The 70,873-nt window shown below is 39.8% G+C and overlaps 5 protein-coding genes and 3 long non-coding RNA genes across 15 annotated transcripts; 5 read left to right on the forward strand and 3 right to left on the reverse strand.

Moving 5' to 3' along the window:
• Window positions 1–15,776: 15,776 nt before the first annotated feature.
• On the reverse strand, window positions 15,777–16,619 carry LOC124203070 (ras-like GTP-binding protein Rho1). Its single transcript, XM_046599650.1, has 4 exons — window positions 16,611–16,619; window positions 16,258–16,401; window positions 15,915–16,146; window positions 15,777–15,856 (listed from the first exon to the last, which is right to left on the reverse strand). The coding sequence occupies exons 1-4, from the start codon at window positions 16,617–16,619 to the stop codon at window positions 15,777–15,779; spliced, it is 465 nt and encodes a 154-aa protein (XP_046455606.1).
• Window positions 16,620–19,052: 2,433 nt separating this feature from the next.
• LOC124188962 (39S ribosomal protein L17, mitochondrial-like) lies at window positions 19,053–22,954 on the forward strand. The gene is given in 5 exon segments (XM_046581903.1): window positions 19,053–19,140; window positions 19,143–19,245; window positions 22,173–22,389; window positions 22,465–22,675; window positions 22,736–22,954. Coding segments are annotated over 5 exon segments (768 nt in total). The 3' UTR covers window positions 22,885–22,954.
• LOC124188959 (leucine-rich repeat protein 1-like) lies at window positions 22,894–32,857 on the reverse strand. The gene is made up of 6 exons (XM_046581899.1): window positions 32,377–32,857; window positions 24,086–24,909; window positions 23,798–24,019; window positions 23,522–23,634; window positions 23,267–23,458; window positions 22,894–23,194 (listed from the first exon to the last, which is right to left on the reverse strand). Exons 2-6 carry the CDS (start codon window positions 24,542–24,544, stop codon window positions 22,963–22,965), a joined length of 1,218 nt encoding a protein of 405 aa, XP_046437855.1. The 5' UTR covers window positions 24,545–24,909; window positions 32,377–32,857; the 3' UTR covers window positions 22,894–22,962.
• Window positions 25,220–26,425, forward strand: LOC124188963. 2 transcript variants are annotated; one of them, XR_006872548.1, is made up of 4 exons: window positions 25,220–25,365; window positions 25,433–25,511; window positions 25,589–25,751; window positions 25,823–26,425. It is a non-coding gene; the product is annotated as an uncharacterized LOC124188963 (long non-coding RNA). The 2 variants fall into 2 exon arrangements; XR_006872549.1 differs by having other exon boundaries at window positions 25,253–25,359.
• On the forward strand, window positions 29,200–29,615 carry LOC124188965. The gene is made up of 3 exons (XR_006872550.1): window positions 29,200–29,262; window positions 29,332–29,468; window positions 29,530–29,615. It is a non-coding gene; the product is annotated as an uncharacterized LOC124188965 (long non-coding RNA).
• On the reverse strand, window positions 29,973–32,162 carry LOC124188961 (CCR4-NOT transcription complex subunit 1-like). The gene is given in 7 exon segments (XM_046581902.1): window positions 29,973–30,514; window positions 30,603–30,706; window positions 30,709–30,918; window positions 30,987–31,580; window positions 31,657–31,791; window positions 31,853–31,959; window positions 32,027–32,162. Coding segments are annotated over 4 exon segments (972 nt in total). The 5' UTR covers window positions 31,434–31,580; window positions 31,657–31,791; window positions 31,853–31,959; window positions 32,027–32,162; the 3' UTR covers window positions 29,973–30,303.
• Window positions 32,858–32,995: 138 nt separating the features above from the next.
• On the forward strand, window positions 32,996–40,336 carry LOC124188960 (potassium channel subfamily K member 1-like). Of its 2 annotated transcripts, XM_046581901.1 has the most exons (6): window positions 32,996–33,292; window positions 35,423–35,659; window positions 38,131–38,271; window positions 38,347–38,745; window positions 38,821–39,051; window positions 39,129–40,336. In XM_046581901.1, the coding sequence occupies exons 2-6, from the start codon at window positions 35,449–35,451 to the stop codon at window positions 39,254–39,256; spliced, it is 1,110 nt and encodes a 369-aa protein (XP_046437857.1). In that variant the 5' UTR covers window positions 32,996–33,292; window positions 35,423–35,448; the 3' UTR covers window positions 39,257–40,336. The 2 variants fall into 2 exon arrangements, with proteins under 2 accessions (XP_046437857.1, XP_046437856.1); XM_046581900.1 differs by lacking the exons at window positions 32,996–33,292; window positions 35,423–35,659 and adding an exon at window positions 37,130–37,873.
• Window positions 40,337–43,207: 2,871 nt separating this feature from the next.
• LOC124206078 lies at window positions 43,208–47,434 on the forward strand. 6 transcript variants are annotated; one of them, XR_006879558.1, is made up of 13 exons: window positions 43,217–43,393; window positions 43,462–43,614; window positions 43,695–43,818; window positions 43,884–43,975; window positions 44,046–44,231; window positions 44,300–44,418; window positions 44,501–44,633; window positions 45,339–45,535; window positions 45,605–45,737; window positions 45,798–45,975; window positions 46,037–46,173; window positions 46,243–46,359; window positions 46,436–47,434. It is a non-coding gene; the product is annotated as an uncharacterized LOC124206078 (long non-coding RNA). The 6 variants fall into 6 exon arrangements; XR_006879560.1 differs by having other exon boundaries at window positions 43,218–43,393; window positions 43,547–43,614; XR_006879553.1 differs by having other exon boundaries at window positions 43,208–43,393; window positions 43,692–43,818; window positions 44,300–44,633.
• Window positions 47,435–70,873: the final 23,439 nt, after the last annotated feature.

Genomic DNA, 70,873 nt, shown 5'->3' on the forward strand with positions numbered 1-70,873 from the left:
GATCATAAATCCATAATTCATAATCTCTCTATAGAAATAAATGACGAGGAAGCTGTTGATGTATTGGAGGAGGCTAATCAATATGGAATCGAAGAACAGGAAGAAGAACGGGGTCTTGATAAGTGGGACGATACACAAACTGTGACACTGTTGAAAGTCTTTGAAACATTCAAGCCACAATTCGACGCTCCCTATTCGAAGAAAATGAAGATATGGATAAAGGTGGTTTCCATACGTTTGGTAAATGAACTTTTTTAATTTTTTTTTTTCGTAGTTATCTAAAGTTGACGACATAGCAAAAATGAAGAAATAGTCAGCTTCCTTGTCCAAGAAAATAGCAAACATGAAGGGGACATACCGTTTTCTCGGAAGGCCCGGAGCGTCGTCAAAAGGTTGGAAATGGTTTAAGATGATGGACGATATCTTTGGCAATGACCCAACTGTTGAACTGGACCATGTAACTGAGGTTGATGGCGGGGAAGTCTGAGGTTAAAGGCGAAGAAAACATTGGAGCCCAAGAGCAAGCAAAATTGGAGAAAAGAATTCATGGGGATCGAGAAGGAAAGAGTCGAAGCGTTAAAATCTTTGGCTGAAAGTCAACGCAATAAAAATAAAACGTTTGATATTTTAGCTGCAGCAATTGTGAAAATCGCAGAGAAATAGATTATTTTGGTTGTAACTTTCACTTAACAATCAAAACATTCGGCCTTTCTTGCGAATCTTTTTTTTAAATGTACGGTTAGACCAAAAAGGAGTTTTTCCCAAACATATTGTTGTTGCGATTGTCTTTTTTGAGTTTATTTTTTTAAACAATAGGGCTGTTCGACATGTTTTTTTCACATTTGACACCCTCGCGGCAACGGAGCAGTCGTTGGAAGCTTTCATCTATCAGAGAGCCTTAGGGTCAGACAAAGCGGGGCGCAATGCCTGAGGCTCTCTAGCATATTAAGAAGAAGAAGGGGCGGTCATTTTTTGCACTCTCTCGCCCCCCACCCTATCTCCACCCTCTTTTGCCCCTATCGCAACCCTTATGTAATCGTCATCAACGCTCCGCTGATGTGTGTGTGTGTGTGTTCCCCCTCCGGAGGGATTCCGGCCTTTGCTAGTCCCCCGTCCTCCTTTGAATAGCGCGATCTGATGGCCGGCCGAGAGTCTGCTGGATGTTGTACTACCTCGTAGTTGTTTTCAGCAGTCTGGTTGTGACTATGTTTTATTTATTTGTTTGGGTTGCGCCGTTTCTGCCTCTGCTGTGCTGTGCTGTTCCTATATACGGATGGATGGATGGGGAGGTCTAGCGAGTCTGGCGATAATTTGCGCGATTTGCGAGAATCTACACGAATCAAAACCAAATTAAAATTGAATTTATTCAGAATAAATCAATCGGCGGCGGCTGTTGCTGTTGTTGACTTGGCGGCAACAACAATATCCGCTTTACGTATAAAAAAACAAACATTTTTTATTTTTTTATTTTGGTTTTGTTTTTGTTTTCCCATTTTGTTATACAAACAAACAAAACAAAAAAATACGAAAAATATTTTAATCAACGCGCGTGCCCCGTCGTTCCGATTCGATCCGGCTCGTTTATTTTTCTCTCTCCCCCCCTTTTTTTTATTGTTGTCTTATATAACAACTCACCTATCCCCCTGACGGAAATAAATTTTTGTCTGGCAAAATGGATAGGCCGGGATTGTGTACATTGTGATATTTATATTTGTGAGATTTTATTTAATTTTTTTCTTTCGTGTGTGTGTGACTGGTGACTCGCGTGCGTTTGCCAGTTACGTAATTTTTTTTCCTACTTTATTTTAACGGCAAAAATTTTCTAGAGTCTCCCTTATCTTTACTTCCAAGATGAATGATTACTTGGATGAAGTGCTGACATGCTGCGTGTGTTTTGAGTGGTATAAATCCCCAATACAGCTACCATGCCAGCATACATTTTGCAGGGTATGCATTTTGAGATGCATCGAAATTTCGAATGTTAACGGCAATGTGAAGGTAATAAATAAAATAATTAAACATTTCCAATTCTTATTTTATATTTTTTTTTTAGTTTCCATGTCCTACTTGCAGACAACCATGGAAAGTTCCAGAAGAAGGATTCCCATCCAAAAACTTTACAAAAACTTCTCGACTTGCCCAGCACCTCGAGAAGTTGTGAGGCTGTCCCATTGCCCGAGCCCGTGACCGTGACCGTGTTCGTGCCCGTCCAAGTGTATACAACTCATCTTAATGAGGTTTTTTTTTTTAAATATTTAAATTAATGATGATAATTTCTAATATTTTTATTACAAATGGTTTTCAGCTACCAACATTAAACTTACCAGAAAGGCAGGTCCTTTTTGTTTCCGAGGCATTAAATCCGGGGAAATTCTTTGGACAATTTGAATTTGTCGGCACAGAAAAACCACTTTCTGTTGGACTTGAGGAAATGAGTACTGAGATGAAGGAAGCGTATTCGAAACTTGATAACCCACCCAAATTGTATCATACAACAGAACAAAGCCTGCTGGGCTACTACGGAGTCAAACACGATGCAACTTTTGGTAAGTTATCAAAATCTTTTATCGGTAATATTTTTATTGTTAATTTAAAATTGTCATTTTTCTTAGATATTTACAATCGTGTCAGGATTATTCAAGAAGATGGACCCGTAGTCAAGCTTTTATTAGTTGACCACGGGTCCACAGAGTTTGCAAGGCGCGACACCGTTTTGGCACCAATTTCATCTCTCATTCGCTTTTCCCAGCCTCCGTACGGCATTTTCTGTTTCTTCGAAGAGTTCACCAATTTTCCGGTAAATAGATGGACATCAATCATCGAATCAACTTGGTTGACGGTCGAGATTGGACAACCACAAGATGGTCTATATCCTGTCACTTTTGCTGGTGAATGTGTAAATGGAATAGTGGCCCAAAAGTTAAAGAAATACCAAGGTGAGCTAGGACTTCTCGAGCTGCCCAACAGCTCGAGCAAGTAGGTGTGGTTGACGGTGTGGGTGTCAATGCATCGGCCACAGCTCCCGATTTCGGTGGAGCTAGGCCGAGGGAGATAAGTACACCAGTTGATATTCCTGCTCCTCCACCTGTGCTGCAACCGCGCACTGACGGAGAAAATGTCAGGGAAATAATTTATCATTTTTTCGCCCGCCACCTGAACGTGTTACCACACTACACAATGACACGGGATAAAGAAACCAAGGCTCATCGTGGGTCAATTTCCATTGCAGGTAATTAATAAATTAATTATCTTTCCTTTTGAAAAACCTGATTTGATTTTATTTATATTCGACTTGGCTACATGTCAAAAGATGAAAGGTAAACATTTTAAAAAAATATATTACTTTCTTAGTATTAATATGTTTTTTTTAATTTTTAAGTATCTTACTTGATACGACCCTGGGGTTCGTTAAGTGACAACGCAAATCAGCACTAGCGTGATTTTCAGGGTTGCCATATTTTTATTTTGTTAATGTTCAAGAGTCTACATAAAGACCAACGAAAAAGAGGGAAAGTGTTTCATTCTTCTTTGTTAGAGTATTTCAGTGTATGGCGCCTTTATATTTTCGTTTTTGACATAAGATATTAGAGGTTGAGGTGCCATATTTTCTCAATGAGTCTTTAGAAAAAACACCTTTCTACCCCTTTCATCGCAAGCACTCAGGTACTGACATGAAAGGTAACAAGATTTTGCGCGCGCTTAAAAACCTCTCATTGGTGGAAAGGGATTGTCACGTGACATTTAACAATGCTTATTGGGCACAACGCCGTGCTATTTCGTGTTGTCACTTAACGATCCCCTGAACGCTGATATGGTTTGAAGACGTTGTCACATTTACTTTTTATAAGTGTAAAGACGTTTTCATATTTATATAACTGCATCATTGCCATATCTTTTATTGTTAATTAAAGTGTGTAAATCCTTCGAGAAATATGAATTATGTTAGGACAAATGTTGCGAATTGGTTGGCATGGGATTTGGAATAATAAGTATAAAATATAAAGGTAAAAAACTTCGAATGTTTTATAAGAAAACTTGTGTGTTCCTCATACATTATTTCTAACTAGTTAAATATGGGTTAAGTAAAAGAAACATTCCATGTTTATAAGTTGGGGTAGGCCTATTTAAGTTTAGCTAAGTATAATTACAAAAAAGTAAGGGTATGTTAGGTCAGCTGATTAGTAGTTAGTTTAGTACTTATTTTAGTAGTTAGTGGTTGTTTCAAGGGGGCGTTTCAATTTGGTGAATATGCCTACAAATGTTCAGTGCTGTTGAATATTTTTCGCCTGTAGGTTGTGTTTTATGTTGTGCGCTTCTGTGAACGTAATTCAATGTCAAAATTAATTGCTTTCTTCAATTCATCTTCCAGTGCAATAATTAAGGGATATGAAATTCCTTTAAAAGAATATTACTGTAGGTTAAGAAAAAATATGTCTAGTGAAAAAATTGCGATAGGATTTGACAAGCAATTTTGGACAGCGTTTAAAATTAGTATGGTTTGTTACGTGTTATCTTCGATGGATTTGTAGAAATATTTTTTAGAAATATGATTCATAGTTAATGAAAAATCCGCTAAATGCGATTTTTGTTCTGGAGACCTAAGTCTTGTATGTAATTCAGTAAAAAAAAGTTATTTAAAATTCATAAGAAAGTAATTAATATCAATGCAGATGTTATGTGAAGATGCGATTGATGGAATAAAGTTTGAGTGTAACAATTCCATCCCTGTTACGGGCAGCAAACTTAAAAGGAAAATTTGTGGTCGGAAATTCTCTATCCGAAGAAAATCGTGGTTTTTCAAGTCGTATCTTAAAATTGCAGCAATCTTGACTTCCACTTATTATTGGTGGAATGGTTTGAAAGCTGTCTTTTTCAAAAAATAAATGGAGCTTAGTATATATATCGATCATTTACTGATATTTTACTTTACTAATACTTAACTTTTAATTTTACTTATACTGAACTTTACCTAATTATTCATTATTTATTCATTATTAGCTCATGTCACACCTAGAGATTGGGGAAGTATTTGTCGTGAGGTAGCGGAGGACATGATGATTGACAATTCAGAGAAAATTGGGGGATATGGTGTAACTGTAGAAATAGATGAATCAAAATTTGGACGAAGTAATTTAAAAGTTGTAATTTTTTATTATTTTTTTCAAAAAAATCTCAATATTATTTATTTTGTATTTAATAATATGATACTTTATTAGCTGTCATTAGAGAATGGATATATTGGACATATTAATTGTAATTTATTTATTTACTTACTTGCAGGGCCAAACGTTTTAGTTTTCAGATCAAGGTTCAAGCACCAAGTCGCTAGATTCCAAGTCGATGTTCTCCTTCGGCTGGATCGGTGCCGAGGTTTTAGCTTCCACCAGGGCTAATAGTTGGAGTGGCACTGCCTAGAATGGAACTGTAGGTGCTTGTGGGGAAGTCACGACTGGAATTGGATATAGGTTCATCCTTTATAACACATTTTCACTGTTCTCAAAGATAAGTTTCGACGAGTCTTTCAAGTTTACAGACTTTGGTCAGGGAGTTGTCCCCTTGCCTCTGTTTCAACTTACTGAAACATTTTGCCCTGCTATCAAAATGTAATGCACTTCCAAATAATGAAATAAATAATGTGTGTGAGCTTGCTACTTCTAGTATAGCTCCCTGCTCCCTTCATAATAATCATAATGGATTTGACTTTCCTTAATTTCCAGTTCGCTGCATTTGTTGAATGTTGTTCCAAAGGAAATTTTCCAGTTATGTATTATTTTGACATGAGTTCGTCATATATTTCGGGCAGCTTCAGTTAAAGTTTATAACTAATCTCCATAAAACAAGTAAAAAAATACAACGTTTTAAAATTCCATTATGTATTCTCCCTCAAATATTTATTTGTCTCCCGTAATTACCTGTATTTTAGGAAAGAATTTGTTTGCTTTTATTTTAATTCATTATTCAATAAACCTTATTTCGATTTTTACCATTACTTCCAATAAGATGACCTACCCTAGATATATTTTTGAAGAAATGTTAACCTTTTGGCCAAGCAGGTAAGTAATAAGTTATAATTAAACGTGGAATTTTCACTTAGTGTATCCTATTGCGCCCTCGAGTAAGACAATTTCAGCCAAAAAAATGCCAGCCAGACAATGCGAAATGGTACTACGGTGAGAAATATTTTACTCATAGGAGGAATCTAATTTGGAGAAATTTATCACTGGGGAGGATTCTCACGAAGAAGAGGATCTTGGAGAGGTTCACTTCCTAAAAATACGCGAATTATTCCCTATCCTATTCTCCCCTTGATCCCAACCTCCAGATCCTTGGAGGGCTTACTTTTATTCAAAAGTCATACGAAATATGTTTGTGATGAGTAGAAGTGGGGACAGGAATCATTTGCGGGCAAACGGGCTGTGGAGAATATAAACGCATCCACTTTTGTTGATATTTTAAGCATTCAACCAGTTCAGAATTTTTATTGTCGGGTAATTTTCAAGTGAATGTTTCATGGTAACTACCATTATAACAATTTTCAAACGAACATTTATTTGCAATAAAATTGAACATTGACATATTTTTTCATTCTAAAAAGTGTTTGTATTTGGTCTCGCCGTTGTTTGTGGTATTTTCGTAGGGAAACACACACATTAATACCACAATTGTGGAAACGGTTACTCTTTTCCTTGTCATACAAATCATCCATAATGAATGTTTTAAGTATGGTGAACTTGAAACCTCAAGAGCACCGTCCTTTTGATGGAAGATCGTAGCATAGTATTAGCACTATTAGCTATTAGGTATATAGTATTAGGACTTATAGGATCACTTAGAGATGAAGAGGATAATCCACGTAGATATGTAGTTTGCTTATCCAGAGCCTTCCCCATGTCAACTGTTTCGTAATAGTTTTTTGTTGGTACACAGAATCCATGGATAAAGTCCTTCGTCTGAAGCTGATGGTTTAGACTTAGCAACCGTACCATAGAAATATATCACAAATAAATTAAATAAATCAAATAAATGGATAACTAAACAAATGACTAAACCTTACATTTGATGTTCAAAATACATGTCAATAGGGAAGGCTTCCCACATTTGATTTTCCAAATGTTTTTTTTCAAGTTCAGTAATGGAATTTACTAAAGATATAGTTACGAGATTCAGATAACTTGGGTAATTACATGAGCAGGAATGAATGGGCAGGCAAGAGGTGTTTTTCTGAGTCTGCTTTCTGAATGACTGACTGAAATTTCAGATGTTGACCAATACGAATTCCAATAGGATGTAGTTGCTATTGATTTTATAAGTAGTTATATACAAAATTATGCCAATGTTCCGTACTGAGCGATTTACATAAAAGTTTGCAGACGGCAAACGAATACTTATAATAGTTATCTTAATTTGTGAAAAAGTTCAAAACATGCCATTTCGTGGAATCTATAAGATCAATAAAAAAGATTGAGTAGTTTTCCAACGTGTTTCTCCAGACAGGAAAACAAAGGTTGTAATAACTTTTTAATATGTGTAACAGTTGTGTTATAACTGTTGCTAACCACTTTAGGTTTCTTTATTAGAGTCTATCATCATTATCTACTGACAATAACGTGCACATCACGTAATAGCTTTTGCTTGTATTTTAATTAGCCACGTCAACGTTTTCTGCAGTATAAAAGCGGATTCTTTCCCCCAGACTCCGCAGAGAGTACTCACCATCAACATCTGTACTAATATCCCTATATAATACACAGATCTATAAATGCACTCTCTATAAAAACTTAGGCAGGTTAAGTCGACGGACAACAAGGTAGCGCAGAACACTGGCCTGTTTGGGCCATCTTTATTACTTGGTGGGATGAATTCCCATTGAATTTACACCAACAGTACTGAGGCTTGGAGATTGCTTAATCAATTAAATAAGTCTATCTCCCAGTGCCAGTTCCATGGGTGAGCGCTCACTTGCCACACCTGTTCACCCGCGGGCTCCCAATAAGGGGGAAATCAATCATAGATTCAACACGAGAGTAGATTAGAACACACCAGTAGGTTTTCAGGCAAACAAAACAGGATCACATAATACAATCACTATAAACTTAGACGTGTGGTTCGCGATCAGTATTTTGAGAAGGATGACCAATACCAACTGAACTGCGGTGGGCTTCCCACCCCTTTTAAAATTGAAAATCAACATCGTATCTTTTACTACAACGCAACGTCCAAATTGTGTTAAGGTTAAGGTCGGTCCGACTTTTTTACTTTCTTTCCTGGACGTAAGACCGTAGTCCACTTTTAGGCCGGAACCTTTTGTAACTCTTAAGGTTGAATTGTTTTTGACACTCTCTCACTGGTTTATACTCATTTACACTTGCACCAAAACTGTTATACATGTAAATATTAAAAATCTAAATTACCTTCGGGTAATTTAAGATACGTATTGAATATCCTATGAAAATAAAAAACTGCCGTTCTGTGGCATTTCCAATATGTGCAGTTGTGACTAAATTTAGGTTATGCTACGTTTTTATTTTTTAATTAAATATCAAGAATTCCTTAAACAAACGTAAAAAAAATGCGCAGGTGGAAATTTTTCAACAAATTTTATTTAAAAAGAAACAAGATAGTCAAAATGGCGAGTGAGAAACGTAAATTTTCTTTTACAAAAGTTTGAAAAATCAAAAGATAAAAATTTTAAAAATCCTGTTATCAGGGTGATGGACCGGAACAGGTGGAAAATCTGGACCTGGGGGAGGAGCTTCTTCTTCTTCTTCCGAGGCGTTAAATATGTCGAGTACATCATAGTCGTCAATAAAAGGCGTCTAGAAAACCGTCCATTTCCGATTCTGGATATTCTATGTTTTTCTTTTAATTTGTCTTTTTTGTCGTTCTCTTCTTCAACATCATTATACCCATCCTTTGTTACTCCAGATTCTTGTTCAAAATTTCCCTCGACTGTAACATCCTCCTAATTTACTTTGTATTATTCTTCTTCGTTCACAATTTCATTTTCAATGTCAAACAAATTTGGTTTAGAGTTTCTTTATTGTAAAAAATTTCTGGGTAAACATTCATTTTTGGTTACTAGCGTCAAATAGTTAAGACCTGATCCAATTCCACTTATAAGCGTGAGACAGGTCATAACAATGTCAAGAAATTAGCAGAACGAGCCTCTTCTTTAAAACTAAGTCTTAAAACCAAGTAATACCTCTGTAGGTTCGTCTAGTCAACGTCTAGTCAGCTGATAATTCAACGTTAGGTTACAGATGCCGAGCTGCCTACGTACGAAACTTTCCTTACCAGATTAGATACTGATACTGAGCGTTTGAATACAGTAATGGTCTATGGTGTTCATTATTGGATTATATGCACTTGATAATTTTTTGTTTTTCGTCGAGGAATCCCCTTATTTTTGTATCCGCATCTTTCGCAGAAAAAATAAGAAAATAGTAATTATAAATCATAATCAATATTTCTTATATTTCATGCACAAGACAGCAGTATGTATAAAGTCTTTAATATTGATTGAAGTAAACAGTTAAACAGTTTACACATTTCACTATCGCTACATCTCCGCTACTCGTCTGTGCTGCTGTTGATACGGATTACTTTAGAAATGTAAGTTTTTAATTTTCATTATCTAGTGCTGGGATAGCCAGACACAGGGGTTCGACTCATGACGAGTAGCCAACACTGTTATTTAAGTTTAAGGGCACTGTGTGTATTGCAGTGTATCACCTCGTGCGTGTACACACAGTCAGCACAGGAATCGGGACTAACCGCAGTGTCGTCGTAGGTGGTTGCCGTCCTGGTCTAATTAATTATAAGTCATTAATAGACGGCTAAGTTTTTTGTAGATTATTTAATTGTGCGGATTAAATAATTCTTGTTTAATTTTTTTTTAATTATTCAATCCTGTACTTTGATTTCAATTTGAATTTTATTGAATTTTTCGTGGGTTTATTTTTTTTTCTTCTCTCTCTGTGGGAATAAGGTCCTGGTTTTTCCTGGTCCTTTTATTGTTTCCTTTTCCCCGATGTTTCTCCTTCGTCTACCGCATTATATTGTTTTTCTTCTTTTCCCTACACGCATTTTATTTCGTTCTTCTTCTTCTAGTGCACTAGAAAGGGAAAACAGTTTCTCTAGTTTACTATTTGCCGTTAGACATACGCACACACGCTGACCCGGAATTTAGACGCATCGGCACGTCATCAATTATTTGACGGGAGAAACAAAAAACCAAAAAGTAGACAAAAAAGTAGACTAGCGCGAATAGACTTGCTGTTCGTTTCGCTCTTTTTCCCTCGGGTTATACACCGCATTAATATTTTTAAACGGGAGAACCCATTTCGATTGGGGATTATTCACAGAAAAAAGAACCGTAACAACACAACTCACGGACCTGAATGAGATTGCCACGTTAGGGCAGGGCGGTCGTGTTTTTTTCTTTTCCGTTCTAATTTATACAATGAATATTTTCACACCATTAATTTTTAAACAAATTTCTTTCACCACTCGGTTTTTATTTTTCTTTTGTTTTTTCTCCACTTGTGTTGAGAGGAGGGTCTAATGTGGGTCACAACTGGAACTAGGTCTTTGGCAGTGGGATTCTCTATTTTCTTTCTTTCTCTCCTTCTCGCTCAACTTTAGCCCTCACCTCATGAGGATAGAAAAAAATGGGGGCATTATTATTATTTCCCTTTTGTTTTGTTTCATATTCCATTTTTAAAATGTTGTCTCATCGACCAAATTTTTGTCGGTATTATTATTCCTTTTATCTCATATTCTTCTTCTTCGACTTTTTGAAAACCTTGTGCGAATAATAGAGTTTTTGAATGGGCCCGGCCGCATATCGGTACTCCCACACACGGTCCAAATTTTCTCAATAGAAAGAGCCCTAAAGGTGCGTGTGTGTTTGCCGAGAGAAATGGAAGGCAAATTGTGTAGGTTTTTGGGGTTTTTTCCAATGGAAAGAAGAAAGCTGACGAATGGCTCAACAAAAAATGTGTAAAACAAAAGCAAATGTAGGCCTTTTTTCTAGCTGGGACGGCCCTTCTTCGTCTCTGTACTTTTGTTGCATCATGCGGCTAGACAACGAGTGCGGGTTCTCTCTATGGAGCTCGTGATCGTGACTCGGTCAGCCCTTTTTTGCGATGGGCCAGTGAAAACTGCGTTCGATATATAAAAAGATGCGAGTCGTGACTTGTGATGGATCGGATTGTCGTGCCGTGTGTCGTGTCCGATGGAAATCAAACGGGCATTGATAAATGATTAATTAAATGATAAATGATAAATAGATTAACTCTTTTTTTTTGTTTTTTTAAAGATGGAAGAAGACTTGACGGAAACGCTGACATGCAGTGTGTGTCTGGAGCGGTTCAATTGCCCGAAAGTGCTGCCATGCCAGCATACATTTTGCAGGGATTGTATTTCGGAATGCGTCCGAATTTCTTCTGTGATTGGCAAGGTATTAAATAAAATATTTACCCATTTTCTATTCAAATTTTATAATTTTTTTTTAGCTTGTATGTCCTTTCTGCAGACAACCGTGTGAAATTCCTGAAAAGGGCTTCCTGGGCAGCTCGAGAAGTTGTGATGCTTTGTTGCCCGTCCCATTGCCCGTGCCCGTGCCCGTTTCCGTGCCCGTCCCAGTTTTTTCAAAACATGTGAACGAGGTATTATTTGCCAAAATTAAAATCCATGATGTTAATTTGTAATTTTTGTATTATTAATTGTTTTCAGCTTCCAAAATTAGATCTATCTGCAAGCCAAGAACTTTTTGTTTATGAGGCTTTTGATTATGGGAAATTCTTCGGGCAATTTTCAACTGTTGGCAGTGACGAACCACTTTATGATGGTCTTCAAGGGATGGGAAGTGAGCTACACGACACGTATTCAACACTGGCTTTGCCTCCCAAGCTGTATCAGACGAACGATCAAAAACTGCTGGGATACTATGGAGTAATGCATAATGCTAATGGTGGTAAGTTAAAAAAAACTCTTAGCGTAAGATTTTTATTCTTAATTAACAATTGTCATTTAACATAGATAAATACTATCGTGTCCGGATAGTCCAGGAAGTTGGAATTGCAGTCAAGATTTTCTTAGTTGACTACAAGGAAGTTTACATCGAAGAAACCCGGTGAGTTAATCATTCCACGAGATCCTTTTAACTCGTATTAATGAATTGTGTAATTCTAAAAACAGATTGGAAGTGGCGTCCCACGCATAATGCTTCTCCAACGCTTTCTACGATTTAAGCATCAATTTTAGTCCCACTGAAAATGTTAAAATCAATGAAGTTGCATCTGATGGAAAATTCATCCGCCTCATCAATAAGAGCGAACAGGTAAAAATGTTTTCTTTAGATAATTTGTAATTTATCCTGAAAATGTGTCGTCAATTTGCAGGAGGAGTTATTTTTGAGTGCGTGGAGTTTGGTTCACGAGACCCCGAAAGACAGAACAGTCTACAAATTTCATCGGTGAATCAAAGTGGCTCCCGGCGGAACACTGTCTGTTTGGTCGTCAGCTGTAACTAATCATCATTGGTTTGGCACAAAACGTGCAAAATTGAGGTTTTTCTGGTTTTTTTTAATTACAGATATCTTTTCTGTTTAGACGTGGGACAAAAACACGAGCCGCCTTCCACTCTGGTTATGGATAAACAGCGTTGGTACACTGACCATAAAATGGTCACTCGCTTGTACGATGAAAAGGAAATGTAAGCAGTTGTCCGAAGTTGGTGCCCTCCCATATTTATTAATTGTAATTTGTTTGTTTTTTAGCCCCACCATAGGAAATAGCTAAGCGGGAGAGCAAACAAGAGCAGCTTAATACAAGCCAACTCCGTCGAAGAAGTAGGTCCACCCGCAACTAACCCTCCCGAAACACTAATCGTGCAGTATGGTTCGAAAAAATCCGAACATTTTATTTTGAAAGCCACCTACCAACATTGCGGGAAACTATGTTTAACTTTTGGTATTTTCTTCAATTTTTTTTTCTGGCAACGTCGGCGATGCACCCAACAATTTTATTCCATTTCCCACACTTTCCCAATTTTGACAGCTAAACAGCTGTCGGAACTTAATGCCGCGAAGGTAAAAAAAGAGTTCTAATATAAGAGCATTTACCAGAATTCTGTAGGCAAACGACAATGTCGCACGTCAGCCAGAAAAAAAGGTAGTCAGTGTCAGAACTAGCAGTATTGCAGGCCAATCTTTTTAAGATTTCTATAAACAACTTGACACCAGTGAAATGCACATCCAAGAAATTTTACTCGTTCAGGTAGTGCGTTTTTGGCACCGCGCCAGATTGCCCGTTCAAAATTGGTTACGAATTCTTCCACGGAGCATTCCCCACCAACTATTTCGACTATCTTTTCAAAAACTTTTCTGTAGTCCCTTTCCGTCCGCCCAGACATGAATATAAAACAAATCGGGATCTGTTTAAGATTGTGTTCCTTTCTTATGAAACCATGGATTGAAAAAAGCTGTGTGAATGGTTGGTCGATGATTTTAAAAGTTCCATCGACATACCACCTCACAGCATATTTCAGTAAAGAAATTTGTTCTGTTGTCATGAAAATGAGATGACGCATACTCCCAACCAGAACTTCCCCACGGTAAAAATCATTCGGAATGTGTACATGTTGGATTTGGAAGAAAAGATCATTCGGGTTTTTTGCGAATAATTTTGACTTCACCTTTGAAACAGCTCTGGCTAAAACGGTCGGCTCCATCGGTTCCTAATTAGGGTTATTTTTAAGCGTCTCAACGATAAGGGGTTCTACAATTTTTAAGGGGGGCTCCCTTACATTGTTTAGGGCGTAGGCTTTAGCACGGGAAGACAAAATTGTGTTAACCTTAAGATGTTGCTTCGGCTTACATGTATGCTTCCGCTTTTCGACGAAGTGGTTGCCAACTTGAGTGACGAGTCCTGGACAGGAATTTATTTTGGGCCGATAATTGCAGCGCCAGATGACCGTTCCACAATTTAGTGTATTTCGTTTTTCAAGTCCACGTTCGGTATCGTCGATGAGCATGGGATGACGTCTACGTAATAAATAATGCAAGTGTTATTTGTTATTTTAAACATTTTTCATATTTTATACATATTATAAATTTTTTTTTACTTCAATTTATTACCGTTTTCCAGCTGCCATTTCTAAATGCCACTTTCGAATCGATCTTGAAAAAGATGGAAAAGAGCGTGAACGATTGGCTGGTGGATTCCTTCGATCGTCGATACTGGGCTCCTGAGTTGGAACAGGTCTTTCAAAATAGCTCGTAAGCTCATTTACAGGACTAGGGTTCCTCAAAACGCTGCGTTCAAAATCAGTTGTCAGGTCAGGAAGCACATCAACTGGCGTTGAAATTATTGGTTGCTGCACAACGGCCGCATTCTATTTAAAATAAGTTTATGTTAATTACATTGCATTTCTTATCTAACTAAATATATATATATATACTTACAGGCATAATTTCTACACTTGGAGTCATGTTTTCAAATGCTCCCATTCCATCTATCGGCGATATGGTCACACCCGTATTCTGGTTAATTTCGACAATCACCCACTACATCAATTTGTATATGTTATTCTATGTTATTAAATCTTATTTATTCTCTCAACTTACTGGGCCAAGCTGCATTCTTGCTATCATCACAGGGATAGGAGCCTCAAGGACATGCAATTGAGGGACATGCAAATCAGGGGCATGCAAATCAGGGACATGCAAATCGGAAATATTCTTCGGCTTTTCGGCTGTTCTTGCCACAGTCACAGAGACAGTGCATGCAGCACATTTCAAGTTAAAAGACTCGTTGTTTTTCTTCATCAAAACATATGCAGCCTTAGAAAGAACTAAGAAAAAACCAACAAAAGTCACCTTATGCCACTTAAACTTTTTACGTTTTATTAATTTTACCTTTTCCAAGGAAATATCCAGGTAAATAACCAAGATGAACAGGACTTCTGCATCCCACACAAGAAACAAATTGCACCATTCTTTTGCCAAGATCAGATTTATTGCAAGTAACACAGATTTTTTGAGCCATGATTACACAACACACAGCACAAAGGCACAGGTATTGACTGTTGAACCTGGAACTAAGTCTAGATTACTGCCCAACTTGGCGCCAGTCCCGTAGCGTTGCTGAATCGGTATCGGTGTTGCCGAATTATCAAGTCGGTTCGGCAACTTTTGCCGAATCGACAAAAACTGATTTGCCGAATTGGTTTTGCCGGATCGAGATGGATTCTTATTTTACTCTACTATACTACTTTATTTACTAACATCTAACTCTTTCACTTCTTCATCGTCATCATCACGATCATCATCGGTATCGTTCGAGTAGTATCACAACATCGGTATCACGATCACGTTCAAGTAGTACACTAAAACCGAAATTGGATTTCCCATAGCTACGTTGGAGAATAAAGATAAAAACATTTCCGATTAACTATTTTACAGCAGAGATTTTCAACCGCGGCTGCGACAAAAGATTACGACGCCAAGGTTCGCACGATTCCGTAGTTACTTGAAGTGCTCCAAAGAAAACGGGGAAATACTTTGGAATCGCCGTAGTCACGTTTGTCCAAGGTCGTAAAACACAATCAGCTGGTATCCCCGTGAAATGTTCTCAATGAAATGTTCACATCCGTTTAAAAATGCACCGTCAACAGGGATTTTAAGAAATGCTGTACCGAATTTCTATTTGATCCAGAGCAAAAGCAGGCTGCTTTTGGCGTACACCTTCCCTGCGAATTGCAGAACATTCCACTTAGGCATATAAGCCTATCTCTTCAATCATGACAACACCCTCTCCTAGCTCCATCGGCAGTTGCCCCATCTGGGCTAATCCTATAATTGAAATTTATAAACAGTTCAATTGATAATTGAGATGGTTTTGAAAACTGACCTTCGATAGTTTCAGGATGATTTCTAAGATCTTTCTTATTCCCAATGAGAATAATAAGGGCATTTGAGCATTCGTTCTTCAGTTCATTTGTCCATTTATTAGCAATTTTTTCTAGTGAACTTCGATCATTGATAGAATATCGTAAGATGATAACGTTAGCATCTTGGTACTTCAGAGGACGCTGACGATCATATAACGTTTGCCCAAAAGGCTTCCATAATTCTAATTTAACCTAAACAATTCAAAAAAAGAAACAAACAAATAATCAAATTATTGAACAATACAAAGCCACCAAGCAAAACTAGGTGGGTGTCAAACACTTTAATAACATAATGAAGAATACCTTTTCGTCACGAATGGTAATATTTACTACTCGAGTTCCTAGTTTTGTAGGCACGTACACTTCAGGAAATTTATCATTTTCAAACACAGTCAGAGGGGATGTCTTTCCACAACCACTAACACCGATAATGACAATATTTATATGCTAATAATATATAATAAATATAATAATATAATAATATAATAAACGAATAAAAATGTAATAGTTTACGCTTCTTCACATCTGGCAAGGCCAGATGACTGAATCTTGACTCCGTCCCTCACCACAGTATTCACACCTTGCCTCGCTCAATCCCTAATTGTTCGCACCCTCTTTTTATGACTTGCCCTCCGTTGAACTTTCTTGTTGCTAACCTTGCCCATTGTACACCAAAATTCTGACCTTCCATTAACTTTGATAAAAGTTTGTGTAGCACGCAGAATACCCATTCCCTCGGCGGTGATTAAAAACATCCGACCTTGCAACTTTAAATAATAGCTGATCGTTTTGGCCAGTCCATTTTTGATACGCGTACTGTGCAGGTGGTTGTAACGCTCTTCCCTAACATATACATAAACTTTTAGTTACCATCAACACGACTTGTTCCGGGCAGTGTATTTTGCGTCCTTCAACATAGGTCCAGCTTGTAGTAAACGCTTCACCGCATCATCCCGCCTCACACCACGTCGCCTGGATCTTCAAGCCACACCTGCCGCCATCTCACCCAGTCACGGCTGCATCCCGCAGGATCACGACCGACCGCTTCACCCTCATCTAGCGCCAACCACAACTACCACCGCCTACTAGATCGCCACCGCCCTCACCTCGACGCGGTTACCCTCTTTTGTAACATGTACCAACAGTAATTCCCGAAATTATTGTATCACCAATAATAGCTAGCATCGCATGAAGTCTTCGTACCCAGAACTGGTACCTGTCGGCCGAAAGTAGTGAAAGTGCTGTCAAGCCTTTCAGGAAACAGGTCGGGAGACGGGAGAAGTCTTTCATAAGTTTCCTTCCCCCCCGAATTTTACTGGTCAGATCTACCAACCTATGGGACCGCCGCCGCTACCAAGGCAAACCTCGCTTATAGCTTTCAATTATCATGAATCCCCCGCCCTCCTTTAAAAAAAACTATCCTAATCACTCAAGAGTTCCTTTTTACGCAAACACCCCGAGGGTGCCACCGGCACGTCCAACCTTCCCCCCTGGAAATCACGCAGGAGTTCGAAAATCAGCAACTGGGCATAAACACAACCAATCACTCTAACTGGAAGGCATTGGGTGCCAGGCCTACGGTAACCAAATTTACAGTGTCACCACCAACCCCTCAAGCGCTTCAAGGGAAAGAACGAGCCGCTTATCTATATCTAGCGGGATTAGCTCAGCAACTCAAGGGGTACGACCTCTCACAGGAAGCAGAAAGAAGGGCTCTTTTAGCCAAAAACGAGACCCTTATCATCCAAGCCGAAAACACCCTGACCAATTCCTTCAACTCTCAAAAGTTCTTTCTGAACTACGGGAACCTTCCCATAATAGACGTCCCACAGGACGAATTGTTGTTCGAAGTCAAGCACCATCTTCTCCTTAATCATAGGGAGCTATTGACTGACTCAGAGCTATCAGAGGTACTTCGGGCACTTACTAATTACGCGACCCGAATTAGATATATCTATAAAATTATTGAAATATCTGGAGCTACAAACCAACTATTCTCCTCTACTGTCCCCAACAGCAATCACTTGAACATACTACCCCGCCTACCATTCATCATATTCCATCCTTTTCCACAGGCAACAAAGCAGCCGTACCGTTGACAATCAACGTTTCTCCTATAGAAAAGAACACTTCTTTTTGTCCTTTTTTTCCCCCAGTAACTCACGTTTCGCCCTGTGAGACCACGACAGAAAAGGACGCACCTTTTGTCCTTTCTCTCCTCCACTAATAACGCAAACTCACGTACCCTCTTGCGAGCTTACGTCCGAGAAGAACCCCCCATGTCATCATTGGCCCACCCCCTCCATTCATAACCCGCCAACAAGGGAAGCCATCTCAGTAGACATAACAAAAAGTGCCCCAATTCGACCAACGGTCCCAGTACTAGAAACCACTCCAACTGGCATCCTCCCCATCACGAAAACGGAACATACCTCCAAAGCGAATAGGAAGGTAACCTTTCTAAACCCCCCCCCCCACACAATGCCGTACCAAGACATTTTCTATGAGATGTACTCTCTGGAATTAGAACATTTGCTCTCTTCTGGTCTTAGCCACAAACTCGCCGTCTCAACTGCCCTGGCATTAGCTCAGACCGCAGTACACGAGCTATCCTCTTCCGCACCAGCTATTCCGGCCTGACCGAATCCCACGTTCGTCGACCATTCAAATTCCACCACACCTGATGTACTCCCATCTACGCAACAAACAGGATCTCTTCCCACGGGAGGATTTCAAAGTTTGAGATCTATTATTCCTCGTGCCACTGCCGCCTCGTCGAGTATAAATTGCCTGTCCACTTTAGGCAGTAACAACAATCAGATAAATACCAACCAGGTTACCACCCCATATCCAGCTACCCAACCGACCATCTCTCCTTCAGCAGGGGGTTTCCAAAATTTAGGGTCTTCTACAATACCCGTAGTTGTCACGTCCGCGCCAGGACCGGTCGTTTCCCTAACACCCAACGCGGGGATAGCGGTCGCCCTGCCACCCCCAGTAGGACAAAATGAACCATCACAAGACCCTACTCAACAATTAAGTAGTTTTTTTTTTCGACTCCTGAAGAGAAAGCGAAAAATATTAAGCAGTCGCAAGCCATGCAGGCACTCATCAAGGTTACAATATTTTGTGATCGGGATACTTCTGGCCGCTTTGACGACTGGATAGCTCATCTGGAAGCCGCGTTGGCCTGATTCGTTCCAAGCTGTACGGGGAAGCTGCCGTAGAGTTTGATACTTTTAAACTCGACAACCCATTTAGGGGCAGGTCGTATACCGAGGTTAAATCTCGGTTAATGAAGCTGTTTCACTTTATGGAGACAGGTCTCAAAGAAGTGTTGAATTTCATAACATGAGTAGGGAGCCGGAAGAGAACATGAGGCGGTACGCTAATAGAATAAGGAAGGCGTTTTACTTGGCCTATCCATTAAAAGGCACTCATCTAGACCCCACCACAAATGCATCACGAGAGCAAATAATGATGGACAGATTCATAGAAGGCCTCCAATCCGATATCCAGGCTAGTTTAAAACACAAGGAGTTCCCATCTTTTGAAAATTAATTGACAGTGCTGAGTTGTTGGCTATGACGTTGGAAGTAGCCCAGACCAGGAGCCAGGTACATATTAGGACTAATGAAAGTAGGGAGTTCTAGTATTCCACCGCTCGTTTGAGTTTTGTAGAGAGTGGTTTCACATCTCAATGCTGCTCTTTGTGCATCATCCCAATTAGTGACTTTTTGGAGCATTTGGTTCAAAACCACGAGTGTTTTAATCGGCTTCAGGATGCCTTTGAGGAGGATCTTGACGAGTAAATCATTTTGTATCGCTAAGTTATTGTTATCCGTGTCATCGTATATAGCGTTGTAGGAGCTATTAATTTTGTCGATAAACATTCGGACAGGTTGGTTGGGTTTTTGGGTCAGGTTCTCTAGTTTTTGTATCTGCTTGTCTCTGTCAGCTGGATGTTTGAAGTGGTCTTTCAGAGCTTGTTTCCATACGGCGTAGGCTTCGTTTGGGTGAGCTCGAGTGCGCTGAGAGTGCCATTTTAAGGCAGGACCTTTGAGTCTTGAAGCAAAATTTTGAATTTTGATTGCATCGTCCCAATTATGGATGGTGGCAACTTCTTCTGCTTCGGAGAGCCATGATGATATGTACTGGTCCGTGGCGTTGCCGCCAAAGAAGGATATGGCCTGGATGTCTTCACGTCAGTTTATTGCCGTGATAAGGTCTTGTAACGCGTCCGCATGATTGGAGAATTAGATAGGTTCGGGTTTGGTTGTAGGAAGAACGTCGATAGTTGAGGCTATGGTGAATCAATGGGTAATAGGGGGTATATGGTTGGAGTTGGTAGTTTTATGCTTAATGGTGTGGTATAATTCAGGGCTAATGCATCAGAACAATGTGGTGTGATGTCAGCTAGATTGTTCTTAACTCACGTTGGTGGGGGGACTGAAGACGCAATGAGGAAGGCGTCCACGATGTCGAGCCAAGGGCTGTTTTGAAGATGATGGAAGGTTCGGCCTAAAAGATGTTGAAGATGTCAGCTTCACTCCAATCCGCACGTTCACCAAATGTAACAGCACGTTACAGGTAGCAAAGACACGTACGCGGAGTTAGAGAGAACAGTTTGTATTGATAAGAAACAGGTCTAGATGATACATACAGTAACAGTTTATATCGTATGGTCTCTTCGGAGTCTCAGGTGGGCTCCGCTTAAGTAGTGGTGAGTTGCTGACGTGGCTGTGCCTTGCAGGCACAGACTGGAAATCAGTTCCCAGACGATCCAGATACGAGTTGATCTTGTGCATCTTGCTGGTAGCTTTACAGCTACTACCTATTGAGGAGTGTGTCGAGCCTGTCGCTAAGTGAACGGTTAAGGAACCGTTACAAAAGTATGGGCCTTTCTTTTTATCATACTTTCCTTTTCGCCTTTTTCTTCTCTCGGGCCGATTCTTTGTGGATTTGGTCTATAAAACCGTAAACATTACGGAAAACAATTAAATTTGACGGATTTTCTTTTAAATATGTCACATTAATTTTTATTAAAATGTAGCTTGTTCAATTACCTTTCACATGAAATTATTCCATGTTGTCTTCTTTTAACTGGAAACGTTTCACGAATATTTTTCGCGACACCCTCTTTTCCCTATGCGAATATCGAGAGAAACACGAAATTGGGTGAAAATATGGCGGATTCCACAGGAGTGCGTTTACAAACCAGGGGGTACGCGTCAGTCAATTTCTCTATATGTTTTAATTTCAATAAGTACACTATTCCTCTTTTCTATTTTTTAACACTGAGTCCACCACTCAATCAGGCCAAAATTGGGGGTTTTGGGGGTTTACAATTTTTGGAAAAGGGTGACGAAGGCATCACAGTCAGTCCCCGTATAAACCATTTTGTGCAGAATTTTACGGAAAACATAATGGTGAAATCCGCAATGTTCTAGCTAGCATATTTTTTAAGTTATTTAATAAAAACTAAGGGAACCCCCAGAAATTGTAGTGTTTTTTCTTATTTTTGACATCAGTTTTCGGGCAAACCGGACCTTTAAAAAAAAATCTAATTTTTCAGAATGAATGATTTTGCCCCCCTCCAGAGACATCTCGCCCCGTTTTTATTTTAAACGGTTATTGGCAGAGATATTGGCAATTGAAAATCTTGGAAATTTTTCGACATTTTCTGAAGATTTTCGCCATTGACAGACGTCATTTCGCCACCCCATCTAGCGGCCGATTTTGAAAAAAGCAAGGGAGATCTACTATTCTTCTGGCCATTAATTTTTTTTTCGAACTTCAACTATCGATAGCCAACCAAGCCCAGAGGTTTTACATCGATTCCATTCTTTTCTCAATCATTCAATCATTCAATCACAATCAATCAAAAATCAAGACAAAATTCGTGTTATTGCCACGATATGAGAGATCAGAGAGGAAGTATAGGCGTATCGTGGCAATAGACAATTTTCTCTTTATTGCCACGACAGATGTCGTGGCAAAAGACAGTTTCGACCGTCGCGCCACGACATATGTCGTGGCAATAGATCTAACCTTTAGTAAACTAGAGAACATTTGGAAACATTTTATTTATCAGTGCCACCTGACGACAATTCAAACAACTGATAATTGAATTCTTTCTAGCAGACTAACTTGGTATTGTACTAAATAAATTAGTAAATTGACAACCCATGTGTCTTGAGGGTGTTTATTGCCAATAGTGAAATTAAATTACAAGGAATGAATCAAGCTGATTTGAGCAAACTAGTGTCGGCACTCAGAATTGCAGTAAAACCTAAACCCCGGCTTTTCGCCAGTCCAGAAGGTCCAGCTGGTCGTCTAAGGAAATTGAAGGCTACTGTGACTGCTCTTGTCAAGTATGAGCGCATCGAGTTAAACTATCCAAGGGCGGAAGAAGCGCAAGGCTACGCAGAAAGAGTAATCACCCTTTTCCTACACCGTTATTTAAAAGTGGAAGTTAGTGACATGATAAGTCAAATTGTTTTTTTGTAGTTGATTTCAGATGCTATTCGTAATGGTGATTGCCACAAACACACAATGGAGATGGCAGATTACTGGTTAGATGAGAAGCAACTCATCCACAAGCTTTTTAAGGTTTTGGTTCCTAGATACAAAGAATACAATTCCTCTTATACGAAGCTCGTCTTGGGTCCAAAAACATATCCTGGTTATTATGCTGGTACCGCCATTTTGGAATTAAAAGGTAAAAGATGTGTATGTTGCAATAAATATAGAATATTTACTTAATAATTCCTTTTTACAGGAAATCCTTTCCCAGCATTGCAACCAGCAACTCAAAATTATCATTATTGGTTGCACAATGTATTACTTGATGAAGCTAAAAGAGAATTCAGAGTTGCTAAAGCAGAATCAAATACCAACCTATCAGAGCCTGTTGCAAGCAAAAATTAGACTTCACCATTTATACATTAACATAGTTGTATTCTAGTTTGAATTTTGAATAAAACACGGCTGAATCCAACGATGAGTTTACGATACCACTTTAGAAGAAAATCGTTGAAAGCAAGCAATGGTACAAAGAGTCATTTTCATTGGCACAATTTTGTCCCCAGTAACACTGCCAGAAACTTTTAAAAGATTTATCTCGCCTTCTGCTGGTAATCCATCGTCGATACATAGCTTTCCACATGGACAGGTAGTGGAGCTTTCATGGAGATAAGTAATGAGTGTGGCGGGGATATCTTCTTCGCTATACTTTAGCCTGCATGGAGACAAAATGAATAGACATAAGTTAAATGACAAAATAAAAACAACATAAAACTAACTAACTAACTTGAACTTAATGGTTGATTTCGCGGAGATGGCCCGTAGTGTTGGGACTTTGAGATTCAGACTTTCAGGATTTAGCGCTATTTCCTGTTCTATTTTTTCAAAGGGATTTCCAAAGACGTCAATGTGATCAAGAGCAAGGGTTTGAAAAGATTCCGGCAATGTTCGGATTTCATTTGAGGACACAGTCAGAGTTCTGTTTAAAGTTATCAATTAGTATTCAATTGTTTCTTTGCTGATGCCAGAATAATATACATACCTTAAACTCCGTAACTTAGAAATGGTTGAGGGTAGGCTCCTAAGTTTGTTATGGTCTAATTTTAATATTTGGAGCCCAGATACTCGAGAAATGCAGCTAGGAATCATGACTAACTATAACAAAAGAAAAGACATGATAATTTGGAATTAGAATCTACTATTGAAAAAACACAGGCAGCAACATTAGGTCAATAAAGTCTATAAATAAATCTTATCTGTAAATATAAATTTAAGTAAAATTCATGTCTTTGTTTTTTAAATTTATTATCATATTTACTTGATTATGGCTTATATCTAAGCAGATAACTCTTGTAGAATTGACGAATGTTGATGGAAGTACTTTGATCTCATTGTGGTTAAGATGTAACTGTTTTAGTTTTGCTAGAGTGTGGATGGATTCAGGTAGAATACTAATTTGATTACTGGAGAGATCCAAGACTTCAAGTGCCTTGAGGTGGAGAAGCCTTCTGTCGAACTTTTTCAGGGCTATTCCACTTATCTGACACAAATACAACAAACATAGTTATTAATTAATGCTTGCAGCTGTTGAAATATGAGTTTTTACTTTTAAGCTGGTCAGTGTATCAGGAAAACTTGTGGTTACTGGATAATCTGCACGAGATAAAATATTCAGCTTTGTTTTTGGTATCACTACTTTGTTGGCACGATTTGACAAAAGAGGACAAAGAGTTCCCTTTTTCAGTTGTGAATCTTCTCCCTTTATAATTGCAAGAATTTTCTCCATGTGTCTGACTTCTCCACTGAGGCACAAGTCATGAGCTGGTTGTCGAAACCTAAGTGTGAGTTTCCCTTGGCTAACGAACTTGGAAAAGATTTGTTCAATGTTGTTTGTAACTTTATATTTCATCCCGGTCTTGTTACGGGAAGTGGCTAAAGATAATTCGATGACGGAAGCTTTGTTTTCAGTAAGTGTTACGTTTGACCAGACCAATCGACTAGGACCCGATTGTCCAGCTGAAGGAAGCAGGCGATTCACCACATTGACTTTACAATTTAATTGCATCTTGGTAAGAAAATCTGCTTTCCAAAGTATAAGAAAAAACACATTAAAAGAGCTGTTGTATGTTGGATAAAATATAGTTAAATTATTGTTGCAGTTGGAAGGACGCAGGACGCAGCGCTTATTCGTCAATGTTTGGCGCCAAGCCGAAAATTCGGTAGTCTGCTGCTGTAGGAGTCGGATTTCAAGTCTGAAGCCTTTTCTTTCGGTGAAGAAGAGTCGGTGAAAATATTTAGAAAGAAAAATAACGCCAGAAACTGCTAGAAAAAACGAATGACAAACTAACGAAAATGTTTTATTTGTAAATGTTTTATTTTATTCGACATAAATCGAACAAGAAGAATGGTCTAGATTTTTAAAATAAAGAGCTGAGTCGCGGAGTCCGGTGCGGAAGACCAATGCGTCAATAGACCATTGCGACAGTGGCGCCTAAAAAAAAAAAAACGACAAAAGCCCAACAGGTATGAAGAGTTTTGAAGACCATGGCGACAAATGAGCCGTGCGTCTTGAGGCCAAAATGTCACCTGACCAATAATTTTTTTCTTTGACGACAAATGACCAAGGAGTCAATTGACTCAAGCGACAGAAGTACAAAATCCTAAACGTCATAAGACCAAAGCGTCTTTGGTATTTAGCGACACAATACCAAAAGACTTGGCAACGCTCAGCAGACGAATTGTGGGAATTAATTTACACAAACAACTCAGCGTCAGCGTCACCAGTGGATTATTCATATTTCTTACTAGTATTGTTATCTGTGGTCAATTGCGATTGAAATACCAACGATTACATGAGAGAGCACTCGCTTATGAAGCCATGTACGGGTAAGTTATTATTTAAAACTAAAGCCAGTTTGCTCAAGATCAACATGAGTTTTTTTTCGTGGAACAGGGTCACCTGGGACTTTCAAGCTAGGGAGCGAGGTTACAACGCCTTTGACTATTATGATGCAAACGCCGAGCTGAAGCAGGTTGGTTTTCTTAATAAATTTACGATCCAGTGGAGTAATATCTTAACATAGCAAATGTTTGTGTTTACTGTTTTTAGGTCATTGACCAGATTGCTTCAGGATTCTTCAGCCGAACAACCCCGAAGAGTTCAGTGATATCTACAACAACCTTATGTACCACGATCGTTTCTTCTGTCTGGCTGATTATGAGTTTATGACGACTACATGGCCGCAAAAGAAAGGGTTAACGAGGCCTACAAGGTAAACACACATAGCAAAGCAATTTTCGGAATAAAAATGAGCTAATATATTTTGTGTGATTGGCTATGCAGGACCAGAGCGTCTGGATGAAGATGTGTATCCACAACATTGCTTCATCTGGTAAATTCTCCAGTGACAGGACTATCGCCGAATACGCCCGTGAAATTTGGGGCGTTGAGCCTACGTGGGATAAGTTCCCTGCTCCTCACGAGCCTATTGAGGAAGGCAAATAAAATGTTGAAGCGTTTTTTTTTGTCACATTTGCATATTATAGGAGGAAAAGTTTGCAAAACGTGTTCACAGTAATCATCACACAATCGTGTTACAACTCGACTAATCTTCTGTAAGTGGAAGAGTTGTAACCGGATTGAATAATGTGTGGGAAAACCGGAAAAGAACGATCTTGTAAATCTTTTAAAACCGTCCCTCCAGACTGTTGTAGCCATAATGTCATTTATTGTTGATGTTTGTTATTTTTCTTGAATTCTAGCTTCGATGTTGTTCTGTTTCTGTCACAGAAAGAACTTTAATGTGAGCTTCCACTTCTTTTCTTACCATTTAAAAACTATTGTGGTCATTTTCAAAATCCCACCTTGTTTTCCTTTCTTTGTAGTCAAATGTAATGACGAGAATGAGGAAATAGATATAAATCCGCATTACAAATCTCACAGGACGTTTTTGTTTACGATTGGGTATTTTTCATATTGTTCCAACTTAAAGTTGCACTTTCAACTGGCCCTCGCGGAGACAATTACAAAAACCAAAGAAGAGAAAGTAGAACGGAGACAGCATTGTGAATGGATTATGCACATATAATTAACGACCATTCCAAAAAATCAACTCGGTCTCAAAATTCTCATCAAAGAATACCGAGGTATATCTAAATAACCCTTTTAAAATTTAGTTTTTTTTTCACGATACAAACGATTAGTTCTAGAGAACAATTTTTTCCTGTGTTTTTTTTTTTTACGGAGAGAGATCACGCTCGACCTTGTTTAGAAACGAAGCGAAAAGCTCTTACGAGATGCATCCATGTTCGTTCGAGAAAACCGCTTGATTAAATTTTAAAACATCCACATGAAGAAGCATCGGCAATTAGAATTGAATTGGGTTGTGTTTTGTCTCATTTTGGCGCGCGGTTCAGTTCGGCCGAGCTGGATGCAGAATTTACAAAATAATATGAATATGAGGTATAAGCCGGTATAAGCCTAGAATTTGGATTGTGGTGCAGGTCGACGGATATGGGCAATTGGGCATGACAGTGATTCATTCCGTTGTGAGGACTTTTAAGAGGTAAAAGTCACCGTCATCTTTCACGTGCTCAAAAATGAGCTCATCATCCAGTGCCAGCAATTCACCCGTTGGCTCCACGCCGCCTGCGACTTCATCCGCAACGAGCGAGAGGCGAAATTTTGCGCCAAGGACGGATACACTTGCGTCCTGTGTCGCTCACCCGATCAACAGCCTCCGCATCTGCACCCATCCAACGCTTCCGTCGATGCCTTGACACTGGCACCACCGCTTGGTCTCGGTCCAGGCCGCCGACAATCAGGCCGACAATCGGCAAAACAGGCAGTCGTCATCGGCCACTCCGCCGCCTAGTCCCGTTCCAAGTCTACTTCAGAAATTGGCCGGCGGGCCCTTGATCAACGGATCATCCAAAAGCATCCGGCCCAAATCCCCGGATTATTTTTCCAGCCAGTTCCTAGTGGACGGCGTCTCGTTGTCAGAAGGCGGAATAACTCTTGCGATCGCTACAACTGGACCAGCCCCGTCGCCGGTGTCGCAATAAATAGTCGCTCGTGTCTGACGACCATCCAGGACAACGTCCAAGGAGACGGTCAAGAATAAGATTCCCTGTTCAAAGACGATACGGTGTTGACCCTGCGTGATGCTGAAGACAGGCGGTTGCCCGACGTCCCCGAGATCGTCCAGAGCGACAACGGAGCGCTGATTTTACGCAAGAAGCGCCAATGAAACCTGCAGAACCTGGGCATCGGGGCGTCAAAGACAAGAAAGAGGACGCCATGGACAATTACAACACGGCCGAAGTGACGTTTCAGCAGTTGAAGGAAACGACAGCGACGACGCTGAAATCCAACGATTCGTCACAAAAATACAATTTTGTCGGCGATGATATGCGCTGGCCAAAGAAAAATAGAATGCGACGTGCATACTGTTCATCGTTTTGGTTAAAACGGAGTCAAGGCGAACACAACGGCCTCTGCTCGTGTTTGTACATCACCACCCGATTAGAATTTAGAAGAACCGCGGATCCGACCGTTCTGATAGTTATATAAGAAAGAAAGAAAAACAGGTCCGCTAATTGAACTGGCGCTTTATAAAGAAAATGGACAGGCCCATCTTTCTTTTTTCTTTTTTTCAGTGGCTGATTTATATTTAACGACCTGTCAGGAAAGAAATTTTTGCAATACAACTCGTCTGCCAATGTAATAACGAGCCATCCGACGCCTCTGACGTGATATCCGGGACTCAGAATGCGGTGGGCTATAGTGGCGGGCGGTCATCGTGAAATCGTCCGCTCAATCGGACTGGCCACTGCTATATATGTAAGATTTCCCAATCCGTAGTATATTAGCTATAGATATTGCTTTGAGGTTCCCTTAAACTTAATGTTTTATTCAGGGTTCTCTCCCATTTCTTTTGGTAGATGAACGACATGGGCACCGCGGGTGGGTTCATCCCGGGCTGATTCACTGTTTCATGCCCCGTGTTACACGGAATCCGTTTCCATGAAATGAAAAGGCTGTATAGATACCGGATAGATACACGAATAGACCTTGTCGCTCGGGTCCCGGGCGGTCCAGCACCGTGGCTCGACACTCTTTTTCACGGCAGTCAACTTATATATTATTTTAAACTTATATTATACGACGCCGACGCCTCCCACGACGAAGACGACGGCGGTCGATCAAGTCGCCGCCGATGCGTGCAGGCAATCCCAAGCGGAAGCCCCAAAGACGGAAGGCCAAGAACAAGTTGGCCGAGACGTACCCGACGTATTTGCGGGAAGGTTTCTTCGAACGGGATCTCCACGTCAAGCCCAGCGGCAACTCTAGCGCCACCAACTACTCGAGTTCCTTCCTCAGCGACTCGTTATCGGCCAACGATTCGCAGACGGCCAGGGCCAGCGGCAGCGACTCGGAGCCGACGGACGATGTTGCCATTCCAGCAGTAAAAAATCCGTCCATCATTCACCTGTAGAAGAAATAAGAAGTGGCCGATTTGCTGGAGAGGCGAATAACTTCTACTACGCCATTTGTTCAACTGACTTCCTCGACGGGGAACACTACCAATTCGTGTTATGGACCTATTGAGAACGGCCCTTCTTGCGAAAATATTAAACACGGATGCTATGCGGTAGTTGGAAAAATATTATCACTTATTATTTCGAGTGCGCTTTAATACTTATAAAAATCAACGTAATTACGTGTAGGTTACGATATTCAATTAGGACGTACGCTACATCTGTTGCCACTGGTGTCCGGAGGTTAGTTTAAAATCATTATTACACATTATTCATTTGTGCTAATTCATTCATTAACGTGTAACTTATAAGTAATCGGAGCGACCACAAGCTTTGTTTTGTCTACCCTGGCGTGCAGTCGGCCAAATAGAGAAACTGCAGGAATCCGCCCGCGATTGTCATCTATCTTTGTGGTGGGTGGTGACAACTTGCCAATAGGCGGAAGACCGGTAAAAGTTAAAAAATTTATCCATCAAGGTTTAGTACTTTACGTTAGTTTTATTGATTTAGATAACGGCTTGGGAATTCCCACCTCCAACAAAAGACACTGAGGATTGAAGAACAATATCCAGACGAACCACCACCACCGTATCCGTATGTAGAACAAGATAATGCCGATCTGCAGTGTCACCTGTAAGGAGGTTCATTATTTGGACTGTGCTCCGCCAAATCAACACAAGTCTGTCAACTTTGATTTGTCTCTATATAGTCCTACTTACACTCGTACAGTTAAGACCATTTGACCATGTATAGTTACCGTGCTGTTAAAAATTAAAAGATGTCAAACCTTTAAATCACCCTCACAATATAAATATACCTTCGGAAATTCCAATGTTAGAAGCCGTCTCTTCCCGATTTCCAATTCAAATTTAGTTGTGTACTGTATACTTTGTACATTGCGACAATATGTAGAAGCACAGGCCGGGTTTTCCCTTCGATATTACACGAAACTCTTTTCAAGTCTTGAATACGTCCATTTGCTTCGTGTGTATTATTAAAAGTGAACATTACTACATGGAAAACCCACAGTGAATGCAGACCCGAGGGGAGAAAGCGAGAAAGATGAACTCGATACCTAAGAAAGAAGGAGAAAATGAGCGAAAACTGGGGGTTCAAATAAAGAGAAAAGAATAATACATTCGTTCAAAAAAACTAAATGGACATATTCTGACACAATTCACCACGCACCGCCAAAGGGTGTAGGAAAAATCCAAACAAACTTGGTTGAGAAGATGAGCACACGCACAAACTGTACATAAGTAGTCGGTGAACTCAATTAATCAGTCAAGAATGGTTTTCTGCATCCCGAGGAGTTTGTTTTTGGACCACCATGCATGATCGAGCCACCGATTCAAATAGTTTTTCGATTTCCGGGGCGCAGTGGACGAATTCGTGATTCCAAAATTTGAAAACAGGGTTATTTATCAATTCAATGAATGTAATGAGTAATCCCCATGGGTGCGGTCGATTGACAATGAGCCTCTCCAGCAGGACCCTATTTAGGACTCAAGATAAAAGAGACAAAATATAAACCGAGAATCACAAAATGGTTGTATAATGAAACACAAGAACCAGACACGTACCTAGTAATTTGTTCTTGAATCGCATCAGAATTTGCTTCTGCGAAAAGGCAAAGCAGAACGCAGCTGAAGTAGTGCGTGTGGCTATTAGGATAGCGCAATTGATTAGAGCAATGGCGTTGATGAACAAGTAACGCCCTTCCGTGTCAAGGTTGACGGCTAAACTCTGGAAGATATCCATGTAAGAAGAGTGGCCAATAGTCGTCATTGACGGAGATAATCCTTTGGTCTGTATCGATTGTATGGCCTGGGTGCCAACGTACAAGACCAATGCATTCAGCAAGGGCAAATTATAGTGCATTCCAGGTTCAGGTGAAACCTAAATTAAGTGTTGTCAGCGCCGTTAGTAAAAATAATAGTATTGCTGACAGAAAAATTATTTCTTACGTGAAGAGTAATCGAAGAAACGTGAACCTGAACTACACTTCGTAACTCCGAAAGAAACGTAACTGGTCCGCGCGTTTTCAGGTACCAGTCCAAATCCTTTTTGAGCGTAGGCGGTTGGATCATTGCTGCGAAATGAGTCAGTACACGTGGAGCGTGACTGATTTCCGGTAACATGTCCACTTTGAGATTGGGCGTGAATGGATCAGGCAGACGCATATTGCGTGGGAACGCCGACAAAATCAAATTTCTCATTTGAATGCAATTGGGAGGAATCACATCACAGAATCCATAATGATAGTCGCAAAGGAATTCGGGAAAGTCATGCAACAAAACCAGCAGGACGCGCAGTGTTCCTTTGTACAACATTGAGACGGGCTTGCTCAGTTCGGCGTTCCATAGAAATGGGGCCAAAAACTTGAATAAGTCGATCAACAGTTGAGCATACATCCCCCATCCTTTCTGTTGGGGAGTAATCGACAGCAATCGCCCGATGAAAACCCTATGCGAAACAATTTCTAGCCATCAGGCATACGCAAAGCCTGGGGCCTTCGCTGGTCTCAGGATGTGCAGTGTATGACAGAAAGCCGTCAAAACCTTTGTCAACAAAGAAACAAAAAATTAGCAAATAATTCAAGTGACATTTCTACCATGATATAATTTAAAGATTTACTTGGAAATTGATGGAATCAAGTACTTGTTCGGGCGCATTTAACTCAAGAAACAACATTATGAGGATACGATGATAAGCCAATTGCTGGAATTCCGCACCGCGAACAACAACATTCCAATTCTTCGATTTGTTATGCTGCAAAACACAAATGAAGTATTAACAGTAATAAGAATACACTACAATGATGTGTACTTACCACTATTTTCGAAATAGATTTTTAATCTGCAAATCTGACGTAAACCTTGTGTACTTTGAACTAATACAGTGCTCCCTAGCTTGAAAGTCCCAGCCTCCCAGGTGACCCTGTTCCACGAAAAAAAACTCAGATTGATGTTGAGCAAACTGGCTTTAGTTTTAAATAATAACTTACCCGTATATGGCTTCATAAGCGAGTGCTCTCGCATGTAATCGTTGGTATTTTAACCACAGATAACAATACTAGTAAGAAATAATCCACTGGTGACGCTGAGTTGTTTGTGTAAATTAATTCCCACAATTCGTCTGCTGAGCGTTGCCAAGTCTTTTGGTATTGTGTCGCTAAATACCAAAGACGCTTTGGTCTTATGACGTTTAGGATTTTGTACTTCTGTCGCTTGAGTCAATTGACTCCTTGGTCATTTGTCGTCAAAGAAAATTTTCTTTCGGGCCTAGTGTCGCAATTTTTTATTTGTGGTCTAGAGTCACAAATGCACATTGTCTATTTGGCCTTCTGTCCGGCACCGGAGTCGCGCGCCAAGCCAGCCTTGAATTGATTAGATAGTCAACAAATATCCGCAAACAGAGTTGTACAGTACGTGCATGTTTGTGTCCCCCCCCCCCCCAAAAAAAAAGTCTCAACTGAATGTGGCTGAATGTTGTAGTTATCGATCGTACTCCCTTTCGTATTTGCTTTTTCACTTGAAAAATGATTTTAATATTTCCTTGAGCGGTTCACGTCGTCAAATCAAATTCCGGACTCAAGAGCCGGTATGTAATAACACACAGATTGAATAGATTATCTTGAAAGTTTGTGAAGCTTAGTAATGTGAAATAAAAAGTGGAATCGCGAAACAGCCTTTACATATGATTAGCTTTTAGCTGCCCGGCCTCTTGCAGTGACTCTCGATTCTCGAGAAACTCATTTTCCGAGTCATTTTCATACTGCTTACGTTACGAAGTGCTAGACCTAGAATAAACGAACACGTCCGCATCCAAAAAACTGTTATTACTGGGAGAAATAGGCGGTTGTTGGAAGGAATTGTAGTGCAGTGGCTATTACGACGGTAGCCCGTAGCTGATCCTAGAACTAGAGACGAGTGCCGCGCGGCATCGGCACGCGCATGGGCACAACACTTGCGCACTGGCGAATCTGCGTCCTAAGCAACGGACGTTTTATTCGGTTCGGCGTTTTCGTCGTCCTCGTTTCTAGTCTCGTCCCCATTAGGTCGTGTCCGGTTGTGCTTGTGTTGCCACAGGAGATTGTAGAGGCCGTTCTGATGATCGGCAAGAGACGCAACGGACAGATTCTCGCACAGCTTTCATCCTTTTAGGCGTCGTGTCTCTTCCATTCTTCGCATTGGTTATGACCCTTAAGGCCATTTAACTGGCTCACTGCTGTCTTTTCCGCCGATCAATCTTAACGCCGCTCCTTTAAAAGGTATTGCCATTTTTATAAAGATTTCTTCTCCTTTTTTTTTCACACGTCATTTGTAACTCGATTTTCTCTGATTGACGAGACATTGGATTGAAACTGATAGGTGGCAGCTAGGCTTTGAGAAACCAAATTCAGTGTTTGTTGTCCGTTATTTGTTCCGTCAGATTTCCACTGTGCTCCAGTGGAAGCGTGGGCGTCTGGATTAACATCTGATGTGTATAGTTGCTCTTATACATAGCGGAGCCTTTAAAACGACTTTATTGATTGTTTCCTTTCGTCTTCCGTTAGTGTATACGCTGTGCTCTGTGTGAAACAGACGTGCGTATATATAAGAGCTTTTTGAGAGCTTGATCTTTCGGCTATTGGCTGAAAGGCAAGCATACTTTCAATAGATGTTTCATCGTATCATCACGCAAAAGAGCGGAGACTCTTCCTTCATCTTCCATACAAAATGCATTAGGGGAATGAAAGTTAGTTAATGACGTGCGGGAGTGCTGGGACGGCTGGCAGCATCGACCCGTTTGAATGACGGGTTGTCACGAACCATGAGACCCAACTCTCTAAGAAACGCTGTGTTCTAAAAGGAAACTAATGTTTTGCTATATCTAAACATGACTTGTTTGTCACCTCCTCCGACACACGATGTTTAGAAATTTTTTTCGAAACAAAAATGATTCCCCCCAACCAAACACATTTGTTTTCTTTTTGTTTTTAACCTAACCGCCCCGAAAGAACCCCAGGCTATGCTGGAAGCCATGGCCTTGTTATCCCTCCCCTTATTTGCATATTTCTCGAAATTCTTAAAAAATGTTATTTACATAAATAAATGAATTAACTTTAAAGTTGAATACCTTAATTTGCAGCTAATGCATTTATACCTAATTTGGTAAAAATCTAATCTTCTGCATCCTCTATATATTCATTTTATTAGAAAAACAAAATCATTGAGGGGACAATTCAAAACATAGTTTCAAGAAAGCCACAAACAACTTTTTCAAATAACTACGATTCAAGAGATTAAGTACTTAAAGTCCCAAAAGTACTATCAGTCAACATACTTTAATACAATTAGTGTAAAAAAAGCTTTTCATTAAGTACTGTTTCTTTCGTATGCTATATGTATGCGTATTGCCTAAACATACGTAACGTGCATAGGCACGGTGCGTGAAATGGCCTATACTTCTAGTTTGTCCGTCGATATAGTTGACTAAGCATATCTATGCATCGAGTGTGTCGCCAAATGGCTCACATAATGTTTTTTAATTCATTTGTGTGGTGTGTGTGATGGGTGCTACGAATCGAATTGGAAGTGATGTTTGGATATTCGGAAAAATTTTCAAAGGTCCCAACGCCCATCGTCTAATATGCCATGATTGTGGAGGATTCAAAATATATCTAGAATGGCACAGTGGATCAGCATCGAACTGGGACCCGGGAGTCCCGAGTTCAATACCCATCGCAGCCATATCAAATGAGTGGCATGGGCCTTTTATTAAATATGTTGAATAATTATTCTACCGCCGCTGTGTGAAATTTGGAGGAAACAAGCCGTTGATAATTTTCTGCTAGGATGTATTCAAACTAAAGATAAGGTTTGCAATAAACTTGATTATCAAATCAATTCACGCGATATATACTTATTTCATTTATTGATGTTTCAAAATGTTTGTTTTTTACATCCCGCCAAAAGAGATGCAAAAAGTTAACATTTTTACCTTTTCTTAACGCAATGTTTAGTTAAATCATGTGTCGTTTAATGAGGGGCGTTTATTAGGTTTAATGTCAAAAGTGGCGCGAAGGTAAAAATGAGAAAAAGAAATTTATTCCATTTTTTAAACTTTGTGTTTCCGTTTTGAAAACATAGAATTTAGAATATTTTCAAAGCATGGTCATGTTTCCCTTTTTCAACACAGCGTTTCTTAGAGAGAATGAGGGTTGCACACAGCCGCGTCTTTTTCTCATTTTCCCAGTTTTTCCTTTTTCTTTTTGCTTTTTCTTTTTCTCCCTTCTTCTATTCTGCAAAGCAATGGCTATTGTGCCCATTATGACCGTTTACATATATAGCCCAGTGTACTGTACCCTATGGATGAGATTGAACTTAATGTTATGACTTCTTTTTGTGTTGAATGCCAGACCGAGGCCGAAATCGGAACGAGGTCATGAGTAGTGGAATCACGACCGACTGGACAGGCCTCTTGAAGATGAAGAAAAGCAACTTTCGCCTGCTATTGTTGATAGCGTTCTATGGACTCTTTCTCATCTTGGGAGCAGCGATTTTTTCGGCCATCGAGTCTCCGCTGGAGGTGGCCGAAGTGAAAAATATGCGCGACCGCAAGAATCACTTCCTCCGCACCCACTCCTGTATCACTGGTAAGTCGATTCAAGTTCATCATCAACAGGTAGTTTCACTTTGGCTCGGCGACTGCTGATGCGCTGCAGCAAATGATCGAAATTCAATATAAACTAGCGACCGTATTAGATAATCGAATGACGATGTTAATACCCCCCCCCCTCCCATATGAAACGATCTATCTTCTAAACGATTGATCAATTACCAGACTCGACATGCACCACTCACAAAGGGATGCATATTGATGGGTTTAATGGCGGACTGCGCGGTCTGGTCTGTCGTGCAACGTACATAGGAGAGGGTAAGAATTGACGTCAGTCGATCCTAATCGAATAGTGGCTTATCTTCAGAAATAATCATAATGGCTTGTTGAAAACGTCAGACCATATGCCCGACGTTGTTTTAGAGTTAGCAGGAACCAAGGCAGCAAAGATGTGAGGCCCTCACCGCTGAAACAACGAACCGAATGATTGGTTCCTTGAACAAAAGAGCGCCAGCAAGAAAGCCGATCGTCATTAGGGCTGCCCGTCTCTAGGAAACTTGACAGACATAACAGATTCACCCCTCCCCCTTATTTATGGAAATGACTGCCGAGAAGTGACAAAAAAAAAGGTCGATTCGAAAGTCGGTGTAGTATTTTCTTTTTTATTTCTTTTCGATCGATGAGATGTCAGCAACACATGCCCGGTGTTATGCAAGTGATCTTGTTCCAGCAAGACGAACCAGCGAAAAAACCGGAGGGTACCAGAGTTCAGCAGGAGTCAAAGATCCTATTGGGGATTGCAAGGACGGAGAACGAACTCGTGGGAGTGGTTCTTATAAGGGTCAACGTTTTGTTGTCTCTCTTTCATCTTGGTCGGGTTGTTTTCCTCCTCTGATGTTTCACGAAATACCGGAGCAGACACAAACAAATATCATAGCCTTTGCCATCTATAACCTAATATTGATTGAGAAGCTGAGCGTTGGGTGGGCCGGGCAGCCATCGTCTATACGTTTAGACATCACAAGAGAAATGAAGAGAAAGGGCTGTAAAGTGTAGATTGTACATGAGGTAGGCGGAGATTGAGGGTGCGTTGTTACGTAGGCATGGACACAATGCTGAGAGTCGGAGAGCAAACTCCCCCCTACCATTCCTCCCATCCCCTTATCTTGCGGGAAAAGGGTAGAGGGTATTGATTTTTCTCTCAGTTTGGTAGACGCAGCTTGTGTCCCGCATATCCGCACATTCGATTTTTTACTTTTTTTCATTTTTTTCTTCCCATCATGTGTGACGGTTAGGCCATACAAAATATAAGTGAGTTTTAAGCGCGTGAGTGAACGCCTGTTTTAATCGTTTAAAACATTGTATACGCTGGGAAGGGAACCGACATTATTGGTCGATTCTTTTTACTGAACGAAAAGTTTTCATTCCGTTTACGAAAATGTAACCGCAAGGTGGCAGTTTAAAACTGTTTCTTTTTCCAGCGCTAGATGGTGCAGAAGTAAGACAATAACGCACGCTTGAAAAAAAAAGAACACTAACAACAACACAAATCCCTTTTTGCCTCGTAAGGAGTTTAATTAGATCGAATTGGATCTCTTCAGTGAGTCACTCTGTTTCGACTAACATTCCCCTGTGAACTCGATAGATACAAGATCCTCTCGTTCTGGAATATCAACAAAGTGATAACAGTACTTTTGTTTTAATATCCATCGATATCTAAAGGAAGTGGTTTAAATAGTTCCGCTCTTTTGTGCCAGGGTAGGGCGTTAGATAAGTGGACGTATGAAAACACTTTTAAGTCTTCTTTAAGGAGGCAAGTCAAAGTAAGGAATTAGTGAACAAGCTGCAGCCAAGGCTGTCAGTCGTGCCCAACAGCAGTTGCTGATCTAACTGTGCTTATATGTTTTTATTCATCGAACACAATACTGTTTGTGCTTTATTGCCATTGTGATGGTTCAGCTCCACCCATCTGAAATAACTATGGCCCACAATGTTGCTCAAAGACGGTCGGACGACCGCCTGCCTTTACTGTCGAATAATGGTCGTTTTCGTGAGTCGCCACTTCGACACCTGTGGCTAGGCCTCCAACGCAGCTCCTGGTTCCTGATCGCCTTTCTCGCCGTCTTCATAACGTACCTATCTCTCGGTGCCTTAGTCTTTAGTTCCATGGAGCAGCCCCTCAATCGCCAGTACCGTCTAGATATACGCAATCGCGTCGAAAAATTTCTCTTCAAATATCCATTGATTCCAGGTCTAAACACCCCTTTAATGACTCACATGACTCTCAGGATTTTTCTTCCAGTTTCTATCTTTGTATTTTCGCCTCCTCCGTTTTACCCAGGGGAGGCAATCAAATATGTCCTATATGCCTGGGAAAAAAAAATTATTCGTATGGGTTAGAAGATAAGCTGTTCAAGGTTGATCATGAAAAAGAAAGACCTTGATTTGAAATGGCATTGACGTGTACTTAACAACCTTTAACATTTTATTTTATTTATTTTATTTTAGAACAAGAATTAGACGCATTGTTAATGGATGTTGTCCAAGCGACAAATCGTGGAGTAGCTGTGACTCGAAACGTCTCTTCCGAACCCAACTGGAGCTTTGGCCAGTCCTTCTTTTTCGCTGGAACTGTTGTCACGACTATCGGTATAAATAAGAATAAAAAATATGTTTAAACAGCTGGATGAGATTTAATGCTTACATAATTTTCTCTAAATTTAGGTTATGGACATGTAACGCCCCTATCTGAGGGAGGCAAAATATTCTGCATCGTGTACGCATTGATCGGTATCCCTATGACGTTGATGCTCTTGACAGCCCTGGTGGACCGACTTATGGTTCCTAGTACCTGGTTGCTACGCTACCTCAATGCCAAACTAGGCCATCTATACCAGCCGTTCAACATTCGCGTCTTCCATCTTCTAGTCATCGCCACTGTCCTAGTCGTTTTCTTCTTTCTGGTTCCGGCTGGAGTTTTCAACGTTTTGGAACCCGACTGGAATTATCTCGACTCCATTTATTATTGTTTTATTTCTCTCACGACGATTGGATTGGGTGATTATATCCCGGGTGATTCGCCCAATCAGCCACTCAGACCACTTTACAAAATCGGAACCACCGGTAACAAAAAGAAACCAACTGACAAACTTTATCAAAGTCGAAAATGATTAAATATTTTATTCCTTTCGAAAATAGTCTACCTTTTAATTGGTTTGGTCTTCATGGTACTAACGCTGACCGTATTTTACGAAATCCCCCAACTCAACGTCGGTTCCGTATTTCTCCTGAAATCCGATGAATATTTGGCAAATGCGTCAACTTACGATTCGGAAAAGGCACGGATTCAGGGCGGCCCTTCTCTCGGCGGAGTGATGCCCTCGTCACTGGGCTCCAGCACAACCTCGGCCGTGCCATTCGGTAGCTATGGTAATGCTATTTTTCTGCGTATATGCAAACATTTGCGAACAAGCTTTTAATGTATTCCTCGACTGCTGATTTTACAGGGGCCGGGTATGGTGCAACTGAAGAAGAATCAGGTCGACCCAGCCGTCAGATAGTTCGTGTTAAATCACGCCGAGAAGAGGACTCTCCTAGTCCCGAAGACACAACCCCTGTTCACGCACGACCTTAAAGATGAAATTTCATTTGAAAACCCAGGACCTAATTCCCAATTCCTATTTCTCCTGTTGTTTCGTTTATTTGTTTCTTCGTTTTTCCTTTCCTATTTGTCGACTAATTTTTCTTAGTTTCTTTTACAGTAGAAGTAAGGCGCGAAAGATTAACTGCACTATCTTCAAATATCAAACACTCCCATGTTTCCGCGAAATTTACACTCCCCATTTTTTCATTTAAGAATAGGCCCACATCCTGGTGGTGATATGATAATCTCTATTTTTATCGAGTGCGAAGAATTGGAAAAAAAAACTAAAAGAAAATTGATCTCGGAGTACTCGTCAAGATGTTGGCGACACGCATCTTTTAATATTTTAAAAAAAAAGTATCGTATTGAAAAGGAAGTAAGACGTACTTTTTAATTTTCAAATCATTTGAAGATTTTCAAAATAACAACACTACAACCTCGAAATAAAAATTTAAAAAATTTCAGTTTCTAATGTGCACCAAGTCCGCGAGGGCGATCTCTCTGTTTTAAAATATTTCTTTAGACTGATGACATTTCACGCGTTACACAAGCAAAAAAAAAACACCAGGAAAACAAACGAGACATGAAAGATTTGTACTGGAGGGAGAAAAATCTTTGTATTTCTTCCTATTTGAAACTTAGACAAATTTCTCAATTTTAGAGATTTTGTTTCGAAATCCAACTTGCAAATGGCAGACTTTTTGGTGTGTGTGTTTTTATCTCTCGCACAAAAGTCATAAAAATCGGGAAAAAAGACAAAAAAAACAACATTCGGAATGGATATAATGTTGATCGTGCTTTCGATGTCTCTCATCTTTTATCTCCTTTCTCTCGTTCCAAAATCAAAGTGGTCTTCTTCTTTCTTTTTTATTTTTTTCCTTCATCTTTTAATGTCATATCTCCATGTCGATTCTCTTTTACTTATGGATCGGCTTTTGTCAAAACAAAAGAGCGCAACCCGTTTGATATGATTAGAATTTTCTCGGAAAAACTCATGTCGATATTACACGTTAACTGTGTGTTGTCAATGGCTCCTTCTAATATTCTACAGAGATAATACATTAATGTTACATAAAAATGAATCGATTGTCCGTTGTCATCGCCGTGTATTTCCCACGCACTATTTCGAAATAACTATATTGTCCCGACGTACTGGAACAAAGAGCGTGTAGGTTGCGGAAACTGAGTTACCACGGTACACAATGAATATTTTCTAAGATAACTACATATTATTCTGATTTGTTACCACATTAGAACACTTATTATTAATCTGATTCTTGGTTTGTCCGTTTTAGAGGAATCGCATTAGATAAGCTAAGTTAATAGTCGTATTAATTGAAGTGCAACAGTTCTGATCTATAGTGCGGTAAAACCTACGTCAAGAAGATGAGATAAGACGGACGAAGATGATCTGAAAATTTTTGTGGAAGTTGATGAGAAAAATAATTCAACAGAATTGACTTCCAATAACAGCGAGCAGCCGCGAGCACAGGGCATAGCCTACTGAACATATATACTAAAAATTAGCTAGAGGCAATTCATGATTGTCTTTCAAAATCACGAGGAGAATTCCCGTAACGAAACACGATTGGAAAACCGTTCTAGAACCGTCACGAAACAATTCTAGAATTTTGATTGATTTAGTTTTCAAATCCAATTTGGTGATCGATTATTGAAAAAAAAAATTCAGAAAATGAGTGTTCGTTCCGCACCCTATAGTAATTCGCAACCTTCGCAACAGCTAATTAATATGGGATGGAAAGAAAGGGACTTTGTAAAAAAAAAAGAAAGAAAATCACTCTGCAAGCCCAAAAAATCATTCCCCGAGTTTTAGTCGTTCGTTGTTTACCCAAGGGTTTACCTGTCAGGCCGTCACCCCGTTTGAACACACTTTAAACGTGTTTTTTGGTGTCGTGTGACATTGAAATGACACACCGTATGCTCGGGGAAAATGGCGACCCCCGAGTCCATGCCCCGACCCCCGAGTTTTAGTTACCCCCGTCGGCCGTTGCCAATTGATAGCAGTCAGAATCCTTTGATTATGTTCTATCATAGCCTACTCTATATAGGAAGCCGAAAGGTTTGGCCTTATTTTGGAAGCCAATTTAGGTTCCCTTCCTCTTATTTGGCTCCGCCCTAAGTGGACCCACGGGAGCCAATTTATCGTCTAGTGGCGATATTTGAAAACACGGATTTGTTTACGTTTCTATCGATATGATTGTTAAATGGCTACGAAGGGCCATTCACTAAACAATAATGTCCACCGTTCCATGTAACATTGTCATGAAATCCCTCACGGCAACATATTAATGGTGCGTTCATAAATTACAGGGTAATCCCCCCAAACCATAACATTCGAAATTTCGGAGGGCGTGTCATTATTTCGCTCACCAGATGGCCCCCCTGGGTCCACTTGGAAGATGCGAAATCGGAGGAAAGGTGAGCAAAGTAGGCTTCACTTTTCCAACACGCGAGAGATATCCTTCCTTTCGGCTTCCTATATAGAGTAGGCTATGGTTCTATTCAAGCTTATCCCTGAGGTATATTTATATACGAAGGTCCTTAACAATATAGGGTGTGGGGTATAGGGGGTAGGGTAGTAGTAGCTAGTAGTGAAATTCAGAGGGTTTAATGTCCATTTAGTGTTCCTTTATACGTTTCTTCCCTGAATGACCAATCGTCACCAAATTTTGTACATAATTCTGTCAAAATTTGATACATGGCGTAACGGGGTTTTCATTTGTTTTCATTACTGTTTTAAAAATTTAATTTGCGTACTTGTTACCTAGCTGGTTGCCGAATCCTAGGCAGTGAATTCGCTTTTTTTGCGTAACCTTCCAACTGTCAGTGCATGCTCAGCAGTGTAAACAAAAACAAAAAAAAAGTTTGGATCTTCCCTAGCAAAACAAGTTTTCTGCTACGGAAGTGGAGAGTATTTATTATTTGATTTTGTTTTTATGTTCGATTTCGATTTCGTTCTTTATTCTTCTTTTTACTTTGTATTTTCCCATTATTACTTTTTTAAATCTTTTGTTTTATTATCACCTCTTTTTGTTTACTGTTTTTTGTCTTGATTTTAATAAATTTTTTGATCAAGTAAAATTTCTATTCCTCCTTATTTTAACAGTTAGTCATCAACCAAGAAGTTGAGGAACATTTAAAAATGTTTGATTATACTCATTTTGAAGCTCTGGGTCATCTCTCTCTTCTTCCCTTGTCCTCTTCACAGTCATCAAGATCTTCTGGTGGTCGTGAAGAGTTACCACCGATCTTCCACTTCCATTTACCTCCGAAAGCTTTTTAAGTGTAATTTTTCAAAAATTACAAATTTATTTTTCGAGATTGAGATTCGAACACTAAACAGTACGAGTGGCAGCCAGAGTTGCTAACCATTAGACCAACATTGACATTTTTATATAAGGGAATGCGTGGCCCGGTTGGTGAGTAGGCCTACACCAAATAATGTAACAAAAGTCGAAGTAAAGCAATGGTAATATCCCTAGCGACGCTACCATCGGTATCGATTTCGGAACCGGTCGTAAAACACTTAGGTTATATGCCTTAATTATAAAGATTTTTTCAGCGGTGGTTTAATCTAACTGCTATAAGAGCACATCCATTTCTTTGTAGTTAATATGTAACTAATAATTTTTCTAATTCCATGTTACTATAGTAATAAATATTGCTATAACTTAATCTAAACATGAAGTGCGACGTGGGGTGGCGGGGCGAATCCTCCGCCATTCATAATTCGCACCACTCATAATATTACAGATTATTTTTCAATTAGTTATAAAGAATCAATTATGGAAGATAATAAAGGGAAACAGAATTTTCCAAACGTTATAGTATGTATTAATCTACTATAACCTTGATTTTCTGTCTCTTTAACGTTTAAAAAAATTACCGAAGGACGTTACCGAAGGAATCTTGTTTTCATGGGTGATACTATGAAAGTTTTCTTCGTAAATTTTTTATTTGTGTTTCCTTTGATGATCTAGACAACTGTCGTTTGTCATTTGTTTTCAAATTAATAATTGTGTTTGTGAAGCAGACGATATGTTTTCATTTCTAATAAGAAACTTGGTGTTTGCTTGTGCTTGGTCTGTTTGTTCCTAATTTGGAAAAGTAAGAATTGTTTTTTTGTGTGCTAGACTAGAACAAATATTTTTATATAATTATGTTTCTTATTGTAGGTATTCCTTAAACTTCTTGGTTATCAGCTCTAACCAAGTTTTCACATTTAAGATTTTTTGACTAAAAAGATGTTTTTCACTGGAGGAGCTGGGACTGGGTACATCAGAAGCCCCTGTGTAGTTGAGCTGTTGGAACTTTATTTCTTGCGAGAAGTATGTCCACTCTATATTAATGGAGAAAAATGCACTGCTCAGCAACTGCCACTGCTCAGTTTCAACTATGTGTTCAGCAGATCCTCCAGAAACTGCATCTTCAACTGTTCAACAGCAGATCTGTCAACTTCAGGTTGAGCTGCAGCTGGCCTTCCCTTTACAGCTAATATTGGCTGCTTCTGGGAGTGATAGCATTCAGCTAAGGTAAGAATTGTTTTTTTTTGTATGAGAACAAAAAGTTTTATATAATTCTGTTTATGATCTTTCAGGCTTCAGCCAACTAATAAAAGGAATAACCTTAACATTGCCACGGAATCAGTCATTGCAAAGATTTCACTATACAATAGCGACGAAATTAACGGTAATTTTTAGTCAACACGTTTTGATGTGTCACGGCAAGAAGAATAATTCTCTATTTTTAAAATATCTAGGTGAAGAAGTTAAATATAAAAAACAGAGCTGAGAAACACTCAATTGATAATTCTCCCAGCAAAGATTCATCGAGTAGTTCATTCAGGGCTAAGAAAGAGAAGTCAAAGTTGGAGAAGGAGCTGTTGTCTTCTGTGGTCTCTGCAATCGAGCTTATGTCTCATGTTGAGTCAGCTTACAAAGATAGGGTAAAATTCCATTGTAGATTGTTGAATAGAACGGTATAATTATTCTTAAATCATTGCTTATTTTCCAGGAAGTTGAAACATACACCAAGCAAGTAGAAAAGTTTGAGTTGCACATTCATGAGTTCACACTCTAAGTGGAAGAGCTCAACAGCACTATTATCGACATCAGCAGCCACAAAACTCGTTTGTACACTTTAAGACAACGATTAATTTACAATTTAATAAAGGGAAATGATCACAATAACTTACAAACTTTATTTGGTTAACAGGAAAACATTGAACTGACCAAGGAAGTACGAGAGCTGAAATTCAGCTACGAAAACATCAGCTATTTGAAAAGCAACTCAGCTCAAGCCAAATAAATTCGAAGATCTGCGTCGTCGCTTTGAAGACAAAAAACGCGTAAAAACTAATAAGAGAAGAAAGCGTAAATCTCCACCGATGGGGTCATGGACGTTCAGGCCCCGGCTTTCAGGCCCACTTTCTACGTGGGCCTGAACGTCCAGCTGTTGGGCCTGAACGTCCAAAATTAAAACACACATCATTATAACAAGGCACAGTGATGTTTTTTTCAAATTTCAGTATCTTTTACCTTTTTCTTAATAGTGTTTTGCTTGGCTTTCAATTCTGCTGCTATTTTTCTTTTCCATTTTGTGTGCAGTTTCCGGAAATCCCGCCGCCACGTCTCTATCTCGTCAGATCTTTCTTGTTATCTTTTCTGTTTTAGGTGCGTCTGCTACTGCTGAGATATTTTGTTCTGCGTCAATTGAGGGTTTGTCATTAGTTTTTTAGTTTTTTGGCTTTTTTAATCCCCAGACATTCCATTAAGGTCTTTAATGTAAAATCTTCAGACTACTTTATACTTTAAACTACTTAAAAGTTTAAACAACAACTTTTCATTCACTAAACAAAAAAAAAAGAACTAATGGTCGAAGGGTCATGGACGTACATATTACATACACTGTATTACTATTATTATTCTGGACGTTCAGGCCTAATCTGGACGTTCAGGCCCGGGGCCTGAAAGCCGGGGCCTGAACGCCGGGGCCTGAACGTCCTACATCCCACCGATGGCACAAAAAAAAATTCATTTCTGTTCTCTTGAAGCGCCGTTCCCCTTTGGAAGGTAATTTGCACTCAGTCAAAATTGAGCTGGAGTCGATCCGCGTTCAGCTGGAAGAGGAAGCGGAAGCTTGCTTGGATTTGGAACGTCAGCTCTCCAAAGTCAACCAGGATTGTCTGTCTTGGAAATCCAAGTACGAACATGCCTGCACTTTTCACACCGAAGAGATCGAAGAAATCAGGTAGGACGTCTAAATTTCCCCTCCGATTTGATGAAAACGGTTCGTGACTCATTTCCCGTTGTTTGTTAGGCGCAAATTTCACATCCAGGTGACTTAACTGGAAAAACAGATCAGCGCTCTGATCTCCAAATGCTCAGGTTTGGAGAAGAGCACGTTACGTTTACAGAGTGAGGTAGACGTTCTCATCATCGATTTGAAGAAGGTAATTCATCAAAACACTAAAGAAAAGCGAAGTTTTATAATTGAAACTTGATCAATCCAGGCTAATAGCACCGCTCGAGAGATGCAGAAGCGCAGCAAGCAACTGGAGCTCATCAACATTGAATTCAAATCCAAGTTGGATAAGATTGAGCTGACTGTCCTATACGACGCTTCCCCTCACGAACTGAACAAAACTCGCGAACGGAAAGATCAGCTTACCCGTGAAAACAAGAAATTGGGTAGTAAATTCATATTTTCCGAGTTTCACTTGTTAGTTACTGACAATATTTCCTTAACTAGATGAGATCGCTGAGCTGAAGAGCCAGTACTCTGAAGTCTGAACTCAACAGCAGATTCTATTAGTTAGAAATTGAATATCGCCGTCTAGAAAACGAACTTGAAGAGTTGCGTTAACCATACAAAGAAATCCAGAGACTGTACGTATACTGGCATCGAATGATTTGGATAATTTGATTAACAATTCCCTTTTTAAAAATAATATTCAGGCTCGTAAAGTTGAAGAACATCGCGTTCGTCGCATGGAATGGCAGCTTAGATGAACCAATCAATCTCGATATGGAAAGCCGACTTACCGATGAGGAGGAAGATCTCAAGTCTATAAAGTAATTACGTATATCAGCTTTAGCGCTAAAGTAATTCCATTTGAGTCACTTATTCACTCCCAAACGATTTTTAAAGGAAGCAAATGTCAGCAAATGTCTATATCGAAATCTTGTCCATGCGGAAACCAAGTTGAAAACCGAAATCCAGCGCATTCGGAAGAAGATGATAATCACAATCACCGAGTTGGAAATGGGGGGTAACTTAATCTCGGGGGTCGGGGAACTAAAGCTCGGGGAAAATGGCTACGACCGAGTCCCCGTTCAAACGGAGTGACGGGTAAACAAAAAAAGATTAAAACTCGGGGAATTGACTCGGGGACGGGGAGTCGGGGAATGATTTTTTTGGGCTGACGGAGTATGGCACGTTAGGCCTATTTGGCTCACATCTATTTGATGAAAAATACCGAAAAATATTTGTAAAATCCGTTAAAATCAAATTGCAATGATAATTTTTAAAATAATTTTTAAAATAATTTTTAAAATAATTTTTAAAATAATTTTTAAAAATATCGATATTTTTAAAATCAGACCGCAAACAAATCAAAAAAATTTTGAAAATCTGTTTTTTTTTCTTTTTTAAAATTTGCAGTTTGTCTTTCACTCAACATCTTAATAATATTTTCACATTTTTTTTTTATTTTTAAAAATAATTTAAATTGAAAATCTTTTTTTTTCTTTTTTAAAATTTGCAGTTTGTCTTTCACTCAATATCTTAATAATATTTTCACATTTTTTTTTATTTTTAAAAATAATTTAAAAAATGTTTTAAAAATGAGAGCCTAATCCGGTTTTTTTGCATGTTTGCATATAAAAAGGAACTTGGAAGTCAGTTGTGTGTCAATAGAAGAATGGATTTAAATAGTCCAATTTTCAGTTTTAATTCAGTTTCAAAACGGAAACTTCAGGGACATTTCTAACAAAAACGACAAAACCTTACCGCGGTCATATTCCCGAATTAATTTTTCTTATAATAAATCTTAAATATAGGTCAAAATAAGACTTTTTGCGGTGTTCTGCCGAATAAGGTAACAATGTATTTGAATATGAACATGAATAAAATGGAAGTTGGATCGAATCAAGAATAAGAATAAAGAATACAAATAAAAAATGAAGAATAAAGAATAAAAATAAAATTTATTTTTATTCGTATTTTGAATAAATTTTCGAATAAAATAAATGCTCATAGTTTGCTAAATTTAAGGATGATATTTTGATTTGTGAATCATAAAATTATTAAAAAAACATTAATAGTAAATAATTAAGCCTTGTTCAAGTGATTACTTTATTTATCTGACACCACACCAGCCCAACTCCAATCAAATCAAACAACTTTACAGTTTTTTGTATTTTAAACTAAAATTAAGGGGAAACTATTGATCAGAATGTGATGAAAGAATGATAACTTAATTTTAGAAAAAAATCGCGTCGAAATCGGACGACCGAGATGGCAGCACCATCGATCTTTTCCGAACGCTAAAACCACCCTACTTTGAACTATGCGCTATGGATGACTTCACAAGTTCTTTTCATTTTTTATTCAATAATAATATAGTCTAAGATAGTTAGATTAAGTATACAAAAGATGGTTATCCTAACTTAAGTAGAAACAATTTCTTTTCTTTAAAAATTCACAGAAAAGGTGTTGACACTTTTTTTCGTGAAAATTACACATTGAACAGCGGAATACATTCTGCTCAACCCTAAGGGTGTAAACTTATTTATTTTAGCACTTCAAAGATAAACTGAAGGTCGTCTAGCCTTCCTCGGCCGCGGCACGCCCCCTTCTCATCAGACTTATTTTTGCTCTGTTACTAGTAATACGCGTCGACAGAATGTCTAGATATCGCCCATCGCCTAGTGAGTTTTTTATGGCCAGGTTTTCGATCCACGTGTTGGTTTTTTCGATCAACCCAGGCTCGAGCGCGAGAGAGCGCGCGATCGTGAATTGCGTAGCCGTCCTCATCACCAGTATCTTAATTATCAAATACGAGACCGCTCACCTGTCGATTTCCCACGTTATGCTCTGGTACGACTACAATCGTGAAGCGTCGAGGCCGGAAGGCTTTGGATTTGTGACCCATTTCGACGACCGTTTCATGCGTGACAATCAGCCCAGCAGTAGCCGGCGTGGCGACGAGAGAGGGTATAGATGCGGTGAGAACGGTTTCTATTTCTATAGTGATGACGGTTGCTGCTATGACGATGAGGGTTATCGCTATCCGTTTGACAAAGATGGTTTTTATTACGACACAGAGAGTGGCTATCGTTACGACTCAGGCGGATTTCTCTGCGATGAGAAAAAGGCGTTCGTTTTAATCGCATGGAACCAGAATCGTGGGACAAAAGTGTTACATCATTCGCTCCCCCTACCGCACCGGTAACCAGACCGATCCCATCTCGTACAGAAAAGATTCCAATAGCTATCAAGCCTTACAGCGACCTACTGGCTCACGAAGAGAAAGAGGATCAAGACGACACTCAGAGAGGTAGTAGGGCTCCCGAGAAGTTCGAGTAGTCCAGGAGAAGGTGCAGGAGGGCCGGCAGCTGGACCTCGTCCGGCAACGGACGCATCGAATGCGACAGCGGCCGCATCGATTGCGACAGCAGCCACAAAAATAAAGCTTGTGGACCTAGCCCCGGAGCCCATAGAGGTCCCAGCCGTCACAGCACTATTGGAATGCTTAAGCCTGCCCTGTAGCTCAGGTACGCAGCCACTTTCAGTTCCCAAGTCCATTTCCGATGAGATTTCGCTTTTTATGACAAACGGGTTTTCCACCGAAAGTTCAAAAGCTATTTCTAGAGAATTTTCTCTTGATTACGTAGACACTGACTTTTCTTCAACCCCCCCCCCCCCCAAGCTAAACGGCTGGATTTCTCGCCTTGTTCTCTTAACATCCGAAAGGATTTGATAAGATCGATCATTTCAAAAGAGGAGGATTTGCTGAAAGCTCAACTTAAAATTATGCATATCGCGCATCCGCTTGTGGACCCTTACACTGGTCTAAGTTCTCTACCCGACAATGCAACGATCAAGTGCCCAGTGCAGGCCGCTCTCCAGCAATGGGGGCGCGCCTATTTTTCCATAACTAGAGAGCGTCGAAGGGTGGCAGTTGCACTCACCGAACCGTCGGCTGATTATTTGTTGAAAGAACCCGACGCGTTCGACACGGGTAAGGAAGCGCGCTCCGTCCTGCTTACCGACAAATTCTTACAAGAAATGCTGAACAACGCCAACTAGGATAAGACCCTGGCCCAAGCATCAAAGCGGCTGAAGCTTAATAAATTCATTCGATACCAACATTTCAAGATTGAGAATCTTGAGTATGTACGCCATTGGTTTGCCAAGGTCGACCTTAAAGATGCTTACTTCACGGTAGCAGTGAAAAAGGAGCACCAAAAATACTTGCGGTTTCGCAGGGGGGGGGGAGCGCGTTTTTTAATACAACTGCATGGCCATTGGCCTCACTCCCGCTCCTAGAGTTTTTACTAAAATCCTTAAGACGGTCATGGCCTTTTTGCTTCGAAAGGGCATACGACTTGTCATCTACCTGGACGACATTCTGATATTGAACGAGTCCAAAGGTGTACTGTTACCCAACGTTAATACCGTTCTTGAATTACTCCAGTCACTGGGCTTCCTAATTAATTGGGAAAAGTCAATTATCTTTCCAACTCAGGCGATCGAAAATTTAGGCCTGATAGTCGACTCGAATGATCCATCCTTTTCTCTCCCGTGTTACAAAGTGGCAGCAGTTAAGAAAATGTGCGAGGCGGCTTTATCCGAAGGCAGAGTTTCATTACAGACGATAGCCTTAATACAAGGCAACTTTGCTTGGGTGATCCCAGCCATCCCATTTTCGCATTCACACTATCGCAGCCTCCAGCGATTCTATTTTTCCAATGCTCAGCGGGTTTACTTTAACCTGAAAAACAAAGTTTGTTTATCGCCAAGCGCCACGCTGGACCTCAGTTGCCATATCCAAAAGCCAATATCGAAAAGGCGAACGAAAAAATGTTTTTTCCGCGCGAACCGGATCTTGAGATTTTCTCGGATGCGTCGCGGAAAGAATGGGGGGCGGTGTGTAATGGGGTTACAATGTGGGGCCCCCGGACCTTGCAAGATCTAAACAAACATATTAACGAATTAGAGCTCCTAGGCGCGTTCTTCGCAATCCAAACCTTCAGCCAAAGCGTCGAACATCTCGATTTGGATTTTTCTCGATAATTTGACGGTTTTAAGCTATGTAAATTTAATACGGAGGAATGAAGTCAGCCGCTCCCATAACCACGGCAAAGGCTATTTCGGCTTGGTGCGAGGAGAGGAGTATTTCGGTCGAAGCGGTTCACCTGGCGGGTGAACTCAACGTTATTGCCGATCGCAAATCGAGGGCAGAAGCCGATACTAGCGATTGGCGATTAGACGCGACCATTTTTCTCCAATTTTGGAAATATGGGAGATGGACTCATGTTGGATCTGTTTGCATATTCTTGGAACAGCCAGCTACCCAGGTTTATCGCTTGGGGACCCCAACCAAGAGCCGTCGTGGCCATGGCGTTCTCAGTTTGTTGGGAAAACATTTACGGCTACGCGTTTCCCCCCTTTTCCCTAATTTTTAGATGCCTTGAAAAACATCGACGTTAAAAAGCATGAATTGTATTAATTTGCCCCGTCTGTGACAGGCCAGCCCTGGTTTCCGGTTTTGTTGAAGCACGGTTGCGACATTCCTCGGATCCTACGACCGTTACCCGCACTCTTAACATCAGCGCGGGGCGAACCTCATCCGCTGCTCCAATCCGGCGCGCTAAATTTAGCCGCCTGGAAGCTCTATGGAGATCGTACGACCTGCAAGGCTTTTCGCAGCAGGCTATTGAACTTTTCCTGGCCGGAAGCCGCAACAACACCAATTCTGTATATGAATCAGCTTGAAGCAATTGGTTCAATTGGTTTGTAAAACGGAATATTCAAATAAATTCACAAAAAGTGACCCTGCCAACTAACCCCCCTCTCCCCTACATTTTTTTGAAGAATTTCCCCGTGCATTTTCGAAATCGACCACTAGATGGCATGGCGAAATAAAGTCGTTTGATGGTGAAAATCGTTAGAAAATGGCGTAAAATTGTCTAGATTTTCAATCCTTATTATCTCTGCTAATAAGGCTCAGATAAAAAAACGGGGCGAAAAGTCTGTAGAGGGGGGCAAAATCTTTCATTCTGAAAACTAGTTTTTTTAACGGTCTGGTTCGCCTGAAAATTGATGTTAAAAACCTGAAAAAACTCTACAATTTTTGTTTGACCCCCTTAGTTTATACAGAATAATTTCATCGTGATCATAGCAGCGGTTATGTAATCTAGTTTATCCCTCAGTAGTTTAGAAGTAGTAGAACGTTTTGATAAGGGCGAGTATATACTCGAGCTCAGATCTGCTGTAAGAAGCTAACACGGTTCAAGAAGTTGTATGATATGATACCGGTCGACACCTTCCATTCACTGAGCATTAATGGCGTTTTCGCGTGGGCTTTTCCGAGAGCTCCAAAACACGCAAGGAGCTGGATTCTTTAAAATCCCACTTAGAGCGCCTACAAATCTTGCAATGAAAAATGTTATTGCTCGACCAGTGAAACAGTATGTTAAAGGTCCAAGCGATTGTAAACAAAATAACATCGTCTGCTTCTACTTCCTAGAAAAAAGTCGAATCGGGATTCGCTTCTTGTTTCCGGCTCTAGATAACGAAGTCAAAAAATGAATCGAGATTGTCCAGTGAAAGGAACCCAAAATGAATCAAGACAACGAATTCCGTCCCAGTGGAAGGGCACGGATTGACGCTCGAGAATTTGGGATTACACATTAGCGCCCACTGAAACGTATATTGTCAAAAAGTACCTTAATCTATTTTTTTTTCGAGCGCTCAAAAGAGCGCACGTGAAAACGCCATAGGTCTTTCCTGTATGGCATAGCATCAGAGTCTCTTCAACTTTTGTTTTTAAATCTATATACACAAAAAACAACAGTCTAATAGAAGTTTTTGTAAGACTAAAATATAAAATAAATAAAATATATGAATCAAGTTAAAGATTCATCTACAACTTATATTACCTCAGGGATTACGATCATTGCGGAAGTCAAATTTCATCTGGTGGGAACGTCCCGTTCCAATTTCTACTTCGCCATACCACCACAACACATATTAAGTTTGGCAGTGGCATGAGAACTTGAATGGAAGTACTTCACCGTGTTTCGGCATTTTTTGATAATCGAAGAAAACCTGGTGTCCGTGAATGGCGGGTTTGACGGCAAAACTCAAGGCTTCAACGAAATAGGGTATATTTTCATTCTTTAAAATTCCCTTGGTGTCCCTAGCAATGCTTGGAACATTGTCCAAAATCCCTTTGTATGGATTCCTATAAATTTTGTACTTATATCTTCCAAGATCTATGCCAGATATTTTCAGAAGTGTTGCTTATCTCCAAGATAGGCCAAGAAAGGATACGCGAGATCATTTTGACATTGGAATTGTCGTTGATGTAATTTGCAGTGAAATTATGCAATAGGCCATCAAAAACGATGTCCCAAAATCTGCTGTCAATTAATCAACAGTTTTCTTTTGAAACGCCACAAGAATTCTGACTTTTTTGCTTACCTTGTAAAACTCATGAAATTCGAGTCGAGTTCTACGAAATGGACAAACACGACAAACATTCGGAAATGCTCATCTAAATTAGAGAAAGTGAATGCATTCTTCAAAAGATTAAAGTGCAAGAACGAGTATAATGCTAGGATGTGAGCCCTCAATATAGTAGGGTTCCAACACAGGTTCTGAATAGGTAAAAAAATGACGACTGGAAAGACCAACTACCTGATTCTTAAATAGCAAAAATAACATTTAAAAAAATCTTTAATAAGGGAAATATAAATCTTGCGATTTTTAAAAATTTAAAACAGATGCATCCCATCGAAAGTGGCGCTGGTACTGACAGAAGGGTAGGCGTTGGAAACATCAGAAGTGCTGCCGGTTGCCGACAGACTCACACAGGCAGTGGCAGAAGCACTAGTAGACCGCCTTTGACATAATTATCTATACGTTCATAATTATTCGTCATTATATTTACCAAAGAACCATACATGGCAATGATTTGAGTAGTTGTTACACTTAACATGTATTCTTAACTTAATTTCTTATAACAATAATTTCTTATTTGGGAAATATATGTCAACATCAATATTTTAAATATATAACTGAATTCAAGACCACAATTACTGTTACCACAAAAAATTTGCTGTAGTGATGGTTTCTTCATCTTCCCCTGAAATTTATTCGAATATGTTATTTCATCCCCAGTAAGTTTTAAGTGTAGACATTCAGTGAGGTGAATTGGATCGAGGCATTTGTTGCATCGATGGTTTGGATTATCTTGATAATACATGCAGTTCTTGTCATCGAGAGAACAGATAAGCATTGACAACATGTCCCTGTAGCATTAGAGGCAACGGACGTGAGCATTGAATTTGATAACAAATGCAGATAAACACGTTGAAAGTGTTACTTGCTGGATATGTGACAACAATCTCGGCTGATAAGGAAACAAATTATACTTCCAAAGTTAAATAGAAGTATGTTCGTTTTTAGTCGAATGTTAAGCTCTTAAAATCAATCTATTGAAAAAAAAACTTTACTGTTGGATCCGTTCGCCTTCTTCATAAATCATAATTTCGTTTTTCAATTTGGGACTACACAAAGTTTTGTAATAGAGAACTGGTCTGATTCGAATTCTGAACACTGCTCCATTTTCATTATTTTCAACCAAAATGAGTAACTGTTTTCATTGTGCGAAGCCTTGGAGGGGGATTAGACATAAAGGCACTCCTAGAGGCGGGATTTTCCAGCCTACTGGGTCAAGCTGTTAAATATGGATTTTCTCATTTCTTGTGAGGTCGGGAATTCATTATAAGAGTTTCACGCTGCATTGCCATTGCCATATTTAGTCTTTTTATGGAGAATAAAAATGATTTGAAAAAAATCTTTACTGTCGTGATGTTGTTGACAATCGATGTTTTCGGCAAAAATGCAAATAAATGAGTTTCTTGATCTTAGCTTTGAGATGTACGAAATTTAGGCCTGGTCATCCAGGCCCAAGTTTTTAACCTATAAATAAAACTACGAAAACACGGGTTCTGATGGTGTAATAAATGGCCTGTGGAAGACTGACTTTAAGTGTAAAAGGTCTAAAAGTTCTATGAAGGAATACAAAAAATACATTTTTACGAAAGAAGTGAGTCGAATGTATACTACTGCTTAGTGGATATATTATCCATCTCAAGCGTCTAGAGTTCACATCCTGATTAAACCATATTATGTTTATTATTCCTATCTCTTGTAGGTAGGTGTTCTAAACGTACTTCCGGAAGAAAGAGGGGTTGAGAGGGGGTTTATATAGGTGGGCGGTGAATAGTACAATACCATCAAGCCATGTTTTTTTGTCATTTTCGAAAAATCAAGATTCAGCTAAATTAACAATGGTCGTTATGATAGCCTGTATTTTTCTCCATCTGACCCTAAGATGTAAATTCTCAGTATTTTCCTAAATTCGCAACTGCGGGGGGGGGGCAAACTGGATTAAATATCTTATAATATTGTCACGTTTGGTTGAGGCTGCGTCATCTTCTCTAGAACCTGACGTGTAAGTGTCGTCGTAAGTGGACACAAGTACGTATATAAACAAACGATAAGCTAAGGTCACCTTGATTCCCTGTGTATAAGACGACCCCCCCCCCCCCTGAGTTGTTGTTTTAGTCCGGTTTGACCTTGTCTGGTGTTCGCGTCTATGTCTTTGGTTGTGGGCACTGTCGACCTAGTTAAGGGTGTGGTCAGCAGTGAAGGTGACTGGGGAGTCTGGCTTGTTACAGTTAAAGACGGCCAGCTCCTTCACGAACTTGAACTGTTATTAAAAATATTGGAAATAAAAATTGATTGTTTTTTAATGTAAAATTTAACTGATGCTTAATATGGCATGATATAATGTACCACGCATTGAGGGAAATGCAAAAAAGCCGACAAAGGAAGTAACAAAATTAATTCCTGTGAAATTTATTTTGATTTAACTGAATGGAAGACAAGAAATATCTCTTAATCAGACTCAAAAGTAACCTCATAGAAATTTAAGGTTTCATTTGACAGTGCAACATTTTCGTTGAGTTCGCAGGTGGTAAACGAATCAGTTAAACCGTAGAATGTAGATGACTGTGAGAAAGAGAAGAGCAGAGGAGATTTGATTGACCCTGCAATTCAAAATCATGGATATTGCATTTTTTAATTATTTATGTGCAATTTAGTTTCCATTTCAATTTTTTCAAACATGATCCTTTTTATGCTTATAGGGCTTTGTTGAGATGCTTTAGGGAGCGGTTATTTTTAACAAATCAGTTGAACAAGGCCTGTTAAAATAGATTGATTTGCAAGTGCCTGGAACGCGCAAGTATCAGAATTCGTTTCATTGAAACCACAGCCAGGGGCATGGACGACGGATATGCCTTTTCATGCATTTGGCGGAACGTAGACGCTACATATTTCAACCTTTTTTGTATCATCCGTTTCTAGTAAAAATTAGAAGAGAAAATCGACTTTTATCAAGATATGTCCAATTTGGTCAAAGTCAAGATACGCATACGCATACAGTCATATGTGTATGATAACAGGAAAAGAGGATTTACACCTCACTGCAGCTTTGAAGGAAGAGTTTGTGAAGGCGATCGTGTTAGTATTTCCATGTCTGGCTATTCCAGTTGACTCGTTCAATTGGAAAAGCTACACAAATCTTCACGATTCTAAATTAACGAATGAATTTGTCGGCGAGACTCAAATCAATGAGGACAGCAAAATCTTCCAAAAGGAGACTTGATATATTAAAGATAAAGGAAAGTCCAAAAATACAAAAAAGACCGGTTGTTGTAAGCCAGATTTTTAAAGAAAATGACACGGATCCAACAACTTCTATTTACATTGAATATTAAATTTAAGCTTATTTTGGATATCCATTTGGTATATAAATTAACTAAATTCCATTCTCCTGTTTTAGTTAGAGTGGTTAGAGACCTACATACCCTCTCGTGGAATTAAGAACGAGACAATTAAACAATAATGATATCTACATAAAAACAGACAATCACAAATTTGACATTTTACAAACAGACAAAGGGAATTTGATATTTTCCCAAATATTAGCTGAATATCTTCGTTTTCGTGACTACCTAAAATTGGTTTTACATTACGAGATATTTTAAAATAATTCTGGGGAACTGATTCTTTTATCTAATCAACGATTTTTTGACTGCTTGCTTGTACCAAAGCTGAGAGTTTCAAATACAACTTATGGAGAAATTTGCACACCATTCTGCGTCACCTTTTTGTATGCTCTGAATTGACTTAGTTAAAAAAATGGTACTGAACCATCGTGAAATTCATCTTGCTCGACGTGTTCGTGGTGTTAGTTGGCATGCAGTCCACGTGATCGTTGCGTTTAGGGCCAGCCTCAGTGCGGCGAATTTTTTGTTTCAAGTAACGTTTCATTGGGAAATTCAGGCGTAGCTTCATTGCCTGTACTCGAGCTTTTACTCAAAGAACAACAGCCATGAATATAGATTTAATTGCGTGGTTATCCACAATTCATGGAGGTTTCCCCAGCTAAGTTTTTGAATAGGATTAATTGATTTCATTTAATTCATACTTACAATTTCCATATATCAGTGTGGTGTTGTGTGGAGCCTCGGCTGGGGACCTGACCGTGAAAACCTTGTATTTTAGCTCAAATTGTAATTGATGAAGGGCCCAGACATCAGTTTAGTAATTACAAATAAATACTTCATTATTTAAAATAAATGAAAGTAGCATAATTAAATATTTAATAATATTAGGAGGCCGAGGAGCCCAACGGGGTCAAAGAGGGGAGATGGCCCTTCGTGGTTAAAGAGGTAGAATTGCCCAGCGTGGTCAAAGAGGTGGAATTGCCCAGCGTGGTCAAAGAGGTGGAATCGCCCAACATGGAGATGAACTAGATGTGAATCAATGAAAACCTAGTGCCTTCCTTCATTGAGATAATTTTTTTGTAAGTAAAAGATAAAATTTAGCTTTAAAGTTACATACTGGCGCTGCTACTACTGTTGACAGTGAGTTTATCATTTTAAATTAATGGGATGCAATTAATGCATTTTTTGCATTTCTGTTTTTGCCACTCAGATGATTCTAACTTCAACAGCACTGTTTCTTGCTATAACCATGATCTGGATTTAAGAAGAAATATTAGTCCAGGGATATATTGAAGAAGCAAAGACAACGTCCATTTTTCTGCAACAAGTGACAGCATGTAGAGAAATCATCAACATAATCAGTTGGAAGTTCAACAACTATAAGAAGGGAACGTCGAAAACATACAGACTACTTTGTTGCATTTGCATAATTCAATACCGTTCAAAAGGGTTAGTACAGTATTAGAACATTCATGTAAGCTCCTTTTACAAATTTAAAATATTCTACAGAAAATTCCCGGAGCATTTGGGATGTGGAATTTTGCTAAAGCCAGGTTGATTCCAATTCAGAAATCAGTCAAGCGTCTTAAGTTCTCAAAAGGAGGGAAAAAAGGAGGGAGAAGGAGGAAATATATATCTAGTAATATTATCTAGATAATATGAACTAGCGGACTGGTGGAAATTGCAACTGGCGGAACTCCCCAAATTCTACTCAAAATTGTATTGATGAAAACTGAAACCGTGAAAATGACGCGTGAAACAGCATATTATCTAGATAATATGTATAAAAAGTTCTCTCGAGGTTTGGCAATTCTTTTCATAAATAGTATGGGAATTGTGATGAAATGAAGTACGCTGAAACTAAGAGGAGGGCAATCTGTATTAGGAACGGAGGGAGATGCAACGTGATCGTCACTACAAGAGGGGAAAACTTGGACTGAGTGGGACTTAGCCTCTCTGTTGGGCACATCTAGGTTTTGAGGGGATGGGTGCGGAGTGGCCAGATGTGGCGTCATCACAGGAATCGTTGTCGAACATAGGCACGGTGAACCGTTACTAAACCCTAGCTTTATAAGGCTACGAGAGCCATTACTATGGTTACCAGTCTCTTATGGTAGAAGATTCTCTCGAAGGTGGCGTCGTCTTGATGGCTCCGCTACGGACCTGCCTCCTTCAAACTCTATTCCAACCCCCCTCCCCCCCCCCCTGAATGCCTGCCGAGATAGTCTCAACTTATTACAGAAAACGACAAAAGCTGAGCCATCGTACCAAAATCTTACGAAGCAATCATTCAAATTACGAAACTACTTATGCAAGTATATGTTGCTGTATATCCTCCTGGGGTTGTTGTTGTTCATATTTTCATATCGTTTTTTATTCTGCTATTCAGCTATTGTGTTGCTCACAAACTTCACATCGCAAGTGGTTAAGGCTGACCAATTAGATGAGGATCTGCTGTTATAAAAGGAATTAATTTAAAACAACTACTTTGTGATGGACATTTTATATGTCTTCAGTTTGGCTCTCTCACCAACCACATTAAACTTCCGTCTCCATAAACAAAGTTTGTGAAACAAATTCGATCTTGGGGTTAAGGATGGTTAAATAGTCGCGGAAGCAATTATCGATAAAAATGAATTGAAAAATACTAGTTCCTCGATAGCATTGAACTACCTTTACTTCTGTGAGTTGCGTCGTCACAGATATCTTCAGTGTGGCCTATTTCACCACAGTCTTCTAAATCGTCTTTGGAGCGTTCCCTTACAAAAAAACAGCTAGTCGCTTGATCTTGAAGCTAGCGGCAAGCTGATTTGGTTCAAGCTAGTGATTTCCAGCTTGCCGCTAGCTGGCAATTATTTGAATTACTTCATGATATCCGGATTCCACCCTTCTGAATTTCGTACCCTACCCACATGATTTTTGGTTGTGCGAAATTAAATTTTCCTGGCTAAATGTAATACTTGTTTTCTTTGCTGCCTAGAGAACTGTGCAGACTCCCACTACATGATCCCGGAAATCCTGGTCGTGACAGAGAAGGTCGTCTACCACTCGAACTCCATTTTTTAGACATCCAAATGCTGCGTCCGCACGCTGGTTGTACTCATCGCTTGAACAGCTGAGGCCCATGGAAGCTCTTAGAAACTGATATCGTCCCCATGGTGTCATGAAGGTTGTGAGATGTTGGCTGTCGGGATGTAATGGGATTTGGTAATATCCATTTGCAGCGTCGAAGCTACTGAAGAATTTGGTGTAGTCGTCGATTTCCGCCACCGCGTCACGAGAAGTACGGGTTGGGTGTGTCGGCCGCATAACAAATTTGTTCAGTTTGGTGTGGTTGACGCATATGCAGATCTCCCCACTTGAGCCACGTATGGCGACGAGTGGGGCTGCCCATTCGGACGACTCCGTAACTGGGACGATGATGCCAAAAGAACATAGTTTGTCGAATTTTTCCTTCACATCAACTCGATTAGCATATCCGATAGGACGGGCGCCGATCACATAGTACGGGATTGCTTCTTCCTTAAGATGAATGACCATCTCAGGTCCCTTCATACACTCCAAACCAGATAATTGGTAGAATACCATATGGAAGGGTTGCACGATCGTTGTTTTGGTGGATGCTATGTGCTCGGCCGACGGATTGCTCGATATCTCGATCCCATTGAGGAAAGAGAAGACCGATGGGTCTACCTCCTTTGACTGCATTGTTCTTATAGGTGCCAGCTGGCTGCGATGTCTTATTGGTTTATGGATAGTCCTTGTGCAGGATGTCAAGTGCCATGCAGTCAAGCCGACTGAGCAGGATCCCTGTTATTTCCGGACATATAACAACCGTGATAACGGTGAACTGGTTGCCATTATGGACACGGAAGTCTCGCTGACCGATAGATAGAAGAGGTGTTGATTTGTCAGCCACAACAAGATTAAACGCGGAAGTAGATAGACTTTCTTCCGATAGACCAATTGCTGCGAGAAAATCCAGCCCTCCGACGCTGACTTCCGCTCCCAAATCCGGAGTAACCTTTCCAAACTACTCTTGAATAAACCCGTCGTCATCTAGGAGATCCAGATAAATCATCGTAGTCTGTAGGTTGCGATGTTGCGTCTGTACACTGCCGATATGGATGCATGCCATCTTGCTATTGGTTCCTTAACTGCTGTCCGGCCGGTTTGGATTTCCTCTGCCAGCTTTTTGGCCTTTTTATCTTGAAATTGTGGTGCAAAGTGGTTTACTTTACCGCATATATGGCAGCATTTTCCTATATACGGGGAAAATTTGGCCCCCCCTTGTGTTTGAAGCAGCCGCAAGCTCGGCAAAATGAAGTACCGGAGGACGTAGACCCATTTTTATGATGAGTTTGGACTGCTGCGACGCCCGCTTGGTGACTAAGAGAACGCTTATTTGCTCGGGCTGATTCTTCGCTACGGCATACGTTAACCGCTTGCTGCAATGACAGGAATGGAGTAAGAGACAATTATTTTTTTTCCGAGTCGCGGATTTCTGCCATGATGCGAGTAGCCATCCTGCTATCATATCATGTGCCACACAGATCGGCGGCATTGGCAAGTCGTCGGAGGCCTATGAAGAAATCGCCGAATGATTCACTGGGTTACTGGCGACGTTCCTCAAACGCAAAACGGTCCAACGCGATATTGCGTTTAGTTCACACATAGTTGCTGATTTGGTCCAAGACTTTGTCCGGCGTGGTGATAGACGTAGCCAAAATTCCCAATGCAATTTCCACCACTTGTTGCGTAGATGGGTCGAGTACCATCCATAATGCTGCCATCTGCTCTCCTACCGGATATTATGGCAGCTGGTTCAATGCCGCATAATCGTTCAATATGTTGCACCAGGAACGAAGAAGAGATAGAGATGCGTCGCAGTGGAGTTTTTCCATGGAAGATGGATCGAGCCGCCGTCGTTGGGTAGAAGCAGATGCGATTGGTAATGTGGAATTTACTGATCTGGGTGGAGCTGGTGCGGTATCCGAAGTGGCCGCCAGAGCAGCTACTTGTTGAGTAATGGCCGCAATTTGAGTAGCTAGTACCGCCTGTCCTGTTTTCACTGCATTCATGTGGTTCCCTACTGCCACAGCCTTGTCCACTGCATCGGCCACTGTCGCCATTGTGGGTCCAATAAGAATCTGCTGTGCCGTCGAATTGCTTTGTTGATTCCGACGAGATCGCAGATTTTACCCGTGGCTCATGCACGTATAACTGCCAGGTTCGTGAGTGAGATATTTATTGTTTTAACACTGTAAAGTGCAAAGGGCTAAACGGGGAGAAGTTTGTTTGTGTATATGTCTGTTTGTAAGTTCGTGTGAGCGCACGCTTTGATTGGTTGAAGGGCTACTACTTGAAAAAAGGGTCGCCATCGCCCGGGGCTACGTCTGACTTTGCTCGACGGCTTAACCAAAAGGCCGCCTAAAAGGTCCAATAAAGTTCGCGAGCAAGGGATCCACGGGAAAAGACTAGTAACGGGCAAGGGAATTTACATAACGGGCCTTATTTACACTAGGCCAACTGATGGTGGACCCTGGACGTGCTAACGTTACTAGTTAGTAATTATAAACGATGGTTGCGGTACAAAAATAATCAATAAAAGAATACTGTCACCAACATATATGTCTTTGACCTCTGTGGGCATCGCCAGGAAAACTTAAATGGGTTGGTGGACTAATAATCGAGCATTGGCAGTGATTACTTTCCTATTACAATCAATATAAGTGAATGTGCGCTGGGAAAACTGGTTCCACAATAATGGAAGCTAGAAAAATCTGACTGGGCGAAATTAACGCACTTGACCGAAAAGAAGTAAAGAACAGTCTAATATGTAAATACCTGGTTAAACTCACCGAAAAAGTAACGGAAGCAACTATTAAATCGGCGGAAAAGTCTATCCCTCGCAAAGAAACACGGAAACACAAAAGTGGCTGTCCCTGGTAGACGGAAGAATGTGGCATAAAGAAAAAGAAACAGCCCTATAAAGTGATTCATTCATCCATAGATGAAAATAAATCAAAAGAGCGACCCAATTATACACCAAAGCTAAAATGCGTGTGCGGTGACAAATTCTAAAGCTTGCCAATATTTCTGGACAATGAAAGAAGCTGGCCAAGAAAACTCGTTACAAATGCCCAATATAATATAATCGAGGGAAAAGTTATCAACTCAAAAGATGAGATATCATCCCGAAGCACGCATGGATTCCTATTCCACCCCGTTTACTCTTGTTATGCTCGACTGTTTTGGTCCGATACTCCGATAGACTTCAACTTAAAGATAGAGAATTACCAAGCGGTCAGACTTGCCACTTTATGTTGTGTCACGCCATCTATTTAGATCTATCCCAGTCGCAGGTGACGTCTGATCTCTCTTGTTGTTTCCACCGTTCGTGGGAGAGAGTTATTGCTGATTCGATATTTTGTCGGTGCAAAAGGAAAATGGGTCAGCAACAAGAATTTGATAGCCCTCAATCTTGAAAAGGATAATAAATTACCAGAATTTGTCCACCATAACTTGGAAGTTCCAACCTCCGAGTGCACCGTATTTGGTTGAATACCAGGAGTAATTAGTAAAATCAGTATAACGGGTGCTTTATCAACCTTGAGATACCGAGAAAGCCTGCTTGAGATTTCCGAAGGAAGAGATGCTGAGGACGCTGTTAAAAGAAGTTTCTGGTCATTTTTACAGTCACCCCTTAACAATTTCCAGCTATAATTCCAAAGACTTCCGACTAATTATTTGGAGAGCTTTTCTGAATTTTCCACCAAACTGAGATCTTCTAGCTGGAATTGTCGGTGGAACGCCTTCTAGAGATAACAAGTTCTACGTAAAGAAGATGACAAATCTTTTCTGGGACGCATGAACTGAGTTTTAACTCCCTCTCGCTTATTCCTCGGAGAAAAAGGTCTGCTAAACATCAAATTGTCGTCATCGGATGAAAAATGTCGCCCAATCAGTGGAAAACAGTACGATTGAGCGAGGAAGTTCGAGTGATATACAGATATACAGATGTACAGATATACAGATATACAGTGATAAGTGAATACCGAATAATGGCAATTATCTCCAAGCAATTCAACGGTTGATGATACTGAAACCAAGCTTTGGTCAGCGTTACCCTTCTTGGAAACAGCATTGGAAGGAAAAAACACAACAACAATTGTGTTGTTTAAAGAAAAGGCAAAAATTTTCAAGGAATATTGACCGCGAACGGATTACCCGTCGAGGTTGGTCGAGGTACCGACCAAGAAAACCCAATTTGTTGGTAGTGTAGTGCACGCAATGAGCGACCATTTATACATCAAATCAATCTTTTTTTTTTCATTTTTGATCAGTTTTCGTTCTTTTTCCGTAGTATTCGCTTCGCTGTGATTACTAGTATATATTTCTGAAATACGGCGAGAGAATGGAAAACTATTTTATACAGCTAGGTGGAAACACGGCACGAAACAAACACCACACCAGTATATCTTGGTAACAGACAAAATCAGCTGCATGAATAAACAAACAATTTGGAAATGAAAAAAGGGAGAGAAAAAACGTGTTTCCCTGTGTTCTTAGGGAAAAGAGAAAGATATCGACGAAAAAGTTTCTATAAAAATAATATTTAATTCACCATCCAGTGCAATCTTTGTGAAAGATGAAAGCTAAGTATCAACAGGGGCGTGACGGTAGAAACTGCTGTCGCTGGTTGCCTTTTTTTGTATTTTCACAGCCTAGTTTAGTGGAGGAACCCAGTTATCCATTTGAAACTCCTTTTTTAGCCTTTTAAAACCTCCAAAAATCTAAAGCAGCAGCAAAAGAAGCCAGATAAGTTTAAAGAAAGAAGAAATACAAGTGCACACACACCAATTGTTTTCTCTTCCCTTTTAACAATCACCCAAGCGACTCTATACAACCGCCCACACACACGAACGGCGTGAAGAGATTTTCCATTTAAGGACTGTATATTTCCAAAAGATCTTATTTCAAAAATGGAAGAGTCGACAAATTACGATGAAAATTTTTTAATAGGACCACCAGACTTGATCAGCGAGGAAGCATCCTAAACGACACACCACCCACTTTCAACCGTGCTTAGTGTTTCAATTGCCAAAATCAGTATGAACTGTTCTACACATGAAGAATCACTAATTTCCTCAACAAGAAAATATTTCCTGGATTCAACCAAAGTTGACCAGAATGCCACCATGAGGCCAATACCCGGATTCCAATGTTATCAAGAGGTGACATAATTTTGAAGAAAACTGGGTGATGCGAACAAGTCAAATCGTTAGCTGAAGGAGCAGCAAAAAATTCTAGAAAACCATAAAGCAAAAAAAAAATTTTTGAAAATGAGGGTCTCCATTTCCAAACTAAAACACAAACTAAACATATTTCTTATTTTAAAACAGCTGTGGAGACAGAAAGAAAAAGAGGTAAAAAAACATCTACATAAAAATACATCAGCCATTCATATCATTCATAACTTGAATACTCCATAAGCAAGGCCCAATGAAGATGGAAAAAAACTGTTTGCGATAAGTGTACGTGTGTTTCTTCATATAAAGGAAATGCATAAATTTATCACTAAGGATCTGCTCCTATGTTCCGTAAAAGATGTGCTTGAAATTCCAAACTCAACCTAAAACAAACGCTTTAAAGAAAGAAGGGGTTGGGCTATCAGTAAGATGTCCACTTCCCTATATCTGCATCTAGCGCTGACGTGCACGCAATATTTTTGCGGGAATTTCCTAGATTCATTAGTGAAGCCCAAGTGCACTATGTCTCTGCCAAGGGACCGGGGACCTCCAACAGACTGTCAATTAAAAACGATTCTATCGTCCCATCCGGGCAAGAAATTCGGGTGAGATTGGGTGAGATATCTTATGTTGACCTAAATAAGCTATAATTTTTCTAATTTCGACTGTTTCAAACAAAATTTCTTTTTTTTTAATGTTGGAAATAGAGATGAGAGTTCTTAGTTTATGCCTTGTAATTCGTGATTCCACATGTGGCTCATGTTTGCTTAAAAGAGCGTAAAAGAAAAAGAGGATCTTGTTGAATCATGTAGAGCTACAGAGGAAAAGAAGGTAAACAAAAAGCAGCTGAAATAAAAGACTCGAAAGCGAAGATAACTTAGCAATGAAAAGAGGTCAAACAAGAAATGAAATCACTTCCTGAGAAGTTAAAATCATATTTCAACATTATGATATTTGGACAACAAATAAGAGAAGAAGATTAAGCTGGAAACTGAATCACTGCCAGAAGAGCTAGCTTCGAAGTCTAACACAGGTAATATTACTATAGGAAAACAAAATAATTATCCCTAACAAATTTTTTTTGTAGACTCTGAATATGAATCTGACAGCAAGGACGACATAGGAAATCACAAAAATTAAAACTACAATATTTCCTCCTTTTTTTGGAGGATCCGGAAGTTCAGCGGAAGAGGCCAACAAAAAGAAACTAAAAAGAAAGGCCCGTAAAAAGAGATACCTTAGCAATCAAAACCAAAAGATCGAACAAGAGATAAAATTGTTTGTTGTTGTTGAAAAAGAATTTGAAGTTTTTCTTTTTCTTCCGAATTAATTTCTAATTTTTTTTTCATGTTTTCTGTTCGATCCACCCTTTCTCTAACTGATCAATTGACCTTTTTTTAATAAAACCGGATCTGTTTCACATTACGTCATCAAATTGGTAAACTACATTATACTCAAATTATATTAATTTTCCTCCCCATCGATTATCAAAATATAAATAAAAAAAATGTGTGGGCTAGTTTTAAGGTTCATCACCCAAGGATTTTGATTATATTTTTTGTTATGCCAATACAATTTAAATAATGATTGAAATTCATCACTCGTTTCAAAGATTTAGATGAAAATGGATTCAAAAGAGATCGGAGTTGATGAAGCCAATGAACTGGCAGAACTGAAGGAAACCACTTTCCCCCCTCCAGATCAAATCAAGACCTATGAGCTCTATACTAGACCAATCACAAAAATCATCTGGACTTTGTTTAAGTTTGCAGACGAAATATACAGCATTGAAAATTATGATTTACTTGTCTTGTAATGAAACGACTTTTCTGTAACGTTTCAAACGATTTGAATTTTGAAACGTATTAAGATTAAAAAATTTTTATTTATCATCATCATTCACTATTTACTTAAACAGATTCCGTTTTTAATTTTTAATTTCCGAAAGGAGACTGAAAGGTTTACGAAGATTTTTTAAAATTGTGGTATTCGAGCTACTACTACGGATATATACATTTCTTTATGATTTCCATCGCTAAGGTAGCCACCGCCCACCGTAAAATAGGTATTAAAGATGTAAGCCTGGAGCCAAAATGATGGGATTGCCCACCAGCCTACTTCTTCAAAGCATTTTCGCCCGTTTTTCAATACTTCCAGGCATAGAATTTAGGGAAAAATCTGAAAAAAAATCTTTGTGTTTTGGGGGCGTCCCTAAACTGCGAAAGGGAAACGCGAAACTCCTAAAATTCAAAACAGCTGTGCGAAAAGCACCGACATTTTGGGACCCTGTTTCGTATTTTAGTAAACGTCTTGGTAGCAGACGACAATGGTTTCCATAGACAAAAAAAAATATGGTCTATTTGTGTGTTAACTATGAATACTTTGTATGCAAATGCAATTAGTGAGTTCAAACTTCAATTAAAAGATTGATATAAAAATTAATACAAATTTCTTTGTATTTTCAACTTTTCATATTCAGGTATCAAAGTAACATATTCTTAATTTTAAGGACAGTTTTGGCTCTTGATATAAGCATATTACATTGCTACGGGATACCATTATATGGCTACTCGGTACACACGCTAAAGCTACGCTACACAGTAGACACCTGGAAAAAGCTAAAAAGACTCTCTCCTATCTTTTTAGCCGTATCTCTACTGACCCTGAGTTCTTGGAATGCTTGTAGTGCATCTAGCGGATAAAGTACTGTACTGCACCGATCACGAAGTATAGTATTCTGCTTGTGTCAGCATCTTGTGCTCTGGCAGTGACGTTTTTGGCTATCTTAATTGTTTTCTCCTCACCTGAAAAAAAGAAAAAAAGTGTTATGATTCCTGTTATATAGGTGTGGCTAGAGTTTACTGTCATTGGATTTGGTGTGTCCTGTCTTTTTTTTAATAACACCTCTTTTATAGAAATTTGGCAGAAAAGAAGACTTTCCGCAAAATTTCTTTATTTTCCTTAAATTTCTGGCAAGGCGCTTCTTCAGCGGTCATTAAGCTTTGTCCGTCACCTTGTTTATAAGGCGGGAAAAGTAAATAAATTTTTATTTTGTTGACTTTCTCTTTTTGATGTTTTTTTTTTACTTAACCGGGCAGTTTGACTGTGACGTACTAACCTTTTGGGGTCGGCTCTGCTCCCGCCGGAATCGTTGCAGTTGACGCCCGGAGTTTTCTGCTGTTGCTGCTGCATGTTGACGGAATGGACGGATGGGTTTGGCGGCGATGTTGGAGAAGGGAATCTTGACCCAATACTTGATCGAATACAGGAGCAGAACCACCAGGTTCGACACGTTACTGAACGACAATTTGCGTCGCTGGTTCCCTCTAGATCCGGTTTCCCGGTCCTTCACCTTGACCCAGGGCGCTCCTCATTTGCAGCGTGTTAAACAATAAAGGCTCTAGGTTTTGTTGTTGTTGTTGTTGTCGTTGTTGTTGTCGAAGACGGTTGCAAAAAAAGCGGAAGGTTAAAACAAGAAATGCAGATGGTGGGCAGAGAGAAAAAGGGGGCAAATTTTCGTTTCTGGAGAGTTTTATTTCTCGTCATCTAAGACAAAGAATGGAAATTTGCTTTTTATCTAATGTTGAGAAAATTTTGAGTTACTTACCCGAGTTGCAATGCAAAAATAGGTCGTCGGCAATGTTGTCGACTTCGCCCAATTTCTTTATCTTTTTAAACATACACGGAAGTAGTTTTCATAATTTAGTTTCATCGTTTTATACTTTGTCTGCAACCCAGCACCACTATTTTAAAAATTAAATCAATTTTGCAAAATGAATGCCTTGTTGGGGTTGGAAAATGGTGGGCCGTCTAAAAACATCCGAAAAATGTTTTCTGAGAAAAAGAAAAAAAAAACACTTTTTTTCATAAAATTAGTCGTTTCTTTCATTATTTCTAAGAAAAAAAGACTTTGATTCACAGAATTCGTTTTTTAGACGGATTACTACAGTATTCGTTGGTCAACCTGCTTTTGCCTCTACTGCTGCTGTGGCAATCTTCCGATAAAGAAAGCGATTTAAACAACGGGCTTGGGCATCCCTTCTTGAGGCCAATGAGAGACAAGGTGAATAATTCCGAAAGAGAAAAAACCTCCGCAGTCTCCAAGGAACGTGGATGAACAAATTTGGCCGTTTTCTTCGGTGACATCAACAGCAGAGTGACGGACGCAGCGTCGACTGTGTTTCGGAGATGCGCGGCGAATGAAGCTTCTTACGGATGACACTGCTCTTTTTTAATACACTCTACCAGATTTACGATGTCAGTGCGGTGCAACGAAGACAAAAACAGTACGCACTGAAACTCTGGAAAGTGGCCAGCTCTCGAACACAAGTACAAAAAATGGAAATCCAACCGACCATCTGCCCGCAAAAAGGCTAGGAAACCAGTGACCACCTTCCAATTAGAAATTTTCTTACCTGAAACGAAAAGACATGGAAACCTTTAAAAACACGGGATCGGTTAGGGGAACACCAGCTTTACTTCTCAGACACTCGTCGACGTAAATCGATTAATCATTGGGCGACTTGCAACAGTCGATCATTGTTCAGGTAATATTTGCCCAGCACGGCCGTAGTCTCACAAGATGGGGTACAGCCACTCCATATTCTGATTGTCAACACAGTGAGAAAAATTGTCCTTGAAAGCGGCAGCCAACGTCCGTGAAACCAGAGGCAGGGAATCCTGAAACGTACCAAAAAAACTTGATCCTATCACGATATTGCACTTCAGAAACTGGCACACTAAATGTGCAGACAGTTAGGATAAAACTGGGGAAACAAATATAAATTTTCGAGTTAACCACCTAGGGCTACTATCGCTTACTTTTATCGACGATTGGGACGCAGTAAGTGTGTCATCGTCAGTTATCGGATTGCACCCCATTTGACCCCTTCGCCCCGATTGACGCTCTAAAAATCACCTATTCACCAAGGGCTGCTAATGAAGTTTTTTTTAACTTTTTTAAAATAGGATCGGGGTGAAAAGAGGGGCATTCTTTGTCTTACCTTTGTAAGCGATGTACCCTCAAACACCATAACGAGGCATGTTGTTCAATACAGCGTTGCGGATATTGGTGGACAAGACGTTTAATTCGTAACTGACTGTCAGGCCGCGCGAGGAGTTAAATTCCACGGGGAAGTAAAAGAATAACGCCGCTTGGAGAATGCTTCTCTTTTCAACTCACGTACAAATAGCTCCCGGGCAAAACATGGAAAAAATAAATAGGGAAATTTAGGGACCAAAAGAATTCAGGAGGGAAAACTGTTTTTCACAAAGTCTTGAAGTCCTATACGAATACTTGATGGTTTCATCGCAATCAACATAATGTCGCCTGGCCTGTAGGCATTGACGATAACATCTTGCATTAGGTTGAGTGTCGCTACGTCCTTTTCCTGCACGGGAGTCGAATACGCTCGCAAACTTCCCGACAACTTTGTATTTCCTTGTGGTATCCAGGACGATTACGCTGACCATGTCTTCGTCTGCTTTGTGCTCTGGTGTGGCTGCTTGCAATCTGGGATCCCGTTTTTCGTGTGATAACTGTGAAGTGTGTGAGTTTTTTTGTTGCTTGTTCGTGTGGATTTGATCAATGAACTCTCATAATAGTCGTTCTCTATTGACGTATCTCCGTGGTTTTGTTCTATTAGCTTCTATCAGCCGCCACGGCTTGTATGTATACGGTCGTAATATGATCATCTCTCTCTAGCATCGCCACTTGTGGTGAAAAAGCTTAACTTTCGCGATCTGTCCCACGAATTTGCCTTGAGACATACGGCGCTCGCTCCTTCAGCCATGCTTCTCCAATCCTCTGGAACAAGCTACCGGAGGAAAAACGGACAATAAACAGTCTGTCATTGTTACAGTCCCAACTAAAGACGTATATTTTTAAAATCGCATACAACATGTAAATATAGATCCCTCTATCCCACTGTAACGCTTTGAACATTTATGAAGAAGCGCTTTATAAATTAGTGAAAATAAATAAATATCGGCCAGGATTTCTGGTTCACGGAAATGAGAAATTTTAGACACACTTAACGAACATCTGTGCAAGAAACCAAAAAATTCACTCTACTTCACGGCAAGAAGAAATTTGTCAAACAACTCGGAAAACAGCGTCAGTCTTGCCATACTGGGGGAGGAAAGGGCTTCGGCAATACCGAGGCTTTCAGAAACTTGTCTAAAATTCAATATAGTGAAACAGTTGCTGACTCAAAATGAAAACCTTTCCGACTTTCAGATGGAGT

This window comes from Daphnia pulex, chromosome 2 (assembly GCF_021134715.1).
Source record: "Daphnia pulex isolate KAP4 chromosome 2, ASM2113471v1".
NCBI classification, from domain to species: Eukaryota; Metazoa; Arthropoda; class Branchiopoda; order Diplostraca; family Daphniidae; genus Daphnia; species Daphnia pulex.

Excerpts from the sequence above, each read along its gene's own strand:
- LOC124188960 (XM_046581900.1), top strand. The coding sequence starts at position 37,573 with ATGGTTCAGCTCCACCCATCTGAAATAACTATGGCCCACAATGTTGCT. Across the intron at positions 38,272-38,346 it reads AACTGTTGTCACGACTATCG|GTTATGGACATGTAACGCCC; the intron begins GTATAAATAAGA and ends CTCTAAATTTAG. Across the intron at positions 38,746-38,820 it reads TTACAAAATCGGAACCACCG|TCTACCTTTTAATTGGTTTG; the intron begins GTAACAAAAAGA and ends TTTCGAAAATAG.
- LOC124188959 (XM_046581899.1), bottom strand. The coding sequence starts at position 24,544 with ATGCAATTAAATTGTAAAGTCAATGTGGTGAATCGCCTGCTTCCTTCA. Across the intron at positions 23,459-23,521 it reads TCTAAGTTACGGAGTTTAAG|AACTCTGACTGTGTCCTCAA; the intron begins GTATGTATATTA and ends AACTTTAAACAG. Across the intron at positions 23,195-23,266 it reads AAATCAACCATTAAGTTCAA|GCTAAAGTATAGCGAAGAAG; the intron begins GTTAGTTAGTTA and ends GTCTCCATGCAG.
- LOC124203070 (XM_046599650.1), bottom strand. Across the intron at positions 16,147-16,257 it reads TTACCATTCGTGACGAAAAG|GTTAAATTAGAATTATGGAA; the intron begins GTATTCTTCATT and ends TGAATTGTTTAG. Across the intron at positions 15,857-15,914 it reads TCATCCTGAAACTATCGAAG|GATTAGCCCAGATGGGGCAA; the intron begins GTCAGTTTTCAA and ends TTTCAATTATAG.